Source organism: Bidens hawaiensis, unplaced genomic scaffold (assembly GCF_021521415.1).
Source record: "Bidens hawaiensis isolate Kalapana, Puna unplaced genomic scaffold, B.hawaiensis_p1.1 tig00014335_1, whole genome shotgun sequence".
NCBI classification, from domain to species: Eukaryota; Viridiplantae; Streptophyta; class Magnoliopsida; order Asterales; family Asteraceae; genus Bidens; species Bidens hawaiensis.
The window spans coordinates 526,273-598,361 of NW_027492233.1; the positions used below are offsets into that span (position 1 = coordinate 526,273).

The 72,089-nt window shown below is 35.2% G+C and overlaps 4 protein-coding genes across 4 annotated transcripts; 2 read left to right on the forward strand and 2 right to left on the reverse strand.

Annotated features, from left to right (window-relative positions):
- Positions 1-3,822: 3,822 nt before the first annotated feature.
- LOC143546381 (uncharacterized) lies at positions 3,823-4,158 on the reverse strand. The gene has a single exon (XM_077038063.1). The coding sequence runs from the start codon at positions 4,156-4,158 to the stop codon at positions 3,823-3,825; it is 336 nt and encodes a 111-aa protein (XP_076894178.1).
- A 17,006-nt stretch (positions 4,159-21,164) lies between these two features.
- LOC143546372 (NAC domain-containing protein 54-like) lies at positions 21,165-29,402 on the reverse strand. Its single transcript, XM_077038054.1, has 6 exons — positions 29,148-29,402; positions 28,237-28,514; positions 27,817-28,149; positions 26,840-27,262; positions 22,435-22,510; positions 21,165-21,757 (listed from the first exon to the last, which is right to left on the reverse strand). The coding sequence occupies exons 1-6, from the start codon at positions 29,302-29,304 to the stop codon at positions 21,165-21,167; spliced, it is 1,860 nt and encodes a 619-aa protein (XP_076894169.1). The 5' UTR covers positions 29,305-29,402.
- A 1,162-nt stretch (positions 29,403-30,564) lies between these two features.
- Positions 30,565-31,813, forward strand: LOC143546383 (uncharacterized). Its single transcript, XM_077038064.1, has 3 exons — positions 30,565-30,816; positions 30,930-31,388; positions 31,475-31,813. Exons 1-3 carry the CDS (start codon positions 30,565-30,567, stop codon positions 31,811-31,813), a joined length of 1,050 nt encoding a protein of 349 aa, XP_076894179.1.
- Positions 31,814-69,003: 37,190 nt separating this feature from the next.
- LOC143546384 (uncharacterized) lies at positions 69,004-69,720 on the forward strand. The gene has a single exon (XM_077038065.1). It carries the CDS (start codon positions 69,004-69,006, stop codon positions 69,718-69,720), a length of 717 nt encoding a protein of 238 aa, XP_076894180.1.
- Positions 69,721-72,089: the final 2,369 nt, after the last annotated feature.

Here is a 72,089-nt window from a genome sequence, read left to right on the forward strand (position 1 = left end):
ACAGTACCTCGAAGGTATCGAAAAATGTGTTTAATCCCGTTCCAATGCCTTTTAGTAGGGGATCAACTAAATCTTTCTAACAAATTAACTGCAAAAGAAATGTCAGGTCTTGTACAGTTAGTAAGATACATAAAGGAGCTCCAATTGCATTGAGATATGGTATCTCTGGACCAAGAATCTCTTCATTATCATCGCATGGACGAAATGGATCAATGTCAACATTGAGTGATCTAACAACCATCAGGTTGCTTAAAGGATTTGCTTTGTCCATATTGAAACACTTTAAGAGTTTCTCAATATAAGTTGACTGGTGCGCAAATATGCCATTATGCATATGCTCAATTTGTAAACCAAGAGAATATTTTGTTTTTCCAAGGTCTTTCATTTCAAATTCTTTCTTTAAAAGAGCAATTGCTTCATTGATTTCTTTTTGCGTTCCAAATATATTTAGATCGTCAACATACACAGCTATGATCACATATCCTGACATTGTTTTCTTAATAAAGACGCATGGACAAATAAGATTATTTGTGTATCCTTTACTTATCAAATACTCACTCAAACGATTATACCACATCCTTCCAGATTGTTTTAGTCCATATAAGGATCTTTGTAACTTGACGGAATACATTTCCTTAGGCTTTGAGCTTAATGCTTCTAGTAGTTTAAATCCATCAGGAATTTTCATATATATGTCACTATCTAGTGATCCATACAAGTAAGCAGTGACAACGTCCATAAGATGTATCTCTAAATTTTTAGAGACTCCTAAGCTGATTAAATATCTAAAGGTTATTCTATCTATAACAGGGGAATATGTTTCCTCATAATCAATCCCTGGCCTTTGAGAAAAACCTTGAGCTACAAGTCTAGCTTTGTATTTTGTAACTTCATTTTTCTCATTTCTTTTCCGTACAAACACCCATTTGTACCCTACTGGCCTTACAAACTTTGGTGTAATAACAATAGGTCCAAAAACAATTCGTTTGTTAAGTGAATCTAATATAGCTTGTATAGCGCCTTTTCATTTATCCCAGTCATGTCTATTTTGACAATCATTAACAGATTTTGGCCCAGGATCATCATCTCCACTCATGATGTCACTTGCTGCAGAATAAGAAAATATTTCATCAATATTTTCCATTTCATCTTGATTCCACAAGATATGTGTCTGACCATAGTTTATTGGCATTTCTTTATTATCATCAACATCCTCCTCAAGGGAGGTTTTAGTATTCAATGTTTCACCAAGATCATTCACTTTGTGATTAACTTCCTTTTCAAGAGTTTTTCTTTTTCGAGGATTTTTATCCTTTGAACCGATTTGTCTTCCACGTTTCAAACGTTTCTGAGATTCATGAGCCATTTTGTTATCTACTTGATTATTTGGAATCTCAACTCAAGCTAAGGCATTAGCAACTGGTATGTGAGATTTGGTAACTCTGTTTGTATCAGTAAATGCATCAGGCAATTGATTTGCAATTTCTTGTATGTGCATTATTTTTTGAACCTCTGTCTCACATTGTTTAGTCCTTGGATCAAGATGTAACAATGTATGTACATACCATGAGACATCATTTTCTTGTTGTTTCTTTTCTCCCCTTAATGCAGGGAAAAATGCTTCATTAAAACGGCAATCAGCAAAACGTGCTGTAAATACATCACCCGTTAAAGGTTCAAGATACCTTATGATGGAAGCCAATTCGTAACCAACATATATTCCCAACCTTCTTTGAGGACCCATTTTTGTGTGTTGTGGTGGTGCAATAGGAACATACACTGCACACCCAAAAATTCTAATATGGGATATATCAGGTTGTTGGCCAGAGCCAAGTTGTAGGGGAGAGTATTTATGATTTGCACTTGGTCTCACACGAATTAATAAGCCAGCATGTAAAATTGCATGACCCTAAACAAACACAGGAAGTTTTGTTCTCATTATTGATGGTCTAGCTATTAACTGTAGACGTTTAATCAATGATTCAGCTAAGCCATTTTGTGTGTGTACATGAGCAACTGGGTGCTCGACTATAATTCCCACAGACATGAAATAATCTTTAAAAGCATGTGATGTATATTCACCAGAATTATCAAGTCTCACCCTTTTAATAGTGTAATCAGGGAAATGTGCTCGTAATTTAATAATTTGTGCAAGAAATTTAGCAAAATCTATATTAGGAGTTGATAATAAACAGACATGAGACCATTTACTTTATGCATCTATTAAAACCATGAAGTATCTAAATGGTCCACATGCTGGATGAATTGGTCCACATATCTCCTTGAATTCTTTCAAGAAATACAGGTGATTCCTTTTCAACTTTTACAGGCGAAGGCCTTGTAATTAATTTTCCAAGAGAATAAGATGTACAGATAGGAATTTTATCTGATTGTGGAATCTTTTGATATTTCAATGGATGCCCATGAGTATTCTCAATTATTATTTTCATCATTGTAGATCCTGGATGGCCTAATCTGTCATGCCATAAATAAAATGTCTCAGGATCACAAAAATTTTGTTTGACTGCCATATGTGCTTGAGGCACATTAATATGTGTACAGTGTAAGCCAGAATGGAGCATTGGCAGTTTTCCAATATCTGATCTTTGCTTATGATATTCAAATATTTTTCAATACCAACAGTCTTTGACTAAGTATTGTATCCATTATGATATATGTTTTTGAAACTCAACAAATTTCTTGATGATTTTGGGGAAAACAAAGAATTTTCTATAATGAGCTTTGTACCATTTGGTAATGATAAATTAGCTTTTCCCAATCCTTCTATCAAGTTTATAGGACCTGATATTGTATTCACGATCCCTTTTTGTTGGTTTCATTTCATAAAAATATTTTTTCGATTTAAGTATAGTATGCGTGGCTCCACTATCCGCTACACATATACTTCTTCATTTGTTTGACCTTGTGCTCCACTGATGTTCATTTTAATCTTGTAAGTATTAAGAAAAATAATAAGTGTATAACGAATACATTATGATATTTTAATTAGAACTTTATTTAATCGAAAGACAAACAGTACTTGAAGGAAAACACAAAATTAAAGATAGTAGGAAACACACTTAGTTGTTGCATATATTGTGGTCAAGCAACATTTGTTTCAGAGTTCCACATCAAAGTCTGCAGTATTCAGCTCAACAATGAGATCATCAAAGTTATCCACATGGTTCACTTCCTTCTCTTTTCTTTTGAGAGAGACTTGGTAAAGCTCACATAGATGTGAAGCTGTGCGAAAAGCCTTTGACCAGTGGTTTGTACTTCCACAACTAAAACAGTAAGTGCCATTGTTTTCGGACCTACCAGCTTCATTCCATTTATTGTCTTGGTTGGAATTGTTATTTTGTGAAGCGTGATAATTGGTAGTTCTTTGGTTTCGACCGCGACCACAACCACGTCCACGGCCATGAAAATTGCCTCGGTAATTATTATTACCTTTGAAAAGACGATTTCGACCATTAAAATGGCTTTTATCAAAATGGCCACGACCATGGCCTCGTACCCACTTTTTTCCAGAGTCTTTGGTATCATTATTAGTGGCAACATTTACTTCTGGGATTGCTAGTGAACAGGTGGGACGAGATTAATGATTTTTCATTAAAAGCTCGTTATTCTTTTCTGCTACGAGGAGAAATGAATTTAGATCGGAATATCTTTTAAAATTTTGCAACCTATATTGTTGTTGCAAATTTATATTTGATGCATGAAATGTGGAGAAAGTTTTCTCCAACATATCTTCCTCAGTAACAGTTTGCCCACAAAATTAAAGCGTTGAGCATATTCTAAACAAAGCAGAGGTGTACTCATTTACTTTTTGAAATCTTGGAACCTGAGATTGTTCCATTCATCTCTAGCAGTGGGAAGTAGAACTTCCCTTTGATGATCAAATCTGTTTTTTAAATCTTTCCACAAAACGTGTGGATCCTCACAATTTGAGTACTCAAATTGTAACATCTCGTCAATGTGTTTGTGGAGGAAGACATCGGCTTTTGCCTTGTCTTGTTCTTCGCAATTATTTCCATCCATTATCGTTTTCAAAACACCCCTTGATTTGAGATGTCGTTTAACATGTGCCATCCACGACATATAATTATCTCCGGTGATATTAAGAGCCGGAAATTCAAGTTTTGCAATGTTTGCCATTTTATACTAAGCACAAATAAGATAAACATTAGGATTACATACTTATTAAAATTGAAAGAAAACACAAAGGTAGAGCTACAAATAGATAAAGGAAAATAAAAGAATCAAACTCCTTAGGTGGGAGATTTCAAATTAAGAACAATAAGATTATCAGTATTATGGTGGTTAACACCAAAATCGGATGGATCATTTCTTGAAAATTATCTTGAGTAATCTTGAGTTGAAGAGTGTTTATGGTGAAAGAAATGAGATTGAAAATTGGAAATTTATAGGGTAATTTTATACCCATTTGATAACGGTTATATTACCGTTATAACCGTTGCATAACGGTTTTATATATATATATATATAGGGTAAGGTTAAAATGAAAACCCATTTGAGTTGTGAAAACCCGCGAAAACCCTATGTAACATTGTTTTTTTTTTGTTACATGTAATATATGTTATAAAATTTAATACAAAACATCGAAACATCAAAAAAAAATGTTTTGCTATTTTTTAACATTTTTTTGCTAATTTTTATATATGTTTTTAGGAGAGAGAAAACGTTATATTTAAACATACACCAACTTGTCTCAAGTGATTACACAACATTAGTTTTACCTACACTACATTAGATATTTCTACACTACATTAGTTATGACAACACAACATTTGAAAGTGTCTCTACACTACAATAAATATGTTCAAAATACATTAGTTATGACTACATACCATTTGAAGGTGTGCATACACTACACTACATTAGTTTTGCCTACACAACACTAGATATATCTACACTACATTAGTTATGACTATACGGCACTTGAAAGTGTGCATGTACTACATTAATTTTGTTTACACTGCATTTGAAAGTGAGCCTACGTTACATCAGTTTTGCCTACACTACATATGATACATGTCTACACCACATTAGTTATGACTATATAACACTTGAAAGTGTGTCTACCCTATATTTGTTTTGCCTACAGTACATTTGATATATCTACACAACATTAGTTATGACTACACAACATTTGAAAGTAAGCCTACATTACATTAGTTTTTCCAAGACTACATATGATATGTCTACACTACATTAGTTATGACTATACAAAATTTGAAAATATGCATACACTAGATTACGTAACATTTTCTACATTACATAAGATAAGCCTCACTACATTAGTTGATTAAAATAAATAAATAAATAAAAACTTCACATTAGATATCAAATAAAAAAAAATTAATTAGTCATGTGTTAGAATAAAATGATTTTAGATCAAATGGATTTTAATTGTTCAAATTTTAGATGAAATAAATAATAATAATAATAATAATAATAATAACAACAACTTATCATTTGTTAGCAACTTAACATTAATTACACTATTAATGAGCATGAGTTACAAAACAAAACATTTTATATTTTACCAACATACCCTTTTATTTAAATAATAAGAAATAAAAAAAGAAATCATGTGATTGGTTATAATCTCTTTCCGCACTTCTCGCACTAAGAAAACACTTCTGAAATGAACCAAATCCTATATATATATATATATATATATAAATGAAACCCCTAAAATTCTATGTGTCGCGATGTGGTCGCTCCCCCCTTTTATGAAAGCCACCGGATTGTTTGATTTTTAAATGGAGCTCTCTCATTGATTTAACCCAAATTCATGGGTATAGGTCTTACCAAAACCAGATAGCTCTTAAACGGGTTATAACATCTCATTAAATTAATAATTAATCTTAACAATTATTTGATATGAAAATCCTATAAAATAGGGATATACTAAAATTTAATATCCAATTTAAAAAGAAAAAGATATTATTTATAATTAATAAACAATTTTATAGTAAAAAACATAAGCGGGTCATGGGTCACCAAATTCAGATAACTTTTAAACGGGTTATAAGATATCATTTATTTATGAAACCCTTTCATCATCAAACCCTAAGTATATTATTAACTTTGTTATGATAAAGAAAATTAAAATCCAAAAAATAAATATTAAAAAACAAAAAATGCTATTCTCTCAAGCCATCAGATTGCTTTATTTGTAAATGAAGGCTTCTCACGCATTTGACCCAAATTCACGGGTAAAGATCTCACCAAACTCAGATATCTCTTAAACGGGTTATAACATCTCATTATATTAAAAATTAATCTCATCAAATATTTGATATGAAAATCCTATAAAATAGGGATATATTAAAAATTAATATCCTATTTTAATTTAAAAAAAGATATTATTTATAATTAAGAAACAATTTTATAATAAAGAAAACGGGTAATGGGTATCACCAAACCTTGATAGCTTTTAAACCGGATTGTAACATATCATTTATTTGTGAAACCATTTTATTATCAAACCTTAAGTATATTAATTATTAACTTTCTTATAATAAATAAAATAAAAATCCAAATATATATATAAATATTAAAAACGAATAATGTAAAAAACAACCCCCTTAATACTGGGGGATAAAATCTAGTGTGTGTGTGTGTGTGTATGTGTGTGTGTATAGGGGGTGGGATCCAGTGAAAACTCCTCTTAAAGAGAAAACTTAAAAACTCCTAAAACCCCAAAAAAAATATATTTAACTTGTTTAAAATTTTTTTTTTGAAGTTTCTTTTTTTTTCTATTATTCTTATATGTTTTTAAACTACATCAACTTTTATTTTACTATTATTTTTTCCATATAATACAACACTACTATACATATACAATACACAAATATTGAATATATGTAATTAAACACTATTAAACTTAAAAATACATAGTAATACACATGTGTAATACAATGGTATTGCACAGTAATACGTATGTGCATTACAGCGGGGGTTTTTTTTATTTATTTTTATTTATTTTTTTCGAGCAAAGGGTAAGAAAATATAAGAATAATGGCAAAAACAGAAATTTGAAAATATTTTTTTATTTTTAATTAAAAATAATTTATTAGGAGTTTTTAAGTTTTCTTTCTAAATATGAGTTTTTTCTTGATCCTCTCCCTATATATATATATATATATATATATATATATATATATATATATATATATATATATATTGAAACCCCTAAAATCCTACGTGTCGCAATGTAGTCGCTCCCCCCCTTTTATGGAAGCCACCAGATTGTTTGATTTTTAAATGAAGACCTCTCATTGATTTAACCCAAATTCATGGGTATGAGTCTTACCAAAACCAAATAGCTCTTAAACGGGTTATAACATCTCATTAAATTAAAAATTAAAAAATAATCTCATCAAATATTTGATATGAAAATCCTATAAAATAGGAATATACTAAAATTAATATCCTATTTTATTTAAAAAAAGATATTATTTATAATTAATAAACAATTTTATAACAAAAAAAATAAACAAGTAATGGGTATCACCAAACCTAGATAGATTTTAAACCGGATTATAACATATCATTTATTTGTGAAACCATTTCATCGTCAAACCTCAAGTATATTAATTATTAACTTTCTTACAACAAATAAAAATAAAATCTAAATATACATATATAAATATTAAAAACGAATAATGTAAAACAACCCCCGTAATACGGGGGATAATATCTAGTGTGTGTGTATATATATATATATATATATTAATACATGGTTATGTAATGTTTGAATTTCAAATATTTAAGACACTCTCAAACGAAAAATATATAAATGTTAAATTTTTCCCTCAAATGAAACATATTTAATTTTTTTTAATTTTCTGTCCAATGAGAAATAAAATACTTGTAAATTTTTAGTTTTAATTTTTTTCTTAAAAAGAATAACATATAAACATTCTTCTATATAGTTTATTAAATAAAAGATTAGTAAATAAAATAAATGAAAAGGGTTGTGATGAGGTGTATATATTTTTGGGTTTCCTTGTTGGAAATATTTTTAAAGATTTTGAAGAATGAGTGTTTTTGGATGTGAACAAGACATGTTTTTGGATGTTCTTTGGGTACCTTATTGGTGTTGGTCTAATGCTTTATGAATTGTACCTTACTTGGAAGCCACAACTAGTTGTACATTTTTCGGTGGTTTGACCATTTGATATATTTGACAAATCACAAAACCAAAGATGAAAATGGGTAGGTAATTAGGCGAATACTATGATCTGTTGTAAATGTCTCATATTCGTTAGGTAATTACCAGATACATGTGACTATTGAGTGTGCCTGTTAGTTATTGAGTGTGCCTGTTAGTTTGTTATAGTTTGGATTTGTAAATGTATTTCTTACTCATTTATGTTGTATATAATCTTATTATTCAAATAAATTAGAAGTATAGGAACAAAAATTATTCTATTAGCTAAGGACTAAGGAAAATAAAAACAAAAGAATGCTTATGAGTATGGTTTAAGTAAACATGTATATTTGGTATGGATAATTGGGTAGGGTATTACACAATACTATACCCGTCTCTTACACATGGAAAATTTTTAAACTAATCTCATACCAATACCAGCGGCCAGCTTCATACCCAAATACTCATCCCAAACATTTTGAGAATAAATTTTCATTTAATCCGCGATCTAGACATAGGTAGAAATCCATTCTATCATTTTTCCCATTATCGCAGGAAAACGAAGGTCATCTAAAGGATCTGGAGACCCACCAAAGCACGAAAGCAGGAACTTTCAGAAAAATGGATTCCTATTCGAAGAAGGCATAACCGCATGGATAAGCTCACACTAGCCCGTCAATAGTTTCAGTTTTGCTTGTCAGGTTTGGGTTTAATTTTCATCCAGACTTAAAACTTACTTTGTTGAATAATAAATTTATTTAAGTTGTTCAATAATTAAACAAATCCAAAACTTTTACCACCTACAATGTTTATAAATCTGACCCTCAAAAGTCAAAAAGAGGGAAAAAACAGTCGCTGATTCATATGCATTACTTGGTTGAATACATAGTATCTACAACTGGTGTCTTTGTAACTATGCAATTGTGTCGGCCATTATGTTGTCAGCCAATAAACATTTAGCCATGAAACAACTTGTATATGGAAACACCAATGAGTTTCTTGCAGAGGTGAACACAATGATCTCCATTGTCACATTTATATAAAGATAAACCTTATTTCACATAAAATCATTAAAAATAAACAAAAACACAAACACACTCACACACAAAACATAAAGTGGCAAAGGGTGATGTAAAGCTTTTGACTATGTGGGCTAGCCCATTTTGCATGAGGGTGAAGGTTGCTTTGGCTGAGAAAGAAATTGCTTATGAAAAAAATGTGAATGATAAGAATGATTTGTTACAAAAATCCAACCCGGTCCACAAACTAGTGCTGTGCTCTTGCACGCCGACAAGCCGATTGCTGAGTCCACTAACACATCACCTACATCGATCAAGTTTGCCGACCAAACCCTTTTTACCAAGTGTGCCTAAGAGCTGAGAAAGAAATTGCTTATGAAAAGATAGAAGAGAAAGATTTGATGAATAATAAGAGTGATCTATTATTAAAACCCAACCCGGTTCACAAACAAGTGTCCGTGCTCTTGCACGCCGACAAGCCGATTGCTGTGTCCACTAACATCATCGCCTACATCGATCAAGTTTGGCCCGCCAAACCCTTGTTACCCGAGTGTTCCTATGAGATGTCCCGAGCTAGGTTCTGGGCTGACTACATTGACCGCAAGATAAGTAATCAATTTTCCTGTAGCAAAACACTAAGCATATGTTAGTATAAATGGTCCGATTACTTTCTATGCCCTCCTAACCATTTTTTACGCACTTTTATCATATCTCTTAATCAATATATATATATATCCTAGGTCAGTCCAGCTGGTCAAACGACAAAGATGAAGTAGAAGTTGCAAGGAACAGTTTCCTAGATGTCATGTAGTATTTGGATAGAAAATTGGGTGATAAAGATTACATTTATTTATTATATATATATATATATATACAATTTGCAACTTTTTGTTGCATTAGAAGTTGTACATGATGCTGATAGGTTTGTACAAAGCATTATGGGTTGTACATGGTTTTGATGGGGTTGTACAACTGCTTTCTTTGTGTGTTTCTCTCTCTGCATATCAAACAAACCTGTTTTCACAAATCAACGTCGACGCCCTAGCTATGCCTCTGGTCAGTCGATTTCCCTTTTATAGATCTAGGATTCGTTTATCATATGTAGTTTGCCCCTCTCGAAATTGATGTGATGCGAATAATAATCTTTGTTCTCTAATCTACAAATTATGGTGAATTAATTTCCTTTTAGCGTCAATCGAAACCCTAGGTTATTAGGCAGATTCAAAATCTCGATAGAATGATGATTTGGGTTTGCTTATTGGAAATTCATAATCGTTGAAAGTTTTGTTGTATTCTTGGTGTTTGATTTGGGGCTTTTGCTATTTTGCAATTTATTAGGTGAACTTATTAGGTATCATCATGGTTGACAGATTCAAAATCAAGTGTGAGCACCATATTCATTTAATATTTTTAATTGAATTTAAGCTGCTGATTAAATTCATCATCACCATTTTAGTAATGCCACAATCTTTCCAATCAAAATTGACCAAATATTGGTTACCAAATCCCTGCAATATGGATGCCACCTCAAGGAAAACTTGAGCTACATAAATACTTGCAGCATAAATGGTAAAACTGGCGGGTTGGGTCGTGGGTCATTTTGTTACGAGCAGGGTGACTTTCAGTTTCGATTTGCAATAGACTATAGTTCTTTGATTATGGGATGCTATTGAAATTCTATACTATTTATATTCTTTGTATTTCAAAAGTGTATAAATTGTTTGTTTGATGGGTCAGAATCAAATGCACAATCTAACTAATGGGTTTATTTTATTTTGTGATAGTAGGGAATATACTTATTTTTTTATGGAAAAGAGTGATTATGAGGATTATACAAAGGACAAGGGTAATAGTTTGATGATGAACACTTTATATTCTGCTATGGTGAGTTATAATTGCATTCAATGTTGATGGAAATGTTTATACAAAGGTTTGTGACGATGCGTTGCTTTATCTCCAACTCAAAGTAATTTAAAACACAGTAATTTGTGATGATGACGAGCATATCTTTGTCACTAAACTATTGTTGGTCATCACATAATCAAGATAATAAACTACTTATCATTTTTACATATCACATCATTGGTGGTGAATGTTTTGGGATTTTTTTACAGATCCGAATACAGAAAACTGAGTTGGTATTTTGGATAGTTACATGTTCATGTCTCTAGGGACCAAAGATTCAACAATTCGCTGGAAAGCAATCCAAACTACCAACGTATAATTCTACAACATAGACGTGAACAACTTTGTATTTTACTTCAAGCTAAATAAAACGCAACACCAACTTATGTACAGACAATAAAGCATTTATGTTAACGTTATCGAGTATTGATGCATCGCAACACACGCGTGGGTCAAATTTCTAGTAATATAACAATTACGGGTGATGTTGGCATCATTGTGTTGTACTTGAAGCTGTTTTATTTGTAACTTATCTTCTAATGTTGTGTTCTTTCTTTGCTGGCATAATATACACGTGTTACCATCATTTAGAACCAAGTGGTCTTTCGTTTTTGACAGAGCAGTGATTGTACACCTCCACCCCACCGTTTTTTCTTTAGTGGGTTTGGTGCCATCGATTTTCACACCATCGTTATTGAGAAAATTTTGATAATACAGAGGTTTGTTTATGACAAAATTTCTCCTTGCTTTCCCCTTCTCTCTGTTTCTCTATTTACCAATTCATCTAACGTTGCTGGTAGGCGGTGGCGGTGTGGTGGTTCTGTGGTCAGGTGGGTGGATTTTCTGTCGCCGGGTTCCATTGGAACCTTGGACGTTGTTGCCGTGGTGGTGACAAAGTGACGATCGGAGAGGCCAATCGTTGGTTGTCTATCGTTGCTGGGTCCCGATTCGGAACCCTTGGTGGCGGTGGAGTCGTGGTGGAGGTTCTTCCTAGTTGGCGATTGTGGATCATCTTTCGTTGCCGGGTTCTCATTCGGAACCTTTGGTGGCGGTCGAGTGGTGATTTATTTTGTGGCTGGTGATAATTGATGCTTAAAAGTTTTCTGAGCTACTATTGTCGGCCGCTAAACGGCCGTCCATGGCGCAGTAGACGAAGATTGTGAGTCGGTGTTTTATCGGCGTTGTTACGGTGATTGTGAGTCGGTGGCGTTGTATGTTTCGCTTACACTGGTGCCAACCCGTCTATGGCGGCGGTGTTCGGCGACATTGGGTCGGTGTGTTTGGTAAAGGCTATGATGATCAATATCTGTGCCTCTTTGTGATTCTGTTTGTTAACAAACTTTGATTGTTGGTTTGGTTTTCTTTAGTTTGACTTATGCTTACAGTTGTTGATGTACAATTTGCAAGTTAATTACGTTGTACAAGTTGGTGATGTGGTTGTATGCATTGCCAGCTGTGCTAAACACTGTATGTTTTACCTTTGTGAAAGAGTTTTACAGTGAAGGTTATCGTGCCACTGAGGCTGCACCAAAGGACACAATGCAGGCCGATGAACTCAAAAGAACAACCGGCAATTTATTGCACCAAATAATTCATAGTTGAGTCTAATTTTATATAATAAGGTTTATTTAATGAAATAAACATGCCGCAGAAAGAAGCTATTGGTTATGTGGCATTTAATGAGCTAATTGAGGTGAGTTTAAATGGGTTTTGTTATTGGGTTTTGGGTTTCTCGAGTCACACTATGATGGGCTAATCGGGTTTCGGGTTAATACAAAGAAGGAAAAAGAAACTCTTTTTTTTTTCTTGGGTGTGGTTATTCGGGCTTTGGGTGTTGTTTAATTGGGTTTTGGGCTGCTTCGTATCAGGTTCCGTAGTTCTTATGCTTATTTTAATCGGGTCACATCCAGCAGTTTTAGAATATGTAAGCACACGTTTAATCCTTCTTATATCTGGGACAGTTACTTCGATCTTTATTAATGGAGTTTACAAAGAAGAAATTAAACAAGCAATGTTCTGTTGCCTAAAAATATAAGAAATTAAGATGAAGATTATGAATAACAATTAAACAATAATTGAATTGCAGAAAAAAGATTATGATTTCATTGATTTCATGAAGTATTTATAGAACATCGTTCGTGTCTTTTGCCCTAATGCTATTTACAACTTTAACCTTTCTAAAATACATAAATAATAAAACTAACTAAAATAGAGTTTGACAATTTGACATAATTAATCCCTAAACTTTACATGTGAGGGATTAAATCTAACATTCACCCCCTTAATCACAAACATGTAAAGAGAGAGAGAGAGAGAGAGTCTTCTGATCTTCAAATCTTTTTTCTTCGTCTTTTCACGGCATTATTCTTTAACCTTGAACAATCGCTTCTTTCCTTTCTTTGGATGTTGCTTTTTGATTTTTCTTCACACGACTTCGCTTGCTTCTCACGACTTCATTTGCTTCTCACAACAACGCTTTGCTTCTCACGAAATTCACTTTGCTTCTCACGACTTTACTTTGCTTCTCACGACTATGCTTCGCACAATTTGTTTCTCACGACTTGCTTCTCACGATTTGCTTCTCACGTTTCACTTTGCTTCTCATGAACTTTGCTTCACACGATCCTTGTTTCACACTACTTTCTTTTACATTTTGATCATATCGCATGATCAACTTTTGTCGTCTTTATATCGACATCAAGAGGGTAGGCTCTTCATCTTCACTTTCAACTAAGAGAGCCTTGCCATTATTGTGTTTTCAATTTGGACATTCATAGGCATAATGTTCAACCTTACCACATTTATAACACACGACGCAAGACTTATCTTTTGTGCCTGCTATGGGATGCTCGCTATTATTTTCTAGTGGTTTATTGTCAGATTTTTCTGATTTAAAAGAGGTTTCCTCTCTATATTGATAATTTTTCATGCCTCGTCCTCACGATGGGAGGAATTTACCTCGTCCACGATTTCTAAACTGTTGGCCACAACCATGTTCATTGTCGTGTCGCGTGAACAATAGTTTATCTTAATAATCAGTCACAGTTCCTCTTTTAGACTTAATCCTTTCTTCAAAGGTTTTAAGCCTCCCGATTATAACATCTACGGATACATTATCCAGATCCGTAAATTGCTCTATTGAAGCAATTATTTGCAAAAATCTATCGGGCATAGAGGTCAAGATTTTTCTTACTAACGTGGGTTGTTCGAATTTTGCACCACAACTAGTTGCTTTACTAACAACATTTGTTAGCCTCGTTGTGAAAGAATAGATAGTCTCATCATCTTTCATTTGCAACTTGTCAAATTTAGACTTGATGCTTTGCAACCGTGCCTGTTGCACTTGTGTTGCACCAAGATGTCTCGTTTTAAGTGTATCCCACACTTCTCTTGTAGTTTTACATTCTGCCATTTATAGAACTAGATCTTCTGATAGAGTTTGAAACAAAAATGCAATTACACACTTGTCTTTCTTGTCATCCGGATTTGTTTTACTAGTGGGCTCTATCATTTCCCTAAGACCATTTGCATCTAATATTATCTTCATTCGAATTACCCATGTTGTATAATTTGTAGACTTTAACATGAGGCATTGGTAATTTGCAAGAGATAATCCCGACTCTTTATAAGTCACAAGGGTTATCCTTTGGTGTTTTCGACATGATCACCACTTAAGAATAATAATTATACACAAAGTATAGTTTAATGTTCCAATAACCTTTTAAACTTGTAAAACCGAATACAAAGTTTACAAAAACTTGGTTCTTGTATAAACAAAGAACAAATCTTTGTATGACTAAATAATTAAACTTTAAACCAAATATGTTAACGGATTCCTACGTCCCAATTTTTGGTTATTTTATCAAAACTGGCATCTCAAAATAAAGAGAGATTCCTTATTTATATAAATACATTTTCAGGAGAGTCTATGCATCCTAAGTTGTACCCTATGCATTAGTGTTTATACATTACTTTTTTACAGTTATTTTACTGCCAGCTGTCTTTGGGTTTTGATACGTGTCATCTGTAGGTTTTTCTCACCCGCACTTGCATTTCTCTATAGATTTCTTTCTTCTACCTCTTTCTTTCTTTCTTTCTTGCATCGTTGTCAACGCCTGCTGTTGCCGGGTTCAATTTTGAAACCCTAGGTGGCGGTGGTGTGGTGGTGACGGTGGACTGGTTGGGAGAGGATTCGGATTTCTGTCCCTTTGACGTTGGTGTAGCGGTCTGATTTAGTAACCCTATGGCCTATTCGACGGTGTTGTGGTGGTGGCGATGGTGTTCCAGCCACCTGTCTCTGCCGTAACCTCCTCTATCTTCCTTTCTCTTTGTAGACCGAAACCCACACTAGAAGCAGCCGATGGTATGAATGCATAAAAATGACTTTTTCAATCGATTGTTATATTTTGTGTCCTAATTTCTAGGTTTGTGATATGGTGAATCAGGATGGTGATTTATGGGTAGCGAAAGCTTCAATGCTGGTGGGATTTGGGGAATTCGCCTTTTGTGAAGGTACTGTCACTAGTCTCCCTTAATTCCATCTTCGATTCATAATTAGTTTAGACTTTTTTTTGTTGTTGTGCGGAGACGACATCGTGATGTTCATTTTCAGTCGTATGTGAAATTGAATGTTCTGTGTTCAGTCATTGTGTGTGAAAGTTGGGTTTGAAATCTTTACTTTGCTTTTAATGATTTGCATGCGTGTAACCTATTTGATCAAATTTCTATAGTTTGTACTTTGTTGTCATTCCTTTATTAGCTAAAGGCCCTTTAATTTTTTTTATTATTTTTTTGTGGGACTTTGTTTTTTGTTGAAATGGTTGATGGACTTTGTTTTTGTTGAAATGGTTGATCAAATGTTTTTGGTGCTTCACATGCATGCCAACTGCTTGATGAAGTGCTTGAGATAGATAATGTGAAACCACATCTTTCACTTGACAACCAAACTGCATTTACGTTTCTTTGCGTAGTATGTGGTAATTTGGTTTGTAAATTGATATCATTTGGTGGGTCAACCGTATGAGTGGTGTGATGTTTTCTCGATATTTAATGGATCACACAAGTTAGGTGTACTGTATGTTGGCATGTGTTTACACATTTGTAGAGGTCAATGTATTTTGAGAGTTTTGTTACTAAGGGTGACACTCTATGAAGACATACATAGACTTTTGAACTTGATTATAAAGGAAAAGGGAACATATGGAATGGAATGCCTCTTTTTTTTGTTTACATTTTTTTTTGGCTTATGTCATGCAGTTAATATTTTTTGCAGCATGTCATGTTTGTAATTCAAACCAAGTTAATTTCTTAATCTATCTTTTAACAACACTTAAGAGTTTAAAAGCTTGCCTTTCAACCTATTTGATTCTTATTCCATCCTCCCTTCTGGATGACAGTTCGATTATTCATATTTTGTGTTTTAGGCCTAACAAATGTCGTGCTACAACAGAGTTCAGCATCAAGATTTGCACCTTTTATTTTATCATTTTGCAAGTTTTTAATGTGTTACGTATATAAATAATTAAGTTTGTGTGTCATTATGCATTTTGCTCTTTGTTAATGTTCCAGGAATTTTTCTATGCATTTGTTTTTGTTATTGATCCGGGCTTTTGTCTATGATTGTAGCAGGTCAGTTCTTTCATTCCACCTTAGCTTTTGCATCAGCAGGCCTACAAGCGCCTGTAGTAGATCCTAAATCCAAGAGGCCAATGCAAGAAACACAAGGTACAAAGCCACAACTCAATCTAAAGACATAACTATAGTGTTACACTTAGACTGCTATGTCATCTTAAGGTAATAAGGATAAATGTAAACAACAAACATTCGCTTGGCATAACACTTGACATAAACAAGAGAAAGTACCTTTCTTTCACCTGGCGAGGTTCGGTGAAAGCATGATGAGAGTGAAACACATGTATACTTCCGCCTGGCAACTGTGAACTAGCAACCATGGTTTTTACAGGAAAAAAAATGAAAAAAGAAAAAAATAAGAAAAATGAAAATAAAACCAAAATGAGGTTACAAACTTGCATAAACAACCTGAACTCACCAGACAATAGCAAACGACTCAATTTTCACAAGTCTTTTACAAACAATGCACCCAACCACACAAGCTGCTTATGACATACATATCTCGACATTCACAATAAATGGCAGATTCATGAGCAAAGAAATAAAAGATGCAACGAACACCACAGCTCTATAGGCTTTGGAACAACCAGCTACAACAGCAAGCCAGGGCATCAAACAAGAAGGCTATTATTTTTGTAGGACTAACATATTGAAGACGAAAATGACATTGTTTTGTAAAAGGTGTCTGCTAAAACTCAAGAGACCCTACTATATGATGTGAAAAAGGGCAACATCGGTATTACCTAAAATGTTAATTATGCAGCCAACGTATGTAAGTATACTGGACAGTTTGTGTTGATCATCATCATGAACCACTCTATATGCAGCCTACAAAGGTCACATAGCTGTGGAAATTATCTAAAATGCAAACTACATAGGTCTAGACATATATGAAATGTTCATCAGATATATGTAAGCATATAGGACATTTTGTGCTGCCAACCTTCATATACAAAGAAAACACAAAAATTATGCTAGACCCCGCCGCAGCGTAGCGGGTAAGCCCACTAGTTAATAATATATAGCAACCCAATGTGAAAGAGATTCAACTATCCGAAATTCAGAATAATTATCAAGAATTTGATTTCTTGTTTATGGGTAATATTTTTGAAAATGTATCTAGATAGACACAGCAGGTGTCTTCTTTTCTTGATATCCCTTAGACCGAATACAACACCACACCACAATGTGTTCTTTTTCTTCCTTTTTCTATTTCCAGTAACACAATCAAAACATAACAAGCAACAAACGTTTGTTATTATCCAAATTAAAATTTGATTCTTTTGTTTATTATTACCAATCAGAGTGGTTTTAATTCAACCAAAAGAACAGATCCGATGGCCTCCTCTTCCTTGTTTTACCGTGAAACACAACAAGTCCAACAATTATTACACAAACTAGAATTTCAATTGTTATACACAAGTTTACCAACGTGATGGTTTATCAAACAAGATATGTTTTCTTTTCCAATTACTACAAACAGAAACACAAATTCTGTTTCAGTGAAATTGAGCAATTCGAATAGGGTATGAATCCAAATTTCGAATTCTGTTGAATCACTCAACCAAATCCGCAAAGGCCTAATTGCCTACTGAATCCAATTCCAGTGATGATTCTATGATCGGCCTATTGCAAATCTTCAAATCAGCGGAATATTAAGATGAAGATTATGAATAACACAATTAAACAACAATTGAATTGCAGAAAAACGATTATGATTTCATTGATTTCATGAAGTATTTATAGACCATAGTTCATGTCTTTTGCCCTAATGCTATGTACAACTTCAACCTTTCTAAAATACATAAATAATAAAACTAACTAAAACATAGTTTGACATTTTGACATAATTAATTCCTAAACTTTACATGTGAGGGATTAAATCTAACATATTCTTGGTAATTGATAATGATAGTGGGTAACAACAAGAAAAGTGCAATTATACTTTTGTGTTTTTTCAAACAGTTAGACCTTCCTCCAAGGTTTTGAAACCCGGATCAGTCCGACTGGGACTTGTAGGCATTCAGGTCCGGTTCGCATTAAATACCCGTTTCTTAATAGCCCGACTAGGTTTGCCAGTTTACGGTCCAACTGGAACCAGGCAAAGACCGGCTTGAAAGCTTGAAGACTAGCCCAAATGCCACCCAACCAGCCCTTACTAATGTTCATAACTGTGGGTTTGTGGTACAAAAGTGAATTGAGAACATGTACGAAGGCTGAAAAAGAAGGTCACGCAAGAGTAAAACTCCACGCTTCCGCCCCCATCAGTTTACCCATTATTAGTTTTTTAATAGTTTTATATCTTTGTTTTCCAAGTTGTTTTTCTGCTTTAATATTAATACTCTGATTTGTTTTTATTACTTAGATTTAGTAGGTAAAGTGTAATTGGACATGAAAGTTGGTATATATTATGATCTTTTATATATATATATATTATATTATTTATGACGCCATCCGGGTCAATGTTCGGTCCGACCTTCCGGGTCGGTCTGACCTGTTACCCGGTAAGGCGTCCGAGTCAACGTCCGGTCTGGGTCTGAAAACATTGCCTTCCTCTATGGGCATTAAAGTGGGCGCTAAAGTGGGGTTTTAAAGCCCCAAACACTAGGGGCGCTAAGAAAAAAAAGGGGGATGGGGGGGGGGGGGCTCACGAAGACCGGCGATATGGGGGGTTTTGATGGGTCATGCATTTATTTTTCTCTCCATCTCACACACACACAGATATATATATATATATATATATATATATATAATATATATATATAATACGGCAGTAAAGGGGTTTTAAACCGGGTTACGACCTGCTTTTCAGCTAGGGCCTATTATATCATGGAAATGAAGACAATAAATATGTTGGGTGTTTCAGGTTTAGCTCAGGTAAACTATATGAGATATCAGTGTTAAATTACAACATATGAAATCATTTGATAAACAGTTTGGTCAGCTGACTTTTATTTACACCCGTTTTGCAACAACAGAAGCGGAACCACCAACCAAGAAAACAAGGTAGTAGAAAGGGTCATGATGGCAATAGTCAAGTACAGAAAATGTAAGCACCATGCAGTAGGAATTGATCAATTTTTTGTGTAACTAGACACTGTTGCTTTTGTATATCACTAACTCTAACTTACAATAGCTACTGGATATATCTTCTGTAATTAGGTGGCATATTCAAAACACAAACTGCATTTTATTTAGGAAGCAACAAACATATTTTGTATTAGGAATGCTACGAAAGGCAAACATGTCCTTGATAGAACAATTATACATTTACTTTTGTTAACCGTCATCTAAACATCGTCGCATCGCGACGGGTCACTCTACTAGTTACTGTATATTGTGGGTTACCACCTTAAAAGAAAAGGATGCACACAAGAACGTGACACAAAGGTCTAGGTTATGAAAATAGACAAGGTGGCACGACTCCTGAGACGCAATGATGCACACGATATCGTCCGTTATAGGGTGTGTTTATATTAGCTTTTCAAAGTTGCTTATCATATAAGTAAATAATCATGTTTGGGTATCATAAGAGCACTTCTAGGTTTTGTTTTTTGTTGTGCGTTAAAAAGATGCTTTCTAGAATCAAGAAATCCAGTCTTTTTGTTTTGTTTTTGGAATACCAAATTACAAATATACCTACAATTCTATTATCTTTAAAACTAGTAAATATATAAGATTGTCCTTCTTGTCATTTTACCCACTTTTTGGTTTTTCAACAACAAAAACTAATCCAAACACTTTTATTAAAAACTACTTTTTAAAAAAGCCATAAGTAAATAGCACTTTTGCCAAAAACACTTTTTAAAGTTAAATAAGCTTCGCCAAATACCTTATGTATAATCAAGACCATCAACACCAAAGTATCCTCCTGCTACTCTGCTAGATTTTTACCTTGTTGGTTAATTATAATCATCTTTTGCATAAACTTCTTATTAAATTCATAATTTTTTTTTTGGTTTACAATGCTTTTTTAACTATCTCAATTGAGTCTGTTGTTGATCCGTCGCTATGGTAACTGCCATCAAACTGTATCTACAATGTCACTGGTACTCATGTCAGATCTTTCTATAAATTCTGCTATCAACTGTTCTATAACTACATTACCTAGCCTGCACCATGTTTTCCGATGTAGTATCACCGACAAGAGACACCTTCACATGTTTTTTGAGAATATGTATGTCGCTATTAAAGCGCTCGATCTATTAGTCTTAGTCGATGTATGCTACATTTCCCGTTACATGAACAACTGATTTATGTTATTGTCGTATGAATTAGGGTAAAATCATCAATCGCTTGTATAATAGATTAGTAGTACAGTTACACTACAAATTGTAGCTTTGGGTGCTGCAATTTTTCGCATATAGTCATTTTTAGTTAGAAATAATTTGAATACATAAATGATTCAAGTCAAACAAATCAAATCAAGAAAAGTTTGGCAAAGAATTATGATGCGCCCAAAAAGTAGAAAATGCTAAAGCTAAGGTCACATATGGCCATATCACCTTTTTGATAACCAAATTTGAAACGCTCCATTTTCCTTTAGCATTGTTCTTCTCAATATTTTTGTCGTCACCATCACGGTAAACGCCACAATTACCATCATCTGGTATTGATTTAATTCCAAGATAGATGCAACATATTAGCAATAGGGAAACCAGGTTCACAATGGGGCTTGTGGTCTCCAAAAGCTTTGGACTCATGAATGTTTTGAACTTCTCAAATCCGAGCCTCTTGACAGGTTGTGTTTCATGTGTTATCATTTTTCCAGGGTTTAATTGGACCCTAACTGTTAGTGATGGTACAATTTGGTGAAAGAATGTGTTGGAGACTTGTCTCGTTGATACCAATAACCCATGACTCACTTCAGTTTTTTGGTACATCTCGACAGTGGGAGTGTTCGAAAAATCATCCAAATCACCTTCGACATCTAGGAAACCATTGGTAAGGCTGTTCGTATCTTCATTGAGGAATTTGAAGTGGTCTTCTGTATTGTTGTGGCTGTTTTCTCCTGAAACTGTTTGTGCTATGGTGTTAGAAATATTTATATGGCCTTTGAACACTTAACTTTGTGTTTTGAACGACAAATGTTTAGTATTTAATTTAAGTGAACTTTACGTCTCGGTCTTTAAGGTATGTAATTTATATTATTTAATATAATATGGCCGGAATTGTATGAAAATAATCGTGTTTAAATGATTTATGAGTCAACTATTTGTAATATTCAATACCCTCTTCTCAAAACTCTTTGGTTTAACATCATTATAATATAACCACAAGGCTAGGAGACTAATCCATCACACTAGAAGAAAAAACAAATCTATCACACTGACATAACGAAACTCTTTATGATAAAATTCGTTCCTTAAAATAATAATAATAATAATAATAATAATTATTATTATAATAATAATTCATGTATCATTATCATCACACATTTAAAAGATTGCAACTTCTTCATGTAAGTATTTTGATTAATTTAGGGCTTGTAGGCTTGTTAGAGAATTAATAAGGTGATCAGTAGAAGAAACTATTCTACACTTGTCTGTTTTTTTAGTATTTCATTAAATTTATGGATTATAAGTGGAATCATAACTAATTTATAAATTTGGCGTCCCATTCATATATTTTCTTGTTTCTAGTATGATAACTAAAAGTGTAAAGCTTCATTAACTAAGGCTTAACAAGTTGTACCTTGAACCTCATGTTTTTTACTTCCAAAACATGATATCTTTTCCATCGGAACACTCTTGTGATCATCAAAAAAGGCCTGTAGACATGAACAAATATAGTTAAGGACAGACTTTAAAATAGAGTTATTGTATATATCTTTAATTTATATCTTGCGTTTATTTACTCACTTAATTTATTAAACATTAAACCATAAAAACATTGTCATCTACAAAATATACTAAGAAAATTCAATGGAACATCTAAAATGAGACAAATCACTACAAGAAATTCTGTCTGATATGACGAACCATATAGCGACGACAATTGTCGTGGCTATAGATTATCTATAGCGACGATTTGTTGTGGCCATAGGGAGTGACAAATTTTTTTACGATGTACCCTATAACGACGACTAGTCGTCGCTATAAGGTTGAGCGGGAGAGCCAAAATTGCTCGCGCCAAACGAAAACCCTATAGCGACTATAGGTATTTTTAATCTTGTTTTCCTTTTTTTTTTATTTAGAAAATTAATCCTACCATCCTATTAACACGCTTTGTCGTTGCAATAGGTTAATACTTGAATTTCATTTTTTTATCTGACTTTTAAAGGAAGCAAATTAACAACCCTTTCTCTTTACTCAAACCCTTCTCACACACACACAGACACTACCGCCTGCCTCCTCCAGTGCCGCCTGGCTCCACCACTGCCTCCGCCGTCTGCCACCGTAGCCAACTCCTCTACTAGGTAAAGTTCCTGGTTTGAGTCATTGTCCTCAAATTAGTGATATTTTTAGCTTAAATTAAGTTTTAATTAGTGATAATTAGGTTTCTTGTAGGTGATTTATGAAGAACTTCGAACGATCTGGAATGTTGGAATTTGTAAATGCTCTATTTTGGATATGTTTGGTAGGAAGGAGCTTTTAGGAGCTTCAAGCTTTTAAGAAAAAACTCATATTCAATTAAAAGTTTTGTTTGGTTCAAAGAGCTTAAAGCTTTTAGGCTAGGAGAAAAAGCTTAAAGCTTCTACCAGGGGTATGTTTGGCAAAACTAGCTGGTAGCTGTAGCTGGAAGCTGGTGGCTGGAAGCTGTAGCTGGTAGCTGTTAGCTGTAGCTCTTTAGATATATTTAGATGTTTGGCAGAGTAGCTGGAGCTTTTAATAAAACGTATAAAATTACTAAAATGGGCATAACTAAAATCAATAATAGTAAATGTATTTATTTTGGAAGGTTATTTAAGCAAATTATCATACTAAAAGCTTGTAGCTCTTTCTAAACGCTACTAGTAGAAGCTTTAAGCTTTAAGGTTTTTCTCCTGACCTAAAAGTTTCAAGCTCCTTGAACTAAACAGAGCTTTTAATTGAGTTTGAGCTTTTTCTTAAATGCTTGAAGCTTGTAGCTCCTAAAAGCTTCATGCCAAACATACCCTTTGTGTTTGAGTGAGAATGGGGGCTAGGGTGGGGTTGGGATGATAAAGAATAGGGTATTGGTTTGCTTTTATTTTCCTTTTTCTTGAACTGCTATTGTTTTAACTGAATAATTTTGTTATTTTTACGTTTTTAAAAAATTTGCTTGACTCGTTTTGAACCAAAGTTTTAACTGAAGCTTGTAGCTCCTAAAAGCTTCATGCCAAACATACCCTTTGTGTTTGAGTGAGAATGGGGGCTAGGGTGGGGTTGGGATGATAAAGAATAGGGTATTGGTTTGCTTTTATTTTCCTTTTTCTTGAACTGCTATTGTTTTAACTGAATAATTTTGTTATTTTTACGTTTTTAAAAAATTTGCTTGACTCGTTTTGAACCAAAGTTTGAAGAAAATTTGCTTTAAGATGTGTTGTACCCAGTATAGACGCTTACTCGCCCTCATCTCAAACGGTCCGAGTTCATGCCCCTGTTCTAAGAAGAGCCCAAAACTGATGCAGACATGCATTTGTTGTGTAGCTGCAGAATGTTCCCGACGTGTTTAACATCGCCGGTCAAAATCGTCGCCACTTTGTTCCGCGCACCCTTCACCGACCACCGTATTCTACAACGATTCGAAATTTGTACACACATCCGGATAGTATGTAGCAGCAGTTATATATCATCCGTAACTCAGAAGCGGAGGTTTTAATCAAAAGGTAATCTTCATAAATTGAATCTGATTATACATTAATTGAAAGTAAATTGTGAAAAATACATGTAGTTATACTATTTTAAGAGTGTCCATAAGGTGTTCGCTTATAATTTACTTCAACATGATTATGAGCAGCTATTATCTTACCAGACTAAAAGTTTGGCATTAGGCTTAGTTGTGAGCAAAAAAAGGCTTCACTTTGAAGGACCTGCTTAAAGCCCACTTTAGCAAACATTTCATCACAATGCAAAAGTTTGCAGAGATGTTCTTTCCTTTTGTGTTAGTTACTTCTTATTAATTACTTCCCTTATGTCATTTCCTTTTTGTGTTTTTCGTTTGATATAATCTATGTTGCCATTTTTTTACAGTATGCTTCAGTTGCATTCGGTGTTGCAATGGATCCGACTGTTCTCTTATTTACAGTAGAGTACTTTGGATAAATTTAAACTGTTTCGTCGTGCGTTTAATTGTCATGTGTGTTTAGGTTAGTTCAGTTTAATCACTGTAACATCTATGCTCATCTAATATTAGAATCTTTACTCTTTCGGACGGGTTTCGTCATCCCTCAGCTTGATTTCTGTAACATCTATGCTCAGTTAGAGTGTGAAAATTGTTATGTTTTTTTCCAGTTATATATCTAGGAGTAATTAAACTATTTTCATGTAATATTATCCACACTTCTATATGAGGTCCCTGCTTCTTTTGTCTAGACATTTTGTTGAAACTTGATTATAGTTTAATGTCTTTATTTTAGGTCAGTTATTCCAATAAAATGATTTATTATGAGTAGTATGTCATCTGCAATTACACCAGGTTACTCATAAAGAATAAAAGGAAACGAAAAGTTGTCACTGGTTTTACATTTTATTTGAAGATTAAAGGAAGTGAAGATAGTGTTGACCACAGATTAAAAGGAAGAATCTCAAATTGATGACTTTAAAAGAAGTGATTGTGATTATTAAATAGTTTTATATAAAGTCAATAAATTTTGTTGGTTAATGTTTCATTCTTTACTTAATTTTAATGTTTGTTTTATCACACTATATTTTGATGCAGGTAGAAAATAGGACCTATGCTAATGTTGCGCACTTGGTCCTCATTTTGGTTAGGATTCTTCCATTTCAAATTGGTTGGTTTGCTTATAACTATTTGATTTGCATTTGGATTTTGTTGATGACATGTCATATGGCAGGTCATTTTGTTCTGGTAATGGGTGAAGGGATAGCACAACTAAATGGTCGCGCAGTGTGCTTAATTGACACTAGAGATGAACACATGGTAATGTTTAACAACAATAAAACAGATTAGTGACTAAATTTTGTTGCTCGGTGTTGGTTCTAATTATTTATTAATAAATGAATCAGGTACCTTTAATGATCTGGATCATCATCAAGCTGGAAACAAATGGAGTGGAACCACCACAACGCTTGGGCTCCTTTACTAGTTAGTTATAAACAATTTGATAGTTTGTGGCATAACATTTATTTAAACAATTTGATAGTTTGAGGATTGTAATTTGATGGTTTAACGTTTGTAATTTGACGGTATATGATTTTATTTGCTAAAAAAATGTGTAATTCTAATAGGTTTGTAACAAATTTTTTATTTTGTAAAAAACCTGGAAAATTAATAAAAAAAAGGATAATACCCTACAGCGACGACTTCTTGTTGCTACATAGAGAATACATCCTATTTTTTAATATAAAGTAAATACCAGTAGCGATGACAAGTCGTTGCAATAGGGAAAAATAACTTTGATTAAATCTTTATTTTTATTACTGAAAATTATTTGTGACGAATAAAATGACGATTAGTCGTCGCAACAGGCAAAAGCTAGATTAGTCGTCGCAACAGGCAAAAGCTATAGCAACGACCCTATAACGACGACTTTAAGACCTATAGCGACATCACTTAGGCAACGACAAGACCTGCGACGACATGTCGTCGCTAAAGGGTATTGCAACGCTAAGTCGTCGCTATAGGATTAGGGGTATAAATTTCGTCATATCAGACATAATTTCTTGTAGTGAATGTCAATGAAGATATTATTATTTTCCAATGTTTAAGTTCTTAATATAAACTTGAACTGCTTCGTTTACCATTCTCTCTATTGAATCTTTTATGCAATAATGTATAATATTGTTAGTTTCTTTAAAAATTTAAATTGAAAACATCAATTATTATACATATTGTCTTAGATATATCGTTTGAAAAATATTTTGGTATATTCAGCCACAGACTTGTTAAATGTTTATTGGATGATCTTGATGTTTTACAAATTGATTAGAGCGATTAATATAGAAAAAGTGCATACCATTTCAAGATCTTTGTTTGACATTCTAACCCATCTCAAATTCTCCACTATCGGATCTGTTTTCATTTGTCCATCGGCATCATCGATCTCAATAGACCTTGTATTTCGATCATCTCCCATGAATCTAAAAGATTCACTACCTTGCATTTGATTCATGTCATTGTTTGGCATAAAGGTAAATTCATTATTAATTTCAGCATAACTCCCACCCCATGCATCCTGATTGATAAAATCTTGAGAATCAATTGAAAGGATTTCATGCAGTATGTCCAGCTGAGAACCTATTGTTGGTCCAGTGCTTGATTGTGGTATGTTCTTTAACTCGACGTAATTTGTCACACCGTCATGAAGAAAATCTTGAGCCTGTAATGGTGGTAGAGATAGCCTATGATGCAGCCTTGCACATTCCATAGCTATATCAACCTGATAAAGAATAGTAATTAACGCATATTTTATTGTTTAGTATGCATGCATGAAGGGAAGATAGATTAAAATTCAGTTAATAATGCTAATGATACCACTATTATACTATGATAAGTTTCATTTTATGGTTCAAGAAATCTGAAATCCCAAGTCCCTAACACAACGTTGTCACAAATTAAATTTGCGAAACATAATAGCATCTATATATAATTATTGTAAAGATATGTCGACGCCAGTAAACTTTAACATATTCTTAATTGTGTAAAAATATTTTGACATTGTGGCATCAAAATAAATATTCCACACATAAAAAAGATAATTATTTAAAGGGCACAATAAGTTGTTTTCTACAGTTATAAGATTGTAGAAAAGTCATGTTAATATACATATATTTTTTTCATAAATACAAAGTTTTGAAATTTTATGTAATGTTTTAAGAAGTATATCGTTGAGAATCTGATAAATGTTCACATAGAGCACAGAGTTAAAAGACATTTTTAAATGTATGAATATGCCTAAGCCGGGTACAATAACTAGATAGTAGATGGTCCTACCTTTGAGGGAGGATAAGGAAGATTGCCACATGTGGAAAAGTGTGGATTGTTGAAGGTGAATGCATCTTCTGATAAGTATTGCATCCATTTGACATCATTCGTATCACTTAGATTATGTGATCCATGGAGCATAGTTGAGGAACTTGAAGCCATTGGTGGTGTTTGATTATTAAAGTTCTTCATGTCTTCACCTCCTATTCCTCCCTCATAATAAGGGTTCATAGATGATGAGTGATCGCTAGTGGTAGTCACATTTTGATCTCCGGTCGCGGTTGTCTTTGGGGGGTTCAAGCTCTTTTTAAACACGCGGCAAAGTGAATAGGCATCCTGCAACTTTTTGGAACAAAAGGATTGAGTATCATGTTAATAAGATTTAAAACTAATTAAATTCATTAGTAAAAGGGCACATGTGAGTGAAACCTGTAAGCCGGATGCGGTTTCGCACTCTCTTCCATCAAGACGATACTCGTGCATGACCCAGTCGGTACGAGAACCATGGGGTGCCCTCCCTCTATAGTAAACTAGGGTTTTCTTCATTCCCATGGCTCTCGATTGCGAGTTCACTTTTCGGTCCTTCCCTGTTGCCTTCCAATACCCACCTTTTGTGGCACGATTTGTTCTTGATCCGTTCGGGTATTTACGATCTCTTGGACTAAAAAAATACCATTCCAGGTCTTTGCTTGGCAATAATGATTTCCCTAACAAAATATGACAACCTCATATCACAAAAGTTTCAAACCAATTTATGAATGTGTGGATTTAAGTTATTAAAATTTGTTTCCTCAAAGTTCAAGGGAAAAAAAGTTTGTTTGTTTATTTATAACATATAGGTTATAAGAAATACACAATTAACAAGGAGAAAAGAAATAATAAAGAAACAAAAGGATGGTGATCATATTTATCATTGAATGAACAAGTTAAATGTGGTCAAGTTCTCCTGTCTTTTCTTTTTGACTTCCATCTTTTGTGATCAATTTTCGAATTTTTGTGTTCTAATAGGAACTTAAAGGAGGCTGGGCCACCCTGCTTATTTACCTTTAAGCCATACGTACTCTTGTTTTCTTATGAACGCAATCTACTAAATATATATACACAAAGATTAGTATCATTGGTTTAATTAATGTTCTAGTATCCATGTTTTTTATTGTTAAATTTTTATAAATATCTTATATATGAATAAACCTAAAGTAAAAGAAAATTCCTAGTAAATTATTTCTTTAATACGTAAAACACTTGATTTATGCCAACTTAATTAGTAGCTTAAAATTAATTACAGATTATAATTCAATTACTAAGTCATGAAGATATATAGAATTAAAAAATAAACATACCTGGTAAATCCCATGGTTCGCACTTATAAAGATCAACCTCGGGAATAACTTCAAGCTCAATTTCATGACCATTAATTTTCCTTTTGAGATAGTATGCAACGAGTTCCTCATCTGTAGGATGAAAACGGAATCCTGGAGGCAATGTAACTGGTGCCATTGATCTCAATGTTTGGTAGTTGGATTTATTTTAGTTATAACCCAAACCAAAAACGGTATGTTATGATATGCGAAAAGCACAGCCTTTAGCGTGGGAAGAAGACTGCATAAGAAGTTAAATATGATTAGCTTTCAAATCATTTTAACAGGACGTCTACACAATGATGATAAGGGTAATACACAACACATACACACACACAACATATATGTGTATATTCATTCATACATGCACTGGTGCGTGTGTGTGTGTGTATATATATATAGAGAGAGAGAGAGAGGGACCTGAGGGAAAGAATTGCAAGGGAGAGGAGAGGAGCTCCAGGGAGAAATGAAAGAGATGAAGGATGGAATGAATGGAGGTATTTGATAAGAGAACAAAAGAGATTATAAGAAAAAGCAACTAGGGTTGGGTGGGGAACACTGCTTTATCTTTTAATAAATTTGTTTTTTCCAATCACCATGATTCTTTCTTTCTTTGTTGATCTTTCTTCTTGCACCCTCTTTTACTCTTCAATATTATATATATATATATATATACTAGTGGGAAACCCGCGTGATGCGACGGCGGCGACAATTTACAACACGGTATATATTTTTTGATAGTTTATCAATCCTCTCGTTGCGATGCACGGGTGTGTTTGGGTGTTTATATTTGGCTTTTATAATGTTTACATATCTAAATAATATGCATAGGAACTCGTATAATCCGAAATGTCCAAACGGTTGAAAGTGATATCAAAATCCTATAAAAGGCAATTTGAGATTGCAAAATCAAAAGAGAAAATTCCCAAAATAGCCCCTTTTACAGAGAGAAGTCCTAAAATAGTTTTTTTTTCTTAAAATCTTTTATAATTTGGACTCTCAAGGCGCATTGGGAATTGATAAAATAAAGTCGAGATTTCAAAAGAAAGTCAGGTAAAAGACGAGGTTTAGGGAAATAATGTCGGTAAAGTCCAAATTATTTGTAATTTTAGAGCAAAAGTTCAAATTTTTGAAAAACTTTTTTACTCAAAAAACCGTCTCTCAAGACTGTATTATTATGTTTCCTACCTTTCACGTTCATATTCTTCAACTATTGGAAAAAGAGATTTTGAAATCTCGTCTTGAGAGACGCATTTCGGATGCATTTGTTCTTAACAGACGAGATTTCTTAGTTTCCTACCTTTCACGTCCAAATTTTATAATTCTTCTCCTTCTTCATGTGTCTGATCTTCAGACTGTATATTTCTTCATTCTTCATATGTCCGATCATCTTCTTAATATGTCCGATCAAATCATCAAATCATCCGATCAATTTATGAATATCCCTCAAAAACGATTTATACCAGATTTGAATATATCTATTTATGATGGTGATCTTGGTGGCAGTGGATGTGTAGATGCTCAACAATCTATTGATTTGAATGATTCTGGATTTGAAGATACTAAACAATCTATTGATTTGAATGATGACCCACCATTACTTCTTGAAGATAGATTGTCTAAATCAAAGGTTGGAAACAGTAGTAAATTTGTTTGTTCAGCTTTGCATCCTTTTTTAAGTAAAGTGTTTATGAACAAAGACGAGTTGCAACTTGAGCTAGGAATTATGGCGCTAAACGAGGGGTTTGAGTTTATAACTTCTAGTCTAATAAACAACGGTTAGACGTGCGATGTTTGTCTGAAGGGTGTGAATGGTTTTTGCGGTCACGAAGCATCAAAGATACTGAAGCATTTACAATAACGTCATTTAATGACGTTCATACATGCTCTAAGACGGAATCGCATCCTCATCATCGCAATGCTAATAAGAAAGTTGTGGCTCATTTCATTAAGGATTTGATTGATGACAACCCTCGTAACCTTAAAGGGAAGGATGTTGTGAACATTATTGGTCAAAGATTCATATCAAAGTTATCATACAAGCAAGGTTGGAAAGGTAAAGTTTATGCCGAGCGTCTTCGTATCGGTTCCTCCGAGGATTCATTTGATAAACTTCCGATTTACTGTCACAATTTAGAAATTGCCAATCCTGGAACTCGGGCTCATATCTTAAGAGATGATTTAAATCGTTTTGAAATGCTATTCATTGCCATTGGTGTTTCTGTAAGTTAAAAAATGCATTTATTAAGCGTTTGTTATAAATTTAATTTTAGGTTTAGTTTAATATGCATATACATTTTTCATTTCAGATAAGAAGTTTTATCAAGTGTTTACGTCTCATGATTATAATCGATGGGGCGCATCTAAAGGGTAGTTTCAAAGGGACGATGTTTTTGGCGGTCGGTATGGATGGTAACAACAAAATTTTTCCCATAGCCTACGGTGTAGGTAAGAGGGAAAGCGGTGAATCATGGACATGGTTTTTGACAAAACTAAGAGAGTGTGTCGGTGATCAGCCAAACCTGGCAATAATTTCCAATCGAGCTAAGTCTATTGAGTTAGCGGTAAAGAACGCGTTTTCGCTTGCGTATCATGGTTTTTGCTGTCAGCATTTGATGGTTAATCTACGATTGAAAGGCAAAGCTTAGCGAAATCTATACTGGGCAACATGTAAAGCCTATACGAGATCTGATTTCAAACGCAGTTTTAATTTACTTTGTTCAAAGCACCCGTCTGCCAGGGTTACACTAACAAAGCTTGGCTTTGGAAAGTGGGCAAGAGCCTACTGTCCCGTTCGTCGTTATAATCTAATGACCTCAAATAGTGCAGAGTCTATAAACGCTTTATCTGTGGATGAAAGAAAATATCCGATTACAAAATTAACGGATTACTTCGTCGAACTACAACGATGGTTTTATGAAAGGCGAGAAGATGCAGGTAAATTTTATGTTATTGAGATTGGTTATTTGGTTTAAATATAACATAATTTTGTTTATTTTCAGCAAGCGGTAGACATTTACTCTCTGCGTGGGCTGAAAGCAAGACATCCCGTAAAATGAGCAAATGTAGGACTTGGAGGGTTACGGGCATAGACGAATATGTTTTAGTGTTTATGACGATAGTAGACGATGTGTGGTTGATTTGCTAAACCGGAAATGCGGTTGTCGGAAATGGTAGGTTTCAGGTTTACCTTGTGGGCATGTAATTGCTAGACGCTTTCAATGAAATCAACGTCGATCAGAAAAACACTAAACCCCCGGTAGATAACCCTTGGACCGACAATCCATTTGCATTTTGTGATGGTGAAGATTTTGACGAAAACGCATTTTGGGAAGAAGCCTTTAAGGACTTGAAGATCGATGAGAATAAGGTGGGAAAAGGATCAACACAACAAGAGGATGAAAAAAAACCTTCAGAAGAAGAAAGCGTCGATTACATGGAAATCGACTAATGTAATTTTAAGTTTAGTGCTTTAATTTGCTGTTTCCATTGTATTAATGTATTAACCCTTTTCAATGAACTTTAGTTCGTTCTGTTTTCTGTATATTTTGACTTGATTAACTATGAAAAAACAAGAACAAACATCTAACTAGAATAACATCATTTGTTACAGAAACACACAACATAAAATAGATACATTACTAAAACATAATTAATACAACACAACCGCTTAAACCAAATCCTTTACTTTCACATGATCTCCCCTCTTAAACCTCGTCATTTGGCCGACTACAAGATAACCCGATGAAGAAGACTGATGAAAAATGTTAATGATTGATAAAGAACGAAAATCCATATTAAATTATAGAATTTGAATGTGAAAGGTAGGAAACTAAGAAATCTCGTCTGTTAAGAACAGATGTATCCAAAACAGGTCTCTCAAGACGAGATTTCAAAATCTCTTTTTCCAAGAAATTATAGAATTTGGACGTGAAAGGTAGGAAACTACGAAATCTCGTCTGTTAAGAACAGATGCATCCAAAACGCGTCTCTCAATACGAGATTTCAAAATCTCTTTTTCCAAGAAATTATAGAACTTGGACGTGAAAGGTAGGAAACTAAGAAATCTCGTGTGTTAAGAACAGATGCATCCAAAACGCGTCTCTCAATACGAGATTTCAAAATCTCTTTTTCCAAGAAATTATAGAACTTGAACGTGAAAGGTAGGAAACTAAGAAATCTCGTCTGTTAAGAACAGATGCATTCGAAATAAGTCTCTCAAGACGAGATTTCAAAATCTCTTTTTCCAAGAAATTATAGAACTTGGACGTGAAAGGTAGGAAACTAAGAAATCTCGTCTGTTAAGAACAAATGCATCCGAAATGCGTCTCTCAAGACGAGATTTCAAAATCTCTTTTTCCAATAGTTGAAGAATATGAACGTGAAAGGTAGGAAACATAATAATACAGTCTTGAGAGATGTTTTTTTGAGTAAAAAAGTTTTTGAAATATTTGAACTTTTGTTCCAAGATTACAAAAATTTGGACTTTACCAACATTATTTCCCCAAATCTCGTCTTTTACCTGACTTTCTTTTGAAATCTCGTCTTTATTTTATCAATTCCCAATACGTCTTGAGAGTCCAAATTACAAAAGATTTTAAGGAAAAAAGGGCTATTTTGGGACTTCTCTCTCTAAAAGGGGCTATTTTAGGAATTTTCCCAAATCAAAATCTATATAGTTACATAAACATGGTTTTTGCTAGCAAATGCATGACTACATATTGAAACACCAAAATCCCATTAAATTGGCTCCATCAAATTAGCCTTTAGCTCCAAATGTAATGTTGGTATCCCACTTGAAATATAAACTGAAATGGATCAGCCGTTTTAACTCTTCCAACATCTTCTAAGACCTGGGTGGGTTTGAAATCAAGAAGCATTACAATGTGATAAGTACTGGTTAGAAGTGACGTCAAATAACAAGTAATTGTTTCAAATAACTTAGCATATCAAAAAATGATCTTCATTAATCTTAGATAACCTCTCTATGGAGACCTCAAATAATCAAATTAGGAGTATGATTTTTAACATTACCTCAAAATTTGACCAAAAAGTCAAGATTGATTTTTTTGACTATCAACCCAAATATACACTACAGCCAATAGCAGTAGATACTTCCCAATTTGTTAGTCACCCACGTCTAAATTAAAACCCTTGGTGATAGGTGTTGACTTTTCTAAGTTCAAATTTGAATAAATTGTAGAAACTTACTGGCATTTTTTAATACTTGAGTGTGAACTTAACTAAAAATTATTAGATACCCGAAAAAAACTGACAAATGACAATCCTATTAAAAACTAAGTACCAATCTTAATCCACAGATTTATAAATTAAGCCAAACACCATAGTAAAAATCATACTAAATGTAGTCATAATGCAACCAAACTGCAAAGTAAAATTCATTCTAAAATGGTATCAAATTACAGTCTAAATGCCAGTAAAAATCATAATAAATTGCAGCAAATACAATACTAAAATTGCAGCAAGAATGCATGCCATAGTGCAGAAAAAGCGTAGCAAAAGGGAAACTAAATTTGTAGCAAAATGGAGAAAAAATGCAGCAAAAGACATACTAAAAGTGCAGCAAAAATGCACATCATAATGCAGCAAAGTGCATACCAATATTACATTCTAAATGTAGTGAAAATGCACACCAAAAACCATTAATTTCGTAAATACCCTGCAATATCCGTTATATGTTATGCTATAAGTTTTGTTTTACAACTACAACAAACCATAGATTACAATTTATCCTCAAGCACTAACAATATCCTCTAATTGTTCAATTTCTAGATAATTATCTTACTATTTGAATAACATTATATTTCAAACCATTTTTAATACATTAAACACACAAAAAATGTTCAAAATTAGAGAAAGGTAAGAACATACTTTCAATTAAATATGTTATGTTTTAAAATTGAAAATTTTGAAGTTGCTGATGTCCGGAACAAATATGAAGCAAAAACAGATGGTTATGGTTTTTTAAACATGAATTCAGGTTTTTTGGTGTTCAACCAAAATCGATCCAAATTAAACTCGGTTGACTTCTATTCAGTTAGAGCACTCAGAATTCATCAGTTCGGCTAACAGATATGAATAAAAAAAGATTAAAAATCCAATAATTCGATCCAAATAAGTGTGTTTCTTTACCCAACTTTTTTGTCATAATGGGGTGAGCCAAAAAAAAACACTTTTTAACAGCCCCAAATAATCCACAACGACACTATTTTCAAAATTCAACTCGGAAATATTGTATCCAATTCTGCGCTATACAAACTTTTGACAAAGACAAATAGTGAAGCAGAAAAAAATAGTGGCATTTGACCCTAATGAATTGCTGACACCAACTTTGTAACACCCCAATCCGGAACACTCACTATTACAGATATCAAATCAAAGCCACAATCCAAATGACATAAATCAAAGCAACCTACGTCATATATTAAACCAAAAGAATAACTTTTTTTTTTAAATCGTGAACTTTGTTACTCTCTCACATCACTAATTCCCATGATTTCCCGAATTACCTGTGAACAAATAAGAAAAGCACAGACAAAGAAAACACGGCTGAACCAAAAATTGCCCAGTAACGGAAAGAACAATAGTAATGACGATAAGACGAATAAACAGAAGCAAAATAGTAACAAAATTTATCTTAACCAAATATAAGTATGATACCGAAACTTGATACTTTTAGAGCATATGACAAAAACCAATACTAAACGTATTACTAAACATATAATGGTGACTGACTTACACGACACGTGATGTTACAAAAATAAGTCGCGTAATTAAAGGAGTACCCAGAGCCAAAACATATGACATATAACGTGTCACATATAACGTATAACATATAACTGAACTAGGATTGATCCATACGCCCCTAAATGGCCAAAGTACTACCAAAGTACTAGTTAGAGACGCCGTGAACTTTTAAAACACACCGTCACGAAAAGTGTTGTGCTCGGGTAACAGAGTACTAAACCTGAAAGACAATATAACTGCCTAGCATATAACATATTAACAGAAATCATATTATTATCCATAGGAACATGCAATAATGAGTACGAGTTTATAAAATCTATTGCATGCTACAAATCTCTCTAACCAAAACTAGTAATCAAAATAAATAGTTGAAAAAATTAAATAAAAAGTTGACGACGTATAAAATGTCCAAAGACTAAATGAGTCGTATCGATAGAGATAACTTGGTGATACTAAAATATAAAAGACCGAAAGTTCGTACTACAAAGTAACGGATTAGAATTTATACAATGAGTAAACGAGAACGGAAACCGTACTACGAAGTAACGGAATATAAATAACACAAAGAGGAAACAAAACAGAAATTGTACCACAAAGGAACGAAATATAATTAATGCTGCGAGTGAAGAAAAACAGAATCCATACTACGAAGTAACGGAACATAAATAATACTAAGAGAAAACAAAAACAGAAACCGTACCTTAATTATTGAGCAAAATCATGCAAACGAGCGGTCATCTTCACTAGTTCGTAATCCTCACTAGCCGGACAAGACCGAACGTATCAAAGGGTAACGGTGACGCTGCGCGGAATAGCGAACACGAGGTCGGATAGTATGCCCAACAGTGACGGTACGTGACAGCGGTACGCGGAGGCTGCACATGGTGGTTGTGACAGACGGCGGCGGCGAGAGACACATCGACTGATCGGGTGTCGGCTTTCCGACGAGTTACAGGGAAGTGGTGGCGTCGGCGAATATCTGTGGCAGTGCTCGAACGGTGACAGAGGGCAGCGGTAAAGATCGGTGGTGATTTACGACGGGTTTTAGTCGAGCGACGGTACTGGTGGTGCTGATGATTTCCAGCAAGTTCAGCAACGTCTACGATGGTTGAAGAAACGTGGATCGACTTACTAGTATTTGATCTACGTTCCTCGGGTATGAGTGTGCTATATCACCGATGGTTTTCCGAGATACGAGTTCTTCCACCTACAAAACGAACAGCACCGTGAGCTTACCCCTCAGAAAGGGACAGAGGGGTCCTCTTTGGGGTAACCCTCCGGCGTGAGAATAAGATATTGCAGGAGAAGATAAGAATGTAAGAATGAGTAAAGGATTCAAAATGTATTTCTTGCTTGACCTCAACTGTGGAGGTGGTGTGGTATTTATAGTATTAGGGTTTCCAATGATTGGGCTCAGACCCAATTAGGGCCTTTTTGCCTCCTCATATTGCCTCGCGCCACGTGTACTTAGGACACCTGGTGCTTTTTCATTGATTATTCTCTGACCAAGGTATTTTACCTGACCCATGTGCCATCACGTGGTGGCACATGGGTTTTGCTGAGTTGTCCACCCTTCATTGGCAGCTGTCAACATCAGCACATTCTTTATTCCTTAAAAGATACCTTCTGGAAGGTTGTCTGATGAGTACAATCATGGTTGTCCTTATCCTGATTTGGATTAAGCTAGTCTCATTTGTTGTGTTATCCTTTATGCGCCTATCCCGGGGATGCGCAAGGTCTTCTCTTTATTCTCACGCGCAGATGTTTCATGCGCAGATGTGATATGCGTGAGCATGTGATATGCGTAAGCATATGTAATATGCGTGAGAATGTGATATGCGCCACGCGCAGATGTGATATGCGTGAGCATATGTGATGCGTGAGCATATGTGATATGCGTGAGCATATGTGATGCGTGAGCATATGTGATGCGTGAGCATATGTTATATGCGTGAGCATATGTGATGCGTGAGCATGTGATATGCGCCACGCGCAGATGTGATATGCGTGAGCATATGTGAGAGCATATGTGATATGCGCCACGCGCATAGGTTTTGGCTTTGTCTCTTCATGACATCCTGATTTCAAGCCTCTTGTCTATATCTTGTGTGTTGACCCGCCCCGCTCGATGTTAAGGCGGGTGCATACCCCTTCAAGCCCCCCCAGTCTAATGTGTGTCTTGTCTCGCGCGAGCGAGGTAAGATAGATATTAGATTTAATAGTTTGTTCTTTTAACAGGGTTTGTCTTTTCTTTTTCATTTCTCATATGTGCGTTGCGCCAAATTCTATCCCTTTGGTTAAAACGAATCGTCAATGCACGTGGTTGGTTGATGCTGACATGCATCAGAAATGGAGACGTTATGTGTCAGACCTTTCGCGTGCTCGAGGTGCTACAGTTGCCTTTCACGTCTCCTCATACAGTGTCAGGAACACGTGTCGCGCTTATGTTGGCCTACGCCTGCGCGTGGGGGCGTGTGAGCGTAGATCTGATTATTACTTGTTTCTCTCTCTCCCCTGGGCTTATAAAACCAAACCTTTTGAACGGTTTTTTCTTCATCTCCATTGTCATTTTCAGAGCTTTTGTTTCTTCAATTTACATTCCGATTAAGAGCCATTATCTTTGCTTCCAGATTTCCGTGCTTAAAGTAACCATATTGTTCGATTAGCAATTGTATGTCTGATAACCCAGACACCACAATTTCCTCTAGTAAAGGCCGTGTAAAATCAGTGGTTATGTCTACTTTGAAGAAGACCGGCAAGGGTAAACGGGTTGCCGAGGCCTCGTCGGAGGAAGGAGGGAAGAACAAGGCGGTGAGGAGATGGGATGAGATTCCCTGCAAGTTGAAACAATCTGACTTTGATAATCTCGTCGCCTCTCAGGGTTTTCTCCCTGAGTATGGCTGTCTGCTCCCGGCGACCGGGCAAACGGCGGCGGATCCTCCCGCCGGCTATATCTCTTTATACTCTCATTTTGTCACCCACTGTAATCTTCGTCTTCCAACGACGAGGTTTATAGGTGCGCTCCTCCAGTTTTACGGGATTCATATATCTCAGGTTCACCCCTGTGGACTAGTGCGCATGACTCATTTTGAGTTCATGTGCAAAGCTCAGCGCGAGGAGCCCACCCCTCGGCGCTTTCAATATTTTTATAAGTCGAAAATCCAAGATTCTTGGTTCTCATTCACACCGCGCAGTCAGAAGGTTAAGTGCTGCACTGTTTCCTTCAAAAGCCTTCATGACTGGGCTGAAAAATTCTTTTATATCAAGGCTGGTGTGATTCCCATTCGCATGACTATGCGCGCGATTACTTCCGCGCCCGCGGATGATAACGTTCTTAAGAATCCATCTGGCGCATGGGTTAAGAAGCTATCTGCTGAACCATCCCCCGCCAAGAAAATTTGCGAGGAAGCGTTGGTGGGGGTTGGCATGAGCAAGAGGTGGATTGACAGCGGGACTGAGCCTGTCATCCATGTTGATGGCTCAGGTGGGTTGTTTGTTCATTGCATTAATTTTGCGCGAGTATAATTCGTTTTGCTGATATCACTTGTCTTGTTTTATGCAGAAAGCAAGGAATACATCCACGCCGCCTATGACGAGCATATGGAAGGTGGCTCTGTCGCGCTGAGCGCTGGGGAAGTTGCTTTCTCTGATCGCTTCGATGATATGTTCATCCCTGTCGATTTAGAATTTTGTTTTTACAGCGATGCGCCTGGTAAGCCTTTGTATTTGTGCTTAGGCCCTTAGAGTACCAAATTTGGTTTTAACATTTATGTTGCGCTTATTGTAGATACGCTCGCTTATTATGAGTTGGAGCTTGTGGAAGAGGAAGTGGAGAAGGAAGAAGCTGAAGCGCAAAAACTCAAGCGCAATGCTAAAGGCAAAACTGGCGCAGGGGCCAGTAAAAAACAGAAAAAAGATGATGCCTCTGTTGCCCAGAATCTTCCTCCTACTCAGGCGAAGGGACTTGAGAAAACCAAGGGTTTTACTTCCAAGTTTTCCTCGTCTTCTTTGCCTCACGGTGTGGGCAGTCCTCCCGTCCACACGAGGTATGGTGCCGCCACCTCGTTTCTGCGCGCGGCGGACAAGGGAAGCGGTGCTGTGCCTGCTGTTTCGTCTTCTCCAACAGGTATACTTTGTTTATTTTTTGTGGTTTTATGTGCGTGATTATGATAGTCAGTAATGAAGCTTTGTTCACTCAAATGTTTGTAGAGCCGGCAACGTTGGTGGCTCAACCTCAGGCACAGCAAGGTGCCGAGGCTACGCCGAAGGTTGTTTTGAAGTCCCCTGTTTTACCCTCGAAAAGGGGGAAAATGGACTTCATGGCGATGTTTAATTCGCGGACTGCGGTGCGCCAAGGTATTTATTGCGCTTTGATTGTCTGATTTTTTCCTTTAGTTCAAGTCATGAATCATTTCTCCTTGTTGGTTTTTTAATAGGAATTATAGCTGGCACACAAGCTGCTGGTGGCACTGCTAGCGCTGGCGCCGTTAGTTCTGCTCCTGCTCCAACAAGTACTGAATCTCCTCTCATTGGGATCACTAAGGAGCAGGAGACTATTTTACGCGCTGATCTAACAGCGTCAAGACCTCCCTCACCTCCTCCTGCGCTCAGCCCTCCTCGAGAGACTATTTTTGATTTTTCCAAGTCGCAGGAGAAGAGACCTGTTATAGAGGATGATGAGGAGGTTAATTTTGAAGATTCTGATGGTGGCCGCGTAAGCCCTATAGCGCCACGAGATTTCGTGGCGCAGCCTTTTTCTCATGGGGCGGGCAGGAGCTCGCCAGCTGGCGCTAACCTTTCTGCCGGTTCTCCGCAGGTATAAGTTTATTTTGCTCCGCTGTGCAGACTTCTAAATTAGTGTTTAGATAACTAAAACCTTTCTTTGCGTTGCTTTGTGTTTGTAAGGAGCCGATCACATATACCACCCGAGCTGGAATATCACTGAAGAGAGCTCATTCCAATCCCTGGGCGTATGTGAAGACTTTTGGGCTCACTCTGTTCCTCCAGCTGAAAGGAGGTTTCAAGAGGACCGCCCTCGCGTGGACTTGCTTAATGACCACCTTTTTGCTGGGTCTGCGTTCTTTGCTGCCTCCCAAGAGCTTCGCAATGATTATATAAAGGTACGTGATGCCCTTGCGGAGGCTAAGCAAAAGGCTAAGATTTCTGCTTGGAATCTTTCTGATGCCCGAGAGAGGGCTGAGAAACTCCAAGCAGAACTAAGCGAGAACCGGGCAAGTGCCAACGCTGCTTTTGTGAAGTGCGGGCTTGAGCTGCAAGCTGCGCGGGAGAAGCTGCAAGCGGCAGAGGCAGACGCGGCCAAGTACGCGTGTCGAGCGCGTGACCTGGAGTTGGAAGCAGAGGCGCGTGACCAAACTATTGCGCAGGTTAATACTGACAAATCTTTATTGGAGAGTGAGGTTGCGCGCCTGAAGAAAGAGCTCGATGCTGCGCGAGCGGAAAAGAATGGAGCCTTGGCGGCAGCGGCGTCTGACAAAGAAGAGCTAAAACAAGCCAAGGAAACTGTTGAGTTGTTAAACTCTCAGATCCCTGCTCTTGAGACGTCTGTTTCTTCCCTCGCGCAAGACCGTCAATGGCTGATTTCACAGGGTGACTCGTTGCGCTTATGCGATGAAATACTCAGACGAGTTTCAGACCCTTGTGATGGATTGTAATGCGGCGTCGCGCTTGGTGGGTCGAGCTGAAGGGTTTAAGGATGGTTATGAATATGGCATGTTAAACAAGAATCCTTCTGACTACCCTTATCAGCTCGACGTTGTCTGCGCTGACATGGCTGAGGTGGGGGAGAAGTACCTGAATACTCCAATTCCCATCCTTGAGCAGGTATTTTAACCTTAATGAGTTTACTTGACTTATTTTCATAATCTTTTGTACTCATACTGTTCCTTGTGATTTGCAGATAGCCGCGCTTGCTGACCAGCCCGATCTTGGCGCTTTAAAGAAATTACTTGATGAATGTGAAGGGACTGGTGGCGATGATGATGGCGCGGGCAACGCTACCTCTGCCAGCGGCTCTGGCGTGGCCAAAGGACCTATTCCTGACGCTATCATAATAGAAGACGACTATATTCAAGACGAACAGCTTGATTATGGTAAGTTTGGAGATGACGAGGAGCGGGCTGCGCTAGATGCTGAGGGAGGAAGTAATGATGAGGACGATGAAGAGGCTGATATTGATATAGAGACTTGAAAAGCCCTTCTTGTTTTTTTTTTTTTTTTTTGTATTTGTTGTTTTTACCTCATCATTTGTAAAGTTGTAAACTTCTATGTTTGTGGAATGAAATTTTGTTTTTCCCTTATTCGTATCTTGCGCATTCCCAATTCGTCTCTTTATATTGTATGTTTGTGCTCGTTGAATATAAGGTATGCTTACACATTGAAACTTGGACAAGGCTGTAAGGAAATTATTTTATTTAATCCTTAACAGTTGTCATATTTCAAGTTATTTTGCAATATTCTGAATATGCTGACACGTGCCTTATCATTTCATTGTTCCTCTTTTGCGCGACGTTATCGTGCATTTATTATAGGGAATTATGAATTAGTTTTTTAGCCTTTACGTGTCAGTATGTGTTACTCTGCTTATATCCATTATAATCCCATGCGCGGCCCCGACCTGAGACCTTAACAACTATGCTTTGGCATGTGCTTTGCCTTAGTTGTGCTTAGGTATTTTTATGGTCCAGCTGCGCAATACGTAGGATGGATGCTATGAGTAATTTGAGCTAAGGCTCATATTATTGGGCTAAGGCCTTGAGCTAAGGCTCATATTATTGGGCTAAGGCCCTGACGTTTTTAGAGCTAAAACTCGTAACGCGTTTGAGCTTGAAGCTCGCGCATGTATGTTTTACTTCGTTTTGTTTTAAGTTTGATGTCAATACAATGTTGTCATATTGCTCAAAATTAATAAAGGGAAGTGTGAAACATGTATGCAAAAGGTAATAAAACGCATATTAAGAGAAAATAGCGCGTATCATTATTCATAATGGCTTAAAAAGCCTTGATTACAAACTTGACAACTTTTACATGAAACATTTTCTAAGTTGTGCTGCGTTCCATGTGCGCGGGATCTTCTTTCCATTTAAATCTTTTAAAGCGTATGCGCCTTTTCCCAATTCTTCCGAGACTTGATAAGGTCCCTCCCAGTTGGGAGACATCTTTCCCGGGGGTATTGCGCGACTAGCTTCATTGTTTCGAAGGACAAAATCATTCTTCTTGAAGTGGCATTCTTTCACGCGCTGATTGTAATATGTTTCTAGTTTTTTCTTGTATTTGGCTTCACTGATGATAGCCGCCTCTCTGCGTCCTTCAAGTAAATTGAGATCCAACCTTCTTTCTTGCTCATTATCCGTCTTACTCATCATGAGCACTCTGTAGGATGGGCATCCAATTTCTGCTGGAATCATAGCCTCCGTTCCATAGGTTAGGCTGAACGGGGACTCGCCATTGCTGGTTTTGCTTAATGTCCTGTGCGCCCACAGGACATTAGGTAACTCCTCGACCCATGCATGGGACTCTCCCTCCAACCTTTTCTTCAGCCCATTCAGCAAGCTTTGGTTCGCGCGTTCCACTTGGCCATTCCCTTGAGGGTGGTATACTGAAGTGAAAACCTGGTTGATGCGCAATTCCTTGAGCCAACTGGATATCTTCCTGTCAGTGATTGTTTCCCATTGTCGCTCACGATTTCCATGGGCAGGCCAAAACGGCATACGATGTGGCTCCAAATAAATTGCTTCATTGCCTCGGCTGTGATTTTTGCCAGTGGCTTTGCTTCAACCCTTTTGTGAAATAGTCTACTGCCACTACCAAAAACTTTACTCGCCCTGGCGCTTGCGGCAAGGGACCCACAATATCGATTGCCCACTTGTGGAAAGGCCATGCAGAGGTCACCAGAATCAAGTTGTTCTTTGGTCGCATGGTATTTGGCGCATAGCTCTGACACGCTTTGCATTTTTGGATCTCTTTTAACGCGTCCAAGTACATGCCTGGCCAATAGTAACCTGCGTTCATTGCCTTGGCGACCACCATGCGCGGGCCAGCATGTATTCCACAGATTCCTTCGTGTATCTCTCTGATCACATAACTTGCTTCCTCAGCGTCTAGGCATTTCATGAGTGGTTCAAGATAAGAGCGTCGATATAACGTACCATCGAGCAAGTTCGTAGTTCTGCGACTTGTGTCTTATCTTCCTCGCCTGTGCGCGATCGTCTGGTACCTTTCCCTCCTTCAAGAATTCCATTATTGGAGTTATCCATGATGAAGGTGTTGTATGAATTAAAAGAACAGACTTCGCTCCCACTGACGGGTTGCTCATTACTTCCACCCTGACATCTTTGCCAAAATGATCGAAGCTGGTTGATGCCATTTTGCTTAGCGCGTCGGCGGACTTATTTTCACTGCGCGGAATGTGTATGATTCTGAAAAGGTCAAATTGTTCGGTGAGTTTCTTCGCCTGCTCTAGATACAGAGGCATGGTGTTCTCCTTGGCATCATAAAGGCCATTGACTTGTGCTGCTACAAGGTATGAATCTACATGAGCCTCTAGCTTTTTAACTCCGAACTTGTGCGCGATGCGCAAACCAGCCAGCATGGCTTCATACTCAGCTTCATTGTTGGTGCTATTGAAATCCAACCTGATTGCGTAGGCATACTCATGATTTTCTGGATCCACCAGTTTGAGGCCTGCGCCGGACCCTTCGTTGTTTGAAGCTCCATCAGTGAATAATCTCCAAACGTTTTCTTCATTATTGGCTTGCAGAGGGTCTACTTCGCGCTGAGCCTCTTCGACTTTTCCTTCAAAGATTGCTGCGATGAAATCAGCTAAGACTTGTCCCTTGATTGCTGGACGAGGCTTATAGGTGATCGTGTGCTCCCCTAATTCCAGCGCCCATTTTGTCAGCCTTCCTGAGAGCGCGGGACGCCGCAAGACTTGCTGGATGTTGTAACCAGTCAGGACTTCAATAGGATGACCATTGAAATATCTGTGATGCTTGCGCGACGCATGCGTTAGTGATAAAACTAACTTTTCTATGATGGTGTAGCGCGTCTCAGGATCTGTCAGCACCCGACTTACATAATAAATTGGTGTTTGGATTCCCTTGCGATCCACCAACAATACTGCGCCAATGGCGCGTTCTCCTGCTGACAGGTATAACGTTAAAGTTTCACCAGGTAGTGGAGCTGTGAGCGCAGGCAGATTTATCAGACATTCTTTTATCTCACTAAAAGCTTGCTCGGCCTCAGGCGTCCACTTGAATTGGCTTTTCTTTAAGCAATTTCTCAATGTGTTAATGAATGGGGTAGATTTGCTTGCATGGTTTGCTAGGAACCTGTTAATTGATACAATCTACCATTCAACTTTTGAACTTCCTTCATGGTGGATGGTGAGGGCATGTTGAGGATAGCCTCCACCTTCTCTGGGTTCACCTTGAAACCATCCTTGGTGACCATTACGCCGAGAATTTCCCTTCTTCTACGCCGAATGTGCATTTGCTCGGGTTGAGCTTCATGTTTACTTCCTTTAGGCGCCGAAGGGTTTCTTCGATGTCTTTGAGCATTTGTTTTTCCTCCCTGCTTTTAATCACCAAATCATCCACGTAGACTTCTAAGTTTTTTCCAATCTGCTCGTTGAAAATTGTATCCATGAGTCTTTGGTAAGTGGCTCCTGCATTCTTCAAACCAAAGGACATTTTTGTGTAACAGAAAACACCCTTGTCAGTTCTGAAAGCAGTCTTGTCTTCATCCTGCGGTGCCATTTGAATTTGGTGATAGCTCTTATAGGCATCCAGGAAACATTTGAGCTTAAATGGCGCCACAGAGTCCACCTTCGCGTCAATGTTTGGGAGGGGGTAACAATCTTTTGGACACGCTTTGTTGAGGCCTTTGAAATCAATGCACATTCTCCATGACCCATTGCTCTTCTTTACCATCACAGGATTGGCTACCCATGTTTGGTATCGTATTGGGCGAATAATATTCGCGCGCAGTAGATCTTCTACTTGCTCATTCATGGCCTTTGCCTTCTCGTCTCCCATGACTCTTTTCTTTTGAGCAATTGGCTCTACAGACTTGAATGTGTTGAGAGAGTGCTGCGCCAGGTCTCGCGGAACCCCAGTCATATCAGACTGTTGCCACGCGAAGACTGACGTATACGTTGTGAGCAATCTTTTCATTCTTACCCTTGTGTCATCTGATATCGTAGCTCCGATTGTGATTGTTTGTTCTGGGAATTTTGGGTTGAGAATCCATTCCTCTGGCGCGTTGTTTGCCACTGGAAGCTTCATTCTCCCTTCTCGAGGTATACTTGTTACTGCGCATAAATGATCTCGATACACAAATGTTACTCCTGTTGGTGTTGGGAACCCCAACGCGCCATGCGCTGGTGACGGTATGGCGTTGAATTGGGCAATCGTTCCTCTACCCAAGATCATACTATGGCATGAAGTGGTGGGCAAGACCAGAAAGTTGACAATTTCAGCTCGCTTGTGCTTCTCATCCCCCATAGTTAGTTCGAATTGTATCTGACCTAGGGGGTGAATAATTTCGTTTGAGACACCTGAGATTGGTGCACTCACAACTTCGAGCCTTGCTTGGTCCTCCGGATCCAACTTCCTGAAACAGTGCTCATACATGATGTCTGACTCACTACCGGTGTCCACCAGGACTCTTGACACCTCATAATGAGCGATGTGTGCAGTGATGACTAGAGGACTGCTGATAGACGGGCCTCCTCTGATTCTTGGAAAGATTACTTGTTGCTCGCGCCAATCCCCTTGGATTTGCGCGCTTCTTTTCCTCGATCTTTGCCCTTGCCTTCCTCCTTCAGCTACACATATTCTTTTGAATTTTTTACTGGCTGAGGCTCCGTCTGGTTGTTCGCTCTCTGATCTTGGGTTTTTTGCTAGGTGAGCCAACTTGCCTGATTTCACATCTTTTTCGATCGCATCCTTCAAATGGTGGCATGCATCGGTGTTGTGCCCTGTGGATTTGTGAAACTCACAATATTTGCCACTGTTTGGTGGTCCCTTATAGAGTAATGGCCTGGGGCTTTTAAACTGGACATTCTCTGTGCTTAGCACTTGCGAATGCGTTTTGGTGAGGGGAGTCCATATTCTTGGTAGAGGTCTATTAGGCTCTCTGCCGCCTTCCTTCTTGTTACCCTATCCGCGATTAAGATTGTCTTTTTGGGGCTGGGGTGAACTTTGTTGCGCTTGCTTTTCTGCGGGAGAATAATTGGTTTGTTGCAACCTGGACCATACGGAGTTTTGTTTGCCCCTCCTGTCATTGTTGCACGGTGCTTCTGTTTGATGCCCTCTATCTCTTGCTCTGTCTTGGGCAATTTGTTTTTCATTTCGCGCGAAGACTCGCGATGCTTCCATAAGCTTATCCCAAGTGGTTGGCATGCCTTCTCTGCTCACGAGAGCTCTGCGGAGTTGATCACTGCGCGCACCTTGTATAAAGGCAACGCGCAAGAGTTGTTCAGTGATGCCTCCAATTGCAAGAGATTCCCGATTGAAACGAGTTATGTAATCCTCAATGGTTTCATCATTCCTGCGCACGCAGTGCATGATGTCATCGGGGTCGCGCGTGTGTCTGCGCTGCTGTACAAAGTGAGCCTGGAACTTTTCCAATAGCTCTTCGAACCCATCGATTTGTCCTGTCGGCAAGCTTTCGAACCAGACACGCGCTGCGCCCGTGAGGCAGCGAGCAAACATGTGACACCATGTTGGCATCGTCCAGCTTTCTAGGTTTCCAGTGTTGTAAAAACCTTGTAAGAAATCATCTGGATCTGTTGTACCATCGTATTTGCCTAAACCACTTGGCATCTTGGTTTTGTGTTGAATGGGAGCCTTCGCAATGCGCTCAGTGAATTTTGAATGTTTTACCAAGATGGCTGGCCTATATGGTGTGGTTACGTCCACTTGTTCTTTCGCTTGTGGGTTGTATGGTGTGTATAGATCCATATCAGCTTTGGCTCCAGATGTTATGTTCATGTGTGTGCGAAGCTGTGAACCTCCTGCTTGAGTATCTCGCGTCTTCCTCATGCTGTGCACCTCTTCCTCATCACTAATATCAGCGTGTTCGGTGTGAACAGAATGACCGTCTTCCGGCACGCGCGCCTTTTTTGTTGTTCTCTGAATGGTTTGTTTATCAAATGCGAGCCTTTGTGTTAAGTCGGCTAACTTTTTGTGTTTTACCAGCTCATTGTATTTGTCCATTAAACGCCGTTGTTCGTTTATGAGCCATTCTTTAGGGTCATTGGCTTCAACTTCCGGACCCATTGGTCCTTTTCGTTTTGTACCAGTCAGATTTTGGAACGTGAGATCGTCTGGGGGAGTTTCAGTCTGGCTATGAGGTGTTGTGTTGAAGGGATGGTTACTGGTGGTGCGCGCAGTGTCACGCGGCGCCCTCAGAACCTGATGTCCCTCATTAACATCCTCAAGCTCATTATCCTCCAGAACTTGATCATTGTTTCGAACACCGGAAACCATGGTGAAAATTTTCAGAGGAAACTGATGAAATAGTGGTTTTGTTGCCGTTGTAACAGGTAATGGCGCCAATGAAGAAACGTGGATCGACTTACTAGTATTCGATCTACGTTCCTCGGGTATGAGTGTGCTATATCACCGATGGTTTTCCGAGATACGAGTTCTTCCACCTACAAAACGAGCAACACCGTGAGCTTACCCCTCAGAAAGGGACAGAGGGGTCCTCTTTGGGGTAACCCTCCGGCGTGAGAATAAGATATTGCGGGAGAAGATAAGAATGTAAGAATGAGTAAAGGATTCAGAATGTATTTCTTGCTTGACCTCAACTGTGGAGGTGGTGTGGTGTTTATAGTATTTGGGTTTCCAATGATTGGGCTCAGACCCAATTAGGGCCTTTTTGGCCTCCTCCTATTGCCTCGCGCCACGTGTACTTAGGACACCTGGTGCTTTTTCATTGATTATTCTCTGACCAAGGTATTTTACCTGACCCATGTGCCATCACGTGGTGGCACATGGGTTTTGCTGAGTTGTCAACCCTTCATTGGCAGCTGTCAACATCAGCACATTCTTTATTCCTTAAAAGATACCTTCTGGAAGGTTGTCTGATGAGTACAATCATGGTTGTCCTTATCCTGATTTGGATTAGGCTAGTCTCATTTGTTGTGTTGTCCTTTATGCGCCTATCCCGGGGATGCGCAAGGTCCTCTCTTTATTCTCACGCGCAGATGTTTCATGCGCAGATGTGATATGCGTGAGCATGTGATATGCGTAAGCATATGTAATATGCGTGAGCATGTGATATGCGCCACGCGCAAGTGTGATATGCGTGAGCATATGTGATGCGTGAGCATATGTGATGCGTGAGCATATGTGATATGCGTCACGCGCAGATGTGATATGCGTGAGCATATGTGATGCGTGAGCATATGTGATGCGTGAGCATGTGATATGCGCCACGCGCAGATGTGATATGCGTGAGCATATGTGATATGCGTGAGCATATGTGATGCGTGAGCATATGTGATATGCGCCACGCGCATAGGTTTTGGCTTTGTGTCTTCATGACATCCTGATTTCAAGCCTCTTGTCTATATCTTATGGGTTGACCCGCCCCGCTCGATGTTAAGGCGGGTGCATACCCCTTCAATAGTGATAGTTGTCTCCGGCAGCCGTTGATAGATGGAGCAGAATAGGTCACGGAATATTATATATGAGATGGTAGGGTTCGATGGAGTTCGTTTACGGATCCAGGGGTTTAAATATGTGATAGTTGATTGAAAGACTATGGCTTCGAAGTTTCATATAATCCCGCGATGTTTGAAAACAAACAGATAAATGGATGAGGATTTGGGAATCAAAAGAACATATATTATAATATTAAATTGATTTAAACCTTTGAATGCCTTATCTTTTATAAATTTAATAATTATTTATTTACTTATTATTATTTTTTTTCCCTCCGATGTGTAAAACCAACCCAACATTCACATATATAAAACTAACCAACTTCTCCTATAAATTCTTATTTATCTTAAACATTATTTATATATTTATTTGTTTATTCATTTTGTTTTTCTATCAAAATATTCAGGTTATTATAATTATACTCCCCTAAAAAGAAATTTCGTCTCGAAATTGCAAAACAAAAAACAAAGATAGCTATTTATTTTTAGTTGTAACAAATTACTCACACATATTAAATATATACTTAAATAATATATATTAATAATGTTAAAATTATGATAAAATTAACTAATAAAAAATATTATATTATATTATATACAAGAACAAGAAATTATAATAAAAATGTATATCAATTAATTAATAAGCAATAAACGACCAAACCATTTAGGTAGCTAAAACAGAAACCAGGAACCAAGCCGTTTAGGTAACTAAAACAAGAACCAAGACTTTTATGGCTTGGTAGGTTCCATAGGTCAAGCTTGAGCTCAGCTCGTTAATTTATGTATTCATATACTCATAATTCACACACACACATATATATGTGTATATATATATATATATATTAAGTATGACACTCATATAATAATATATGGTGAAGCCAGGCTCTGACTCGTTTATTTTATCAAACTTATTTGTAGGCTTGAGCTTGTTTGTTTTAATGTTTGCATCAAGCATCAATAACATGATATTAAACTAAACAGAAACATTAGTTACCCATGAGTGTTCATTGAAATCTGAACAAGTCCCGTCACTTCTTGAGTAATCGCCATCAAAATCTGCAATCATATAAATTAAATCAACATGAAGGGCAAATGAATATTCAACGAAATTGAGATGCAGTAATTAGTTTTCTTTACCCGTTTGAAGGATGATACAATGAATCAGTGGCGAGAATCCAATGAAGCCAACGATAGCCTATCGGGCTGTCCCATTACTTCAACCGCTGAATTCATAAATAAATACATCATCCTCTTTAGATAAACTTTTAAACCTAAATTAAGTGTAAAAACTTTTTTTTCCATTTTCATTTCAGCATACCTAAATATCATTCATTACAACCACAACTAACCATTAATGATCAAACTTTTAAAATGTCTTCACAATTTTACGGATTGGATCTTAATAATTGTTGATTTACCGAGAAAATTGAATTTAGGTATAGGATTTTACCTGATTCATCAAACCAGAACGATTTTCGTCAGTTTCACGGCCGGAACCCTACCGCAACCATCACTGTCGATCTTCAAAAATTCACACGATCCGTCTCCATTATTTATTCTTCAGACACCGATGGAGGGGAGAACGGTCTTTTAGAGAGGAGGTTTTTATATTTTAGAAAAAAACAGTGATTTTTATATTTTTCCGTATATTTGAAAAGTTACTGTTCATTCTTATAATTTTTTAATATATTTTGAGAGTGGTTATGAGTGAAGGAAAGAGAAAAGATAATGATAAAAGGTATAAAAAGTATTATTTAATTGAAATAGAGAGAGAAAATGTAGTGAGTTTTAATGTAATTTTTGGTTTAGGGACACGAGGTTGGATAAGAATACTCTTAGCAGCTGCAGAGAAACGATACTCATGTGTTTGAAGCGCGTGTTTAAATTTTGAAATGGAGCATTTGGGTTTTCAAATGGGTGTTTAAAGTGGGAGTTTGATGGAGGATGGAATTAAAGCTTCATGGGTTGTACATCTTGTTATAAGAGTTGTAAAGTTCTTAATTTTCAACAATTCAACTTTCTCTTTTTTATATCTATTATATATAGTTAAGATTAAGATTAAGATATATATATATATATATATATATATATATATATATATATATATATATATATATAGTAAGGTTAAAATAAAAACCCACTTGAGTTGTGAAAACTATAGAAACTTATTCTCAACCACATGTTTTTTAATTAAAGTTTCAAACTTATGGTTCACAATTAAAGTTAATAAAAAATGTAAAAGTAAATATAATTTTTCTCTCTCCTAAAAATATATATAAAAATTAGTAAAAAAATGTTAAAAATAGCAAAACATTTTTTTTTATTTTTCGATGTTTTGTGTTAATTGTGACAACCTATATTACATGTGCAAAAAAAAAAAAAAACGATGTTACATAGGGTTTTCAAAACTCGAATAGGTTTTCATTATATACTTCCACTATCTTATCTTACTATTCTAATAAATAAGTACTACAATATGCCACTTGTCATCTTCTTAGCAACTCTCTCAAATTTTAATCCATTTTCAAAAAATGGTATCTCATTCGGTTCAACCCGCCCCGATACTACTAACCGGATCCATTTTTTTAATTCTTTCTTTCTTTTCATCAAACCCTAATTCCAGTTCCAGTTTCTCTCTTCCGTAGCCACCTATGTCATCGCCATCGGATTTCCTCTGCTCTTCTCTTCCACCTTCGTCTATTTTAATCCATTATCAATCTCTCTTAAAATCTCGCCACCACCGTCGCCTCCTTCATCGCCACCGCCGTCGCCTCCGTTATCGCCACCACCGTCACCGCCTCTATTCCGTAGCCACCTACGCCATCGGCATGTTCCTCTGTTCCTCTCTTCCACCTTCGTCTATTTTAACCCATTACCTATCTCTCTTAAAATCTCGCCACCGTCGTCGCCTCCGTCATCGCCACCACTGTCACCTACATTTAAATTGATAAACCTACTGTTTTTATATTGTTTTTCGTCTATGTTGAGTGCTGACCGTCTATTTATTTTGTTGTTGCAGTGTTTCCGTCTTGCTTTCGCGTTGATACTAATGGGGTTGGTGTTCGAGATGATGTCACTTGTAATGTTATCAAGGAAAAACTGGTAAGTTAAATTTTCCTACTCGTAAAACGTAACTTGTAATGCTATCAAGCATTTATAATGTACGTATAAATAGAACGATTGTTAATGCTTTTGTGATGTGATTTAATTATTTGAGTTTTGTGATGGTATAGTTGATTAAATTGGTTATTAGACTGTGTTTAGGGGAATCTGTTTTCAGCTAGGGTTCTGTTTACCGTGAATAGTTTTTAGGTTTAGTTTACGAGCTTATAACGAGCAGTGCTTGAAGTGCATTGGGATGTATTGATGGGGAGGTGCAATTTTGATGTGATGGCTAATCTATAATTTGTGTGGCATGCATTGTGTTTGTATATTAGCATTAGTTATATATGTTTAAAATAGCTGCCGAAAAGTGTAATAAGTTGACATGCAGGGGAATCAAAGGTGAATGGATTGCTTGATGGACTATTTTAAGGACATTAAGCTTGTAATTCGCACTAAAAACGTGTTTGTTAATATCATTCATCTGTATTATAGTGAGTTAGTGACTCATTACAATGTTGTTGAGAATGAGATTCCTTGAAATCAGTGTTTGTAACACACTAACACCTAAGCAAATTACACACCACTGTGTTTATAAGGAAAGCTCAATCCTAAATATTGTCAATTAGTTTTGGGTGTGTTGATTGCGAGTGGCATGAGAACTTCACATTTAAGCGTGCTTGATGAGGCTAATTCTAGGATGGGTAGTCTCCACCCATCCAAGAACTCTTCGTTGGCAATGCTTACAGTATTGGTTGGTATGAAGGACCGAATGTCACAACAATCATCTTTGCTAGATATTTTAGCCTTTTAGCCTTCCATTGTCTTTGTTAGATCTTGAAGTTATTCTTTTTGTTGTTGCAGTCTTTCCGTCTTGCTTTCGCGTTGATACGAATGGGGTTGGTGTTCGCAATGATGTCACTTGTGATGCTATCAAGGAAAAACTGGTAAGTTGTACATACTGGTAAAATAGTTGTATCCCGTATAAATATGTCTGTATTTTGATTTTTGAGTTGAAACTAATTGTTGCAGCAAATCGACTGTGTTCGTAACCAGTTTAGGTGCACAAGATTTAGCTCCAATTACCTTAGTTTTATCACTTTGCTACGCTCTAGATACAAGGTTAATTTCAGCCCCGATAAGGTAACTATTGTTTTCATTCAGTGATGATATGAATAGTATGGTACTTGTATGCGTATGATTTTAAAAGTGCTTTAATGTTTTATTAATATGATTGTCTATTAGGCTATGAGACTACTGTGAATGAGAAATGGATTTGGACGGATATTCAGACGAAGATCCTGACTGAGGATGGTGATGGTGACTACGATTGCCGGCATGTTTGGACTTGAAATTGGAGTCTCATTGGAATGGTGATAGTATATTATTTCTTCATATACTTCAGCCTACTCATGTTGAGGTATACGTAATATTGTTGTTAATCAATATAGATTATAGTAAGATTATTATTATTAGTTGAGTTTAGTGTGATTTGGTTATTTGATGACTTGATTGCTTCCGTCACGTGTCTATGTTATCATACGTTGCATTTATAACATGAAGTAGATATAGGAATATGACTTGATTGTTTCGGGTGATACTTTGCTAATCTTAGTACTCTCTTTAGTGATCAAACTGAATATTATAGGATAAATTGATAAGTTGTTGCTTTGGTCGCGTCACTATGTTACCATACATTGCATTTATAACATGAATTTATATTTTATATTTAATTGTAATTTGTAATTGTATTTTTCTTTGATATTAGTAAAAAAAATGATTCAATTATGTTATGAAACAAAGATGATGCTCCAAATAATAATTAATTTGACAGTTGACACTGTGAATCTGAATGTATGCACCACAATGATGTTATGGGAAGGATTATTCTATATAAAGATACATTTGAAATTCCGATTTCTTCCTAATTTAAACTTTCAAAACATTCCTTATCAATCCAATGACCAATTATGCTAAATATACTTCCCAACTAAAAGTTTTTAAATTATTTTTACGGAGTTTTCAACTTATTTACAGAATTATATGGAAAGAAATAATTCAAATAAAATTTTCAACCCCTTAAATTATCACCTAATTTTTCGTAATTAGTGTTTAAATTTCAAAAGGTTTATAATTTTTTAAATATTTTTATATTATTATTATTATTATTATTATTATTATTATTGTGTGTGTAATGTTAGATAATGTTAGATCTTTATAAAGTTATGTTTAGTTTTATAGTTATAAAGCTATTGTTATGTTAAATACATGATGTTATATGTTTATTTTAGTTTAATTTGTCAACTTTAAAGCTTTTTAGTTTCAAATGTAGGGTTTTTATTAATTGTTTGAATCTTGGTTTTGATATTTATTATGAAAGTTTGCAGCTTTTTTGTGTGATTAGTTTTTTTTTTGAAATACTTAAATTATCTTAAAGAATTTTCACTAACAAAATTTGTAAACTTTATGCAAGTTTAATGGGTACATAAAGGTTTTTTTTTTCATTTATATTGGCATCCTATTAATTTAGCATCTTACGTGCATATAATTCCGATTCATTCCTAATTTAAACTTTTAAAACATTAATTATCAATTCAATGACCAATTATGCTAAATATACTTCCCAATTTAAACTTTCTAAAATATCTTTACGGAATTTTCAACTTATTTACAGAATTATATGGAAAGATTGAGTCAATTCAAATAAAATTTTCAACTACTTAAATTATCACCTAATTTACGTCATTAGTATTTAAATTTCAAAACATTCCTAATCTACTATTTCTAAATGCACTATATATAAAATATAACACAACAGTTTACTCTACTAACAAACACTAATCAACCGATAACCACTATGGCAAACAGGTTAGTAGTTTTTATTAAATTACATGTTCATCGGTTTCCTACTAAAATGGTCAGTAAACAAATAACATTATGTAGATTTGTATTATTATTATTATTATTATTATTATTATTATTATTATTGTGTGTGAAATGTTACATAATTAATGTTAGATCTTTATAAAGTTATGTATAGTTTTATAGTTATAAACCTATTGTTATGTTAAATACATGATGTTATATGTTTATTTTAGTTTAGTTTGTCAAGTTTAAAGCTTTTTAGTTTCAAATGTAGGGTTTTTAATAATTGTTTGAATCTTGGTTTTGATGTTAATTGTGAAAGTTTGCAGCTTTTTTGTGTGATTAGTTTTTGTTTTTGAAATATTTAAATTTTTTTGTGGGATTAGTTTGGTAAAAAGGGTTTTATTAATGCTTATTTTTTTATTGGTATAAAGCTATTGTTAAGTTAAATAATTGATGTTATATGTTTATTTTAGTTAAATTTGTCCAAGTTTAAAGCTTTTTAATTTCAAATGTAGGGTTTTTAATTATTTGAATCTTGGTTTAGATATTAATTGTGAAAGGTTGCAACTTTTTTATGTGACTACAATTTTTTTTTTTGAAATAGTTAAATTTATTAGTGGGATTAGTTTGATAAACAGGGTTGTATTAATGTTTTTTTTAGTTATTAAGCTATTGATAAGTTGAGACATGATGTTATATGTTTAATTTAGTTGAATTTGTAAAGTTTAAAGCTTTTTAATTTCAAATGTAGGGTTTTTATGATTGTTTGAATATTGGTTTTGATATTAATTGTTAAAAGCTTGCAACTTTTTTATGTGATTACTGTTTTTTTTTTTCTTTTTTTTTGCTGAAATAGTTAAATTTGTTAGTGGAATTAGTTTGGGAAACAGGGTTGTGTTAATTTTTTTTATAGTTATAAAGCTATTTTTATGTTAAACACATGATGTTATTTGTTTATTTTAGCTTAATTTGTCAAGTTTAAAGCTTTTTAATTTCACACGTGTGTCATGTTAAATCAGTTATAATCTGTTGTAAACAGAAAGCAATTAAATATTTTCTATTTTCTATGGTAAATTCCATTATATAGTTTGAAGTTATGTCATTATATTCTGTTGTTTGTTTGTTTAATCGACCATTTATTTAATTTTTTAATTGTTTATTGCAACTTATATGTAATTATATCTATAAGCAGATATTATTTACCCGTTAACCACTATCAGATAAAGCTCGAGCCAACTCATATATTTTTGAATTTTTTATTTATTTTGTATTTTTAATTTATGGATAACACGTATCATAATTTATAATAGTCAGCTCGACTCCAACTTGAAAATTATATAAGCTGGTTTTAAATAAGCTTTTTAAGCTATTTTAAAAGATTTTAAGCGAGCTAAGAACTATTTGATTTTCCTAATAAATGTTAAACTTTTCTGATCACCATAATTGGACTTCTGTTTCAAATGATTTGAACAGTTTAGGAGCTACAAGAATGAATGGTTTATGATCTTCTAATTGTATGGTATGTGCAGGATATATCGTGTGTGTTGTTGTGGCCTGTTGGACTTTTAATCACCATAATTGAACTTTTGTACTTTTCATTATGGATAACAAGTATCATAATTTATAATAGTTAGCTCGAATCCAACTTGAAAATTATATAAGCTGGTTTTAAATAAGCTTTTTAAACTATTTTAAAGATTTTAGGTTTTAACCTTATTTTGTTAGTATTATGATTTATGCTTAATGATTCTCACATCTGCTTACATAATTATATCATTACTGTTTTAGGTCCTAACCATGATTTTGTTAGTATTATGATTTATGTTAGTATTATAAGAACACACCAGAAAGGCTTCGATTTTTTTTATTTACTAACTTTACTCCTTTTTTTTTGTTAGAATGAATTTATATTTTATATTTAATTGATATTTTCTAATTTTAATCATTTCAATACAGATCGCTGCTGGTGAGAAAAAAATTATCATGCTCAACGAACTTTCAACTTCTAAGGAATGCAAGGATGACTCGGTCATCCAAGTTTGAGTAATTCGGTTGTGGGAGAATCATGTTTGGGATAAGCCCGAGAAAGTTATTTCTAAGGACATGATACTGATTGATCAGCAGGTTTGATATGTTATTTCTTTTTATAAACGTTAGTTTCATTATATTATCATTTGTATTGTATTTGTTTCAACATTTTAATTCTTTTTATATGCCAGGGAAACATGGTTCATGGGAGCATATTGCAGAAATTTATATACAAATTTGAGAGATACATCTCTGAAAATTCGTGTTACATAATAAAAAATGTTTTTGTCGGTGACTACAAAACTAAATACAAGTATGTGGATAATGACAACAGAGTCAATCTTTTACTGTAGTCAACCGTTACACCTTGTTAAGATTTTGGTGGTGATATGCATGGATTCAAGTTTCACAGCCTTGATGCTCTTATTGACAAGGTTATTGCAACGAACACTATTGTTGGTAAGTATTATGTTACCTTATGTTGTCTTTTGGTTTATCCATTTTTCGGACGACTTAAAAACCACACATTCGGTTGGTATTAAGTTATAATATATGTTGGATTCCAATATCTAAAGTCTTGATTCTAACATATAATTATACTTTAATTTGTAGAAGTTATAATATATATTGGATTTAGATTAGATATTGGAATCTTAAAAAGCAACTGTATGGTTTAATAAATAGTATACTTTGTAAAAATAGAAAGAGTTAATGTCATAATACTTTTCACAATTAATTACTATATATATTGAATTGCCACTTCTGTACAACTTCTAAGTTGCACAGAAGGATGCTTTTGTTGTACATTTGGCTCCATCAATTGTATCGGTTGCTGTGTTTTTGGCAAATTTTCATTGTATTTGTTTCTTTACACGTGCCTCTCTCTTAGCATAAGTTTCATTTACCTTTACACGCGTCTTCCCCCGCCTTGCAGGTTATTCACTCATCATAACACAAATATATAGTGGTGGTTCTCTCTCATCATAAACGCTAATTTTTCAATCGCAACAATGAATATCACGGTGTAGATCAAAAAGCTTCGTCGATCATGCCTCGAAGTAGAGGGAGAAATTTTTTGCTGTTGTTGCCGGCGGGTTCCCGGCAGTGGTTTCATTGGCTTTCGCCGACAATGACCATTACCGGCCGTTTATGGCGGCAAAAGTGACGTGTCTCTTATCTCTCTCTACTTGGGTTACGACAACCAGCTATCGAAGTTAAAATTAATCTTCGACAAAACATCAAAACTAGTCCTTTATGTTTGCACCTTTTTCAGCGGTTGTCCTTTCGCAACTTAATGGCAGAAACCATCCTTTTTGTTAAAAATTATATCATGTTAGGTCCTTTGGCTCTAACCCAATTAAAATTTTTCGTTAAATATAGACATGTGCAATGCACATGAGGGTATATTGGTCATTTACTCTTGAAAAATTAAAATCAAATAATATTATATATATATATACACACACACACATACAGACACACACCCTATCTCTCTCTCTCTCTCTTCCTTTTTCCTTCCTTCCCGGCACCACCCACCACCACCACCCTACCACAACCACCACTGTGATTCATCACCACCATCCACCATCTAGAAGAAAGAAGACAACCAATCCGATCAACTCCCACCGCCACACCGTTGGCCACCACACCAAATCTAAACGCCTGTGCACATGACCGAATTTAACCCCCACCGCCACCACTCGCCGCCAACACCCTATCGCCACCACTCGCCGCCAACACTCCGTTGCCCATTTTCCGTCGTCGTCGGAGGGGTTGCCGAAGAAGATGATGTTGAACCCCCAATTTCAGGTTCGATTTTGGATATTTTATGCCAGGTTCATCAAATAAGCTTTGATTTGTTTTGATTAAGGTATAATTTGTCTTCAATTCAGGCTTGATATGGTCCGATTCATCCCTCTAGATCTAGGGTTTTTAATTTGGTGGCGGCACGCGGTGCCGGCGTTTTGGTTTGGTGTGGTGGCCGGCGGTGGTGGCAGTGGGAGTTGATAGGAGTTGATCGGCGTTTGGGTTTGGTGTGGTGGTGGTGGTGGTGGTGCTGGGAAGGAAGGAAGAAAGGAAAAAGGAAGAGAGAGAGAGAGATAGGGTGTGTGTCTGTATATGTGTGTGTGTATATATATATATAATATTATTTTATTTTAATTTTTCAAGAGTAAATGACCAATATACCCTCATGTGCATTGCACATGACTATATTTAACGAAAAAAATTAATTGGGTTAGAGCCAAAGGACCTAACATGATATAATTTTTTAACAAAAAGGATGGTTTCTGCCTTTAAGTTTGCGGAAGGACAGCCACGAAAAAACATGCAAACACAAAGGACTAATTCTGATGTTTTGTCTTAATCTTCGTTGTTTCTTGAAGTCATTGCCTGATACCAATCCCCAACCACAACGCTATTGCCGGCTCTGATTTTGGGAACCTAGGTGGCGGCGGTGTGGTGGTGGCAGTGACCACTGACAATCTATGGAGTCTTTCTTCTTCATTTACAGCATAGTTAAGGTAGACTTTACAACCCTAATTTATTTATGAATTTGTTGATTTTAGGGTTTTAGTTTTAGACAAATTGTGAGTTTGTGACTTCTTAAATCTTTTGTAGAGTCTGGTAACTGGTGGGAAGACCAAGGTCGGAATTAGTGGTATGCTTTCTGAGTTCTCTTTACTTAATTTGACTTGATATCTTATTTTATTCCTTTTACATGTAATATGTTGTGGTTCTCTGTCATTATAAGTAATTGCGTAACTATGTTTGATGGATAACCCATTGTTATTTATAGTTTGTTCACTTTGTGAGAACTAAGAACTCCAAGATTCTGGAAGATAAATGTTCACCATAGCAAATGACTAATATGTAATAGCCAGTGACGAGCAAGTTGATGACTTGGACCAAGTGGGCATTTGAAATTTCCAATTCTTTTAGTTGTTAATATTATGGCATTCAAGGGATAGATATTAAGGTATGCAAAATAATATTTTCAATGTGTAATATCTAATCAACATGTTTCTGGTAAAAAAATTTCAAATCATGTATAGAATAGTTAACTGTTCAACAAAACTCCATGATTGGAAATATTACGGTTTTCCTTTCACCGAGCTTCATAGGAGGGATGGATAAAACTGAACCCAAAGCTTAAGGCAGCAATCACATAGAGGATGGTGATGAAGATGATGGAATAAAGATAAGCCAAATGGGCTCTGCTGAATTAGGAGTCAATTAAGAAGTCAAAGAGGATGCATTTTAAATGTTCTTATGAAATGGAAAAGGAGTCGCGCCTGGCACAACACGTATGTAGGGTTAGTGTTTTGACTCCTGGTCTGCAGGTTTTAGAGTTCATAGGATTTTATTGACTTTGTGCTGGAAACCTTATACAGTAGAGATATGTAATTTGTTTTGTCACCGTTGCTATTTCAATTGTTATATAGATTAGGTGTCATGTTCCCATTAGGCTTTTTACTAATGTAAAAGCTATTGAAACCTAGTGTTACACATGTTAACTATTCCCGCCGCAACGCGACTGGTCTAAATACTAGTTAAATTTAAAAGTCAAGCACTGTTGTTTTTAGGAGTAATAGTATTTTCAAAATAACAATCCATTAAAATTAAACATATGCATAGGTTGTTATTTAAAATAAAATTTCTTATTTCGAGATATTTAACAAATAATATATACATTTGAGACTAATTTAATTTTTTCAATATAGATGTGATTGGTGTTGTACTCAGTTACTCACCAATCAAGCAAGTTATCAAATCTAATGGTGTTGAGACCTAGATGATGTATCTAAGGTTAAAGGGTTTGAGGTAACTTGATTTTTATTTCATATTATAATTATAATACATGTTAGCTTTGTATATGATTAAACTTGCTCACATCTTTTTAGCAAGGACAAGGAATTGCCTTTAACTCTATGGGGATCATACGCGTTTGACATGTCAAATTATATTCTTTCAAATCCTGATCAAGCCCCCGTAGTTGTTGTCTTACAACTTGGGTTATTCAAGATTTGTGATGGTTTGATAAGTTGATTCATTCTTATTTATAGTGTTAGATACCTTTAAAGTTTATCTTTATTTTGATTACTTTAATATTTTTGGTTTCTTTCAAGGGTGTCCCTCTATTTCCAATTCATTTAATGTTAGCAAGATGTACATCAACGAAGATATACATGAAACTAATGAATTCAAGAAGAGGTTTTTTTTTCCATTTATATTGACATCCTATTATTTTTCTATATTATTTTTAAATCTATTTAGCATTTATGTAATATTTATTTTGTCGTTTATTAGCTATCTTTGTTCATTGCCTTCTCAATCTTCATAAAGTAGCCTTCATTCTGCACCAACTATTCGTGTTCCGTTACGCGACGAGTTTTTCAAGTCAACCGAGTTCATTCATATCATTGAACTGGAAGAATTTTATAAGGTAACATAATTTTTTCAAAAAAATTTTAATACTTCATTACTAAAATTTTTCTGTTTATGTTTTTGCAACCTAAACAGGTTATTATATGTGGAAAGATTCTTCCTATGTCCAAGCATATGCAATGGTATTACGTGAGTTGCAAGTTTGCACAAAGACAGTCAAAGATCGTGTCAACAATGATGGTGCGATTGAGGGATCACCTGTTTTGAATCAGTTTCGTGTTAAGTGTTTTTGTCACGCAAAGTGCAACGGCGCAATTATGGAAGCGATACCAAGGTTTTTCAATTCATGTGTTAATTTTTATGCTTTATTAATATATATGTTACGCAACATGCAACATTTTTGTTTTTTTTGAACTTAAGTACCAATTTTGGCCAAATATGTAGGTATCGTATCCATTTTTCAGTACAAGATACCACTGGTGTTGTCGAATTGAGTTTATGGGAGGGTCATGCTAACAGATTCTTAAGATTAGCGCTTATGATTTGCTGGTTAAAGTTATCAATGTATGTATTTTATAGAATTGGTTACTTCTTTTTTTTTTTTGTACTTTATACATGTAACTAGGTTAGATCCCGTGTTACACATGAACGAAAAACATATAAAACTTCATATATATGTGTGTGTGTGTGTGTGTGTGTGTGCGTGCGCGCATGGTGTTTGTGTGAGTGCGCACGTGTGTGTGTTACATTCATTTTAACAAATTGTAAACGTCAGATAATCAAACGTTATTATTATTATTATTATTATTATGAGGTATCACATTGCTACTTTAATTAAAAGAACCCAACATACAAAGACAAATAGAGAAAAATAACAATTTAAAACATAATTTTAAGTTGTGCCACATATTTCTAACTTATAACATGAAACAAAAAAGACATATTAGTTATAACTTCATCATCTACTAAAGTCATATGTTGTAAACTCTGAAGCGTAAACATGTAGATATTGTAACATAAGCTGTGTGTTATAAAAACTATTTTTATTGAAATTATAAAACACTTACGTACATAACATAAAAATGCTAAAAATATGAATATAACAATGAAATATAATTATAATTTTTATTAAACCACGCGTTTGATAAAGCAACAATATAATCCAAACCTCGTGACTTAAACCACAATTTCAATCCAAACATCCAGTCCAAACGTTCATAAATAATTTCCAAAATCCCAAAAAAAAATAATAATAATCACAAAGTCTCAAAATTTAAAAAAATAACAATGAAAACAATTAATTGTCTTTATTACTCAACAAATGATGGTTATAACAATTTATTTTGAAACTTTCTTCAACTTAGGAGTTAATATTTAAAACTAATATTCAAATTAATATGTGGAAATTATATAAATGGAAAATTGATGAGTTGTAAGCCTATGTGGACATGCTAGTTGAATACCATGTGGAAACCTTGTATTGCTTTAATAGTATAGTAAGATTTGTTATTAATATTTTGTTATTTTTTTAAGGGCCTCCTGATATAGACCTTTTTCCAGAGGAACTCAAAAACCTTGAGAATCAAATGTTTGCTTTCAAGATTTCCGTCAATCAGTATAGTTTGGATAATGAAGGCTCTGCTACTAATATATCCAAGATAACTGATGATGCTTTTATATTAGCGAAACTTTAAAAGAAAGTAAACTCAAACTAGTACTAATCAACCGTGTCTTTAACACTATTTCGATGAAGAATTATTTCAAATTTGAATTAGATGTGTCTTTAAAAAGATAGTATTTCCTAAATACGTTTGTTTAATTCATTCAATAGCATCAAGAATCCGACTCGACTACTGTTGGCGCGTCCGTTGACACATTTAGTGTGATGGTATGTCAATTTAGTATACAACAACAGTAAATTTAATTATTAAAAATTTGTTATTTATCGCTTTCTTTTTTAACAATAGGATGTTATCTTGGTGACCGATGACAATATTAATTAAGTGGAAAGAAGCACAGGAAAGACCATCGCATCCAACAATGAGAATACTTCACCGACCTGTATAACTCCCACTTTAAAAAGGAATCTTATTGATATGTATGATGTGGATTATCCCCCGACTCAGTCTGCAACCAAATTGCACTCGTTGGCAGCTGTTGGTGATGAAGAAAATGGCAAGTCAAAACTCTTGATTTCCATAAGGGAAAAATAAAAAAAAAACCTTCTCATTTAATCGCTTTTTAAGAACATTTTTATTTTCTTCATCATGTCTGGTTTGAATTTGGAGTACTATTCATATTTGGGCTTTATTTGGCTTATGCACGCTCTATTTGAAATTTCACATTCTTATGGTTTATGTTTTAATTATTCCATATAATTAATTCTTATGGTTTATATGTTGGTTTACAAAATGTTAGAATGTTCAACGACATGTTTTCCACTTTAATCAAACTTCAAGAATTTATTGAAAATAAGTGGTTGTATTATTTATTACTGTTAAAAATTGTTTGTGTTACAACTAATTATGAGTGTACTTTCCAAATTTATAAATTATATAAATTTCATAAATGCATATGTAGTTATCTTATTTTCTAAAATGGTTTACACTTAGCAAGTTAGCATTGAAAATTACTTATTTTATACATTTTTTTTTTTATTTTTTCCTTTGTAGTCGGAAATTCAAGAAGACCTTTTGATGATATTACCAATGATATTCATTCTATATAGTCTCTTATTATGAATACGTTATCAATTTGAATACAAATCACCGGTATTAAATCTAAATACAACCATTATGATCTATACTTACAAATTGGCATAATTGACTAATCATGAAATACGATTAATTAACTTTAAAAACTTTTTTTTGACTTTAGCTGTCAGAAACGCGCGAAGAACTTTTGAAGACATTACCAACGCTTAGTAATAATTTTATATGATACAACTTATTATGCTCACTATTAATTATCAAAATACTATTTACTTTTTTTTAACACAAATAAAGATATATAGGTAATATACCGGGTGTTTCCAATGCTCAGCATGCACGAAAGCTTCAAAAGCTCAATTCAGACAACAAGAAACGAAAACGTATCTCACCGTCATCAAGCATTCAAGCAACACTAATACGATTATTCCCGTCAACCTCATTCATCACTTCTAATCGAAATAAAAGTAAATACTTGCTTTTTTATTTTTTATTATTGTAGGTATTCAAATTGATGTTTCTGTCTCACAAGATAATCGTAGATTGAGTAAAAAATTGATGGATATAAAAAGGGGTAAAAACATATCAACCACATCAAATATCCAGTCTTCAAATATTAGTCAATCTTCTCTAACAACACAACAATCAAATCAACAACCCGAAGTAACCGTCGTTGACATATTTTCGGGTGTGTCTAAAGGTAGTTAAACAAGTATTACTAACTTTCTTCCTTACCTTATATAGTTAATTCATTACATTATTTTATTAACCTTATAAAATTATAATCTGATACAAGGATCATGGTGATCAAGATGTTGCATGTGTAACATGTCATGCAAAACTTTGGAAAGATGAAGAATAAAGGGGACAAAACAAAAAAAGCGAAAGGAAGTTACTCGCTATGTTATCATTATGGGAATGTCGAATTGCCAGAATATATCCCATCCAGCCCTTCATATGAAAACCTTTTTATAGGCGTTGACGCAACAAGCAAATTTTTTTTGAAAAACATTAGACGTTACAACTCAATGTTTTCTTTTATTTCAATGCGAGGTAAAATCGACACGGGCATTAATCGAGGAAAAGGTCCATTTGTATTGAGCTTGAGTGGTCAAAATTATCATTCGATTGGAAGCCTTCAACCTGAACCCTGATGCAAACCAAAATTCTCACAGTTGTACATATATGACACTGACAACGAGCTTATTAACCGACAAAAAATATTTGGGTATGTTCTCACATTTAAAAGTACACAACAAAATATCTTTCTTTTAGTACCACATCACTTTGATACGCATGTGATATTACATCTATTTTTTATATACTCATATTTTTAATTTCATGTTATTTTTCAGTGACTCTAAGAATATGTCAAAATGATGCTGCAAATGCAATGGATCTTCAGATTATTCAGTGTTTGAAAGAAATGTTAGATTCATAAAATGTTTTAGTTAAGACGTACAGAATAGCCAGAGATTCATTTCAAGAAAACCATCATATTGATTTGAAATTACCTCTTATTGCAAACCGACAAAAAGATGGAAGAACTTACAACCTACCAACAACATTTGAAGTTGTCGCTTTAATTTTGGGAGACATTTCTGACTCCCTTCAGCCTCGTGATGTTCTTGTAACTACTATGGGCGGGGAAATTATACCTATAAGTGAACTACATCCTTTATATGTCCCTCTTCAATATCCAATCATATTTACTAATGGTGAAGATGGCTACCGAGTTGACATATATCATAGAGTTGTTAACGTGGGTGATGGCAGCAAACGTCCTTTTACTACAATGAGGGAATCATTCGCCTTTAGGATTCAAGATAGGCTCAATCGGTTCTCAATCCTTTTAAATTCAAGGAGGTTGTTACAACAGTTTTTAGTTGACGCGTATACGATGATTGAAAGAGAAAGGCTTTTTTATATACGTAGTAAACAAACAAAACTAAGATCATCAACATATGAGAACCTCATGAATCTAAGAGATCAGGGAACATCCAGTGTTTCAAAAGTGGAACGTACCTTGATATTACCTTCATCGTTTACAGGACGTGCTCGGTATATGACTCAAAACTACCTGAATGCTATGACACTTAGCAAATGGTTTGGATACCCTGATTTTTTTTATAACAATAACGTGCAATCCAAAGTGGCCTAAAGTGACAAGATTCTCAAAAACACCATTCTAAAATTAGAAGATAGAACTGACATCTTGTGCAGATTGTTTAAAATCAAGCTTGATGCACTGTTAAAAGACTTGAAAGATAAAGCGGTCCTCGGCAAAGTACAAGCAGGTATGAATACTTTACATATGTTTCTTTCGTCTAATTTTATAATATATGAATATTAAGGTTTTGATAAAAACATATAACTTAAACCTATTAATGCTTTTACTTATAAATAAAACTTTTCATGCAGTTGTTTATACAATCGAATTTCAAAAGCGTGGTTTGTCCCATGCTCATATGTGCTTATTTATGCATGCCGATCATAGGCTTCCCGATGTAGAACACGTTGATCCTTTTATTTCTGCAGAGATACCTGATAAGAATGAAGACCCTGAATTATATAACCTTGTAAGTGAATTAATGATTCACGGTCCATGTGGTGCCCACAATCCTACCAGCTCATGCATGTTTGACACTTCAAAAAATTTTCCAAAGAACTTTCGTGAGTCCACATCTGTCGATTCACAAGGTTATCCCCTGTATAGAAGACACGATTCTGGTCAGTATGTTCAAAAAGGTGACATTCAGTTAGATAACAGAAGTGTGGTCCCCTACAACAAGTACCAATTAAAACGATATCAGGCACACATTAATGTTGAATGGTGCAATCAGGCGTCATCTATAAAGTATTTGTTTAAATACATCAACAAAGGACTGGATCGAGCTACTATTTTTTTTCCAATAACGACACACAAGTAGGCGTCCGAGCAGCGAGAAGTCGATGAGATAAAACAATTTTATGACTGCTGGTATTTATCTGCTTCTAAGGCCGCATGGCGTATTTTCGGATATGATGTCCATTACAGAATGCCTTCTGTTACCCGACGACCTTTCCATCGTCCAGGACAAGAACATGTAGTTTATGGTGTGGACGATGATCTTGATAATGTCTTGGACAAAGCCGAAAGTGTCTCCTCTTCCATGTTTAACGGTTGGGTGGAGTGCAACCAAAATCATGCTAAAGCGCGTAAATTGACTTATGTTGAATTCCCTACTGAATTTGTTTGGCATGCTCTACCTCGTCGTTAGGAACCAAGGAAGTTTGGATTTTCCATAGGTAGAATTCATGCTGTGTCTCCTGCTACTGGAGAAGCGTACTTCTTTGAATTCTTTTGAACAGAGTTAAAGGTCCAAAATCCTTCGAAGAAATTCGCACTGTTAAAGGTCATGTTCAACCTTCGTTTAGAGACGCTTGCTACGCTCTTGGATTATTAGAAGACGATCAAGAATACATTGAGGCAATGGAAGAGGCAATCCATTCATCGTTGGGTGATGCACTACGCACGTTGTTTGCTACAATGTTGTCAACTGATAGCCTTTCTAGACCAGAACATGTCTGGATAAATACTTGGAAATGGCTTTCTGATGACATTCTTTACAACCAACGACGTCTTTTAATGCCACCAGGTATCAATATATTTCAAGTGAGTTTTACAATCTGTATATTTATATATATAGTCATTAATATTACCCATTTTTTTGTTTCAACTTTCACAGAGTTATCTCTTAACTAAAGATCAAATCAAGCAGCTCACTCGATTTGAGATTGAAAAAATCTTGCCGCGCAACAACTCAAGCTTAAGAAAATATACGACCATGCCTTTCCCTGATGACGAGTATATTTCTATTGCATCTTATAGTTTGATTCAAGAAGAGTTGTCATACGATCAAAACTTGCTAAAAGTAGAGTTCCAAACACTATTTGATTCAATTACTCATGAGCAGAAAAATATTTTTGATCGTATAATGATGGCTGTTTAGTAGAATAAAAGGGGTGTGTTCTTCGTATATGGTTATGGTGGAACAGGTAAAATGTACTTATGGAAGACCTTATCAACTTCCATAAGATCAAAAGGCAAAATCGTCCTAACCTGTTGCTTCAGGTGGAATTGCTTCGTTATTGTTAACCGGAGGTCGCATAGCACATTCCAGGTTTCATATTCCAATGAATCTGAACGGGGATTCTACTTGCTACATGGATCCAGGCACAGACGAGGCACGATTATTAGAAAAAACCAGATTAATAATCTAGGACGAAGCTCAAATGGCTCACAAACATGGCTTCTAGGCTCTCGACAGATTTTTTAAAAGATGTCTTATCTTCTAATTTGCTATTTGGCGGAAAAGTTGTATTTGGTGGAGACTTTCGACAAATCCTACCTGTAGTTCAAAAAGGCACTAGACAAGACATAGTAAACGCCTCTCTATGTTCTTGTTACATTTGGAGTGAATGTAGTGTCTTGAGATTAACAAAAAACCTAAGGTTAACTATGGGTGGGCCATCATCTGATGTTGAAGAAACCAAATTATTTGCAAAATGGCTTTTAGATATAGGTGAAGATAATGTTGGCGGTTCTAATGATGGTGTTGCAATGATAGATATACCTGACGATCTACTTATAAAAGATTCTCTTGATCCAATATCTAAACTTTTTGACTTTGTATATCCTGATATTCTACTGAATTGCGAGAACCAACATTACTTTCAGGATAGAGCTATACTTGCACCAACAAACGAAATCGTTGATGAGATTAATGACAGTTTACTCAAATTTTTTCCAGCTGATGAAGTCGAGTACTTAAGTTCAGATACCATATGTAGTTCAGAATATATTAATGGCACGGTTGATGCAGCTTTATACTCGCCTGAACTGCTTAATGGTCTAAGAATGTCCGGACTACCAAACCACAAGCTTATGCTAAAAGTTGGTGTTCCTGTTATGCTCCTTAGATATTCGACTATAAATTATATCTTTGGGTACTCGTGTAGTTGAAACAAAAATTATTTCTGGAACTAACATTGGACATACAGTTTTGATCCGTAGATCACCACTGACTCCAATAGACAACAAAATAGCATATAAATTTCAAAGACGACAGTGTTCCCTTGTAGTATGTTTTGTGATGATCATAAACAAAAGTCAAGGTCAATCATTATCTAGGGTTGGTTTGTACTTGAAAGAACCTGTGTTCTCACATGGACAGCTGTACGTCGCCTTGTCAAGAGTTACAGGCAGGTTTAGGCTCAAGATTCTGATTCTTGATAAACAAGGTAATCTGACCAATACAACCACAAATGTAGTGTACAAGGAAATTTTTTCTTATTTGTAGACTCATTGAATAATGTTTTGCTTTGTAATTCCTATAATTTTAATGAAAGTTATACCTGTATTAACAATATATGATAGTTGTGTTATTGATTGTATTTTGTTTAACGTTTAAATATTGTAATTTTCATTAATTCCACGTGTAATACACGGGGCTCAAACTAGTATATATATATATTCATTATCATGTAAGAACTTTTTGAGAATTAAGAACTATGAGAACCATTTTGGAACATAAAAAACCAAAAAATAAAAAAAATCATAAAAAAACACAAAAAATAAAAAAAATAAAAAAACCAAAGTTCTTATGTATTATCCCGGTTTCTGAAAAAAAAAACAAAAAATGAAAATTCTCGGTTTAACTAAAATCATACATATATGTATAATATATACATATATGTACACATATGTTTTTTATACACATATGTATAATTTAAGGTAAATGATAATGTACATATGTGTACATTACGTAACTGGAGATTAAATGAAATTATACACATGTGTATATGTATAATACGAATTAAATTTTTTTTTTTTTGGTTTTTTTAATTTAATTTTATTTTTTATGACACCGTAAATAATTATAAGAATTTTGGTTTTTTACTTTTTTTAAAATTTTTGTTTTTTCTTTGTTTGATAATTTTCTAAATATTTTTTAAAGGTTTTTTTTAGTTGTCCAAAATAATTTTCAATTTGTCAAGGGTTCTCTTAGGATCCTTACCACACACACACACACACACACACACACACACACACACACACACACACACACACATAGGGTTAGAAGCCTTACCCACCCTTGGCAAATTGAGAACTTTGAGAACCATTTTAGACCTCTAAAAAAATGTTTAAAAAATTGTAAAACAAAAAAAAACAAAAATTTTAAAAAAGTGAAAAGACCAAAATTCATATATTTCATTCCGGTTTCATTAAAAAATGATTTTTTTTAATTCGTATAATACTTATACACATATGTATACTTTCATTTAATCTCTAGTTTACGCAATGTACACATATATACATTGTCATTTACCTTAAATTATACATATGTGTATAAAAATATGTGTACATATATGTATAAATTATACATATATGTATAATTTAGCTAAACCGAGAATTTTTTTTCTTTCTTTTTTTTTAAAACCGGGATGATAAATAAGAATTTTGGTTTTCTTACTTTTTTTAATTTTGTGTTTTATTTGGTTCATGATTTTTTTATTTTTAGGTTTTTTGTGGTCCAAAATAGTTCACAATTCCCAAAAAGTTCTCACATGATTTTATCCTATATATATATATATATATATATATAATATCAGATTATTAACCATAATTACAAATGAGGAAAATAATGCAACTTAGAAAGTAATAATGCAGTCTATACTTTTTTTAATGTATTTAGAGTTGCTCCACCGTGTTTTTTTTAATGTAAAATCAAGGGTCGTTGTTCTCTTTTTCGTTTTTGCATGATAAGGGAATATAGTATTGTATGTATGCATGCATTCATGCATTTAGGTATGCATGCAATTATAAATGGGTGCAAAAAGATTGATAAATAGAATTAGAAAAAAATCGAATTCGAATTTTCAAAAACAAAATTTGAACCTTCAGATGTTATGATTTCATTCCAATCAAATTTTGAGTTTCATAAGGCCAAGTCAAATACTTAGCACCCTTACCTGTATGGCCTATGCACACTTCAAACTGCATGGCCATTGCCCTAAACAGTTATTTCTTGGTATAAGCCAATATGTAGGTCTAAATGGGCTTTCACGTTTCTTGGTATAAGCCAATATGTAGGTCTGAATGGGCTTTCACGGCCATATAGGTCATGTGTTGTTTAAAAAACACCAGTGCCCTTTATTTAAATCCTTTGTCATCATGGTGTGATGGTAAAAATACGTTAGTTTCTTAGGCGACTGTTGAAGATGAATACAACTGTAGACCCCCGATTTTGAAGATTTATTAGTTAAGTAGGCCAAGTATCAAAGATCTGAGCTTAGATACGTTTATGATAGATTCCCTGCTTCTTAATATTT

Coding starts and splice junctions, on each gene's coding strand:
- LOC143546381 (XM_077038063.1), bottom strand. CDS start 4,158: ATGGCAAACATTGCAAAACTTGAATTTCCGGCTCTTAATATCACCGGA.
- LOC143546372 (XM_077038054.1), bottom strand. CDS start 29,304: ATGGCACCAGTTACATTGCCTCCAGGATTCCGTTTTCATCCTACAGAT. Junction 28,515..29,147: donor CGAACCATGGGATTTACCAG/GTATGTTTATTT, acceptor ATATTTTGTTAG/GGAAATCATTATTGCCAAGC. Junction 28,150..28,236: donor AAACCGCATCCGGCTTACAG/GTTTCACTCACA, acceptor TGTTCCAAAAAG/TTGCAGGATGCCTATTCACT.
- LOC143546383 (XM_077038064.1), top strand. CDS start 30,565: ATGTCCGATCAAATCATCAAATCATCCGATCAATTTATGAATATCCCT. Junction 30,817..30,929: donor TTGGAAACAGTAGTAAATTT/GTTTGTTCAGCT, acceptor TATAACTTCTAG/TCTAATAAACAACGGTTAGA. Junction 31,389..31,474: donor TCATTGCCATTGGTGTTTCT/GTAAGTTAAAAA, acceptor TTTTCATTTCAG/ATAAGAAGTTTTATCAAGTG.
- LOC143546384 (XM_077038065.1), top strand. CDS start 69,004: ATGGCTTCTAGGCTCTCGACAGATTTTTTAAAAGATGTCTTATCTTCT.